Here is a 72089-nt window from a genome sequence, read left to right as displayed (position 1 = left end):
GAACAATAGCAATGGGGAGTTCATTTATTTTGCAGATTACAGACAGAATGTTTGATAAGGGAACCCAATAATAGAGTTAATGTGGAACTGCATCAATTGTGATTATTGAAACTGATATCCAGATGGAACTGTGTGTTCCTGAAGACAGTAACTGCTTTCTATGGGTAATGTTGTTATTTAACACAAATATTCAGCAAAAGTAACAAAATGATTATTTAATTAGTGAGTATCTGTAAAAGGGAATGAATGAGTAGGTGAGTGAGAAGAATCTCAACAGAGACTGGATGAATGTGTAAACACCAAACTCCTTTTGAGTGATCATAGGACTATGGAGATGGTTATTCTATATGATAAAAGAAGGGTCTAAGATTACCAAACAATAGCCTATCTTTCTGTATTGCACTGAAATATAAGGCACACAATTTTTTATTGTGTAAATATAAAAATTATCATTCAGTAAATTCTTTGCATTGAATACTGAAACTGTTTACAGCTCAAACAAACTAATGAAAATTTGTGAGTTTCAGCCAAACCAATAACATTCAATATTGAGATGCTTACTGCTAATTGGAAAATCTCTACAGGTGGAAACATAGTAAGGAATACAGCCCATTCTCCCACTTCCACTTCCTAGTGCCCAGGATGTAATTAGAAATGATATAAATGGCTTCCATCTAAGGCACACAAGTATGGTGCTATACACAGATAAAAAGAATTTTTATTGTTCAAAAATACCTCACATATGAGGTTGTCACTTTTGGCAAAACCAGATTATTAGTACCAAATGCCTTCTATGAGCTAATCTCACTAGAAAGGAAAATATGTATTAAACATCAATTGTTTCCTCACAGTAATAAGAACATTGTTTCATTAACTCTTCACTATTAAATCTCTTAGAACTATATTAGTTAAAAATCTGCAACCAAACACATTTTATTAATAAAATAAGGGAGCAATAGAAATATTAACATCATGGAATTGATCTGACATTTAATAGAATAGTTTATGTGAAGTCTTAAGCAGTATGTTTGCTCTCCTGTGTGGACATAATATTTAAAATTTGTTTTACCTCTAGTAAAAATAATACAGAATTAGTCCATGCCTTTTTTATTTCTGGAAATAAATTACTTTTATACACACACACACACACTCACACACACATATGTACTCCAGATTTTTATCCCCCATCCATCCTCTGACAATTCCACATCCCATACCAGCTCCCCACCACCCTGTCATCATGAAGATATCCCCATCCTCACCTCTCACTCCAGCTGACCTCTAAACACCCTTGGGTCTCCAGTCTCTCAAGGCTTAGCTGCCTTGAGTTTTATCATTATTTTATTTAGAGTATCTTTACTTGAATCTGACCCATTCCTCATTAAAATTCACGAGAAAATCATCTGAATGTCCATCTTAATAGAAAAAAATCTGTCATGATTTTCTGCCCAGTTAATCACTAAAAACTTTGGATTTAAACACCTTTCATTTTCTTTTACTACCTGAATTCATCTGTGATTTTTGTAAAAATTATAAAATGCTGAAAAGCATCATAAAGATGTGAATCCGTGAAGAATCTTAAAGATGAAAGATGTTCTTCAAAATACAGCCATGTTTCCAGTACCAGGCATCTGTTCCCTCTTGTTGAGAGGGCCTTAATTCCAATTAGAAAGTTGTTGGTTACTGTCAAGAGATGCATGTCTATAATGTGCCCTGAGGTTATAGTTTCATGCTGGTCATTGTGTTTCATGAGCAGAGCCAGGTTGTTTACATCCCTCCTTTGGATGCACACAACTTTGAACTGAAACTGTGATAGTCGTCAGGAAAGTACCTTGCAGGTCAGATACAGTTTGGGGGACTTTGAGCGTTCTGTCTAAAGTGTATGTTATATTCAGTAATAGTGTGAATTTTTCACATCTTGGGTGCAAAACAAGTACATTAGCAGTAGCTACAAATTTTTAGGAGTCCCTTGGACAACGCTGATCAATGGGCAGGTGGGGGAGCACCCTCATAGAGGCAGGGGTAGGGGAAGGGGTAGGGAGTTTATGGAGGAGAAACAGGGAACAGGAAAAACATGTGAAATGTAAATAAATAAAATAACCAATAAAAAAATTGCAAAAAAAAAACCCTCAAAAGATGGCCTCTTCTGCTTATGCTGAGGTTTGGTAAAATAAAATAAATGTGATGGGAACATTCTTGGCTTCTATTGAAAAAATGTATTAAACTATATGTATATGTTTTTAAAAATAGCTTAGCATGTTCTGCAAGGTATTTTATTTGCACAGTTAATAGTGAGATTGATTATGACATTCTTAGGTATCATTGCTGTGGTTTTACACTCTTCTCTCTATCTATATTTATGCCCCTCTCACCCCAGGTTGTTCTTAAACATCCATGCTGTCTTTAAAATAAATTTGAAGAGAAAGATTTTATTTTAGTGACAAAGAAAGCACTTAATTATCACAATGTGATTATGACAATAATAGATATCCAGGCTTGACAAATGCTAGACAAATTATATTTGATCTAGCATTTGAAATGCTAGATTATTATATTTGATCCATATCTCAGGCTCATTCCTTAGAAAGTTTTTGTATGTACACCATGTCCTAGCCCATTAAAAAGAATTTGTACAAAAGTCTTAACAAGAGAAAGCTAAGATGTATATCCTGAGATTTTAGTGAAAAAAATAATTTTTGTTGCACAACTTGGCTGTCAATCAATTGACAGAGTATGTTTCTTCTTAGTTTCTATCCACCCCATAAGCTCTTTCCATCTAAATTCAGATACAATACCCTTCTCTGTCTCCATAAAGTTTATGTTGCAAGGCCACTATGAAATCAAAGGTCACTCACATGCACCGCCTCTCATGAGAGGCATGCAAGTTTCTATCACTGCTTTAAAATTGATAAAAACATAAGCACAGTTGTGTTTCACAGTAAATCTCTGAAAATCTGGGTGGAGAATCTCAACGGGTAGAAAATGAGAATTGTATGAGCCAAGCTACTAAAATGAAGTCTACCTTCTGACTTCAATTATGAATATTTAACATAGCTGATTTTCATTTTTTCAAATTATACTTTATTTATTTGGCACACATGTGTGCATGTGTATTGTGTGTGTGTGTGTGTGTCTGTGTGTGTGTGTGTGTATGTGTATAAGCTGTTTTCTACATCACTCTATAATCTAACACCTTGGAAATATAAATCTAAATAAACTCTTTTCTCCATAAGTTGCTTTTAGACATGGTGTTTTATCAAAGCAACAGAAAATTGACTAATACCACTCATTTGGTAAAATAATGATAACGACTTCTTATGGCAATGGTAGAAAAGATTTGATTGCAGTAGGAGGCTCTCCTCCCACCCCATAATCTAACCTGCTTTTACTGTGGAAAAATTGCAGGGAACTTCATGTGCTACTAAAAAATTCCAAGGACTCTCAGATGCAGAATGTGTTTTTCAAAGGTATCTTGTCAAAGAGAGTAAGTAAATTGAACTTACTTCTACCAAAAATATATTCACAGAGACACTTCAATCAATGACATTAACTATAATGTGCCTACATAGCATTAATACGATATAAAACCTATTATCTATACCCAATATATATAGGTTCATTATACCCTACAATTCTGAGTAACAGTCCCTTCACATCCTCCTTGAAACTGTGTTTACTGAAACAAAAGTCTTTAATTTTTTGCCCTTGCAATAAGACATATTTTAGGGTAGCATTGAGAGAGAGAGAGAGAGAGAGAGAGAGAGAGAGAGAGAGAGAGAGAGAGAGAGAGAGAGAGAGAGAGAGAGCTTGGAGGAACACAAACAATTAAATATAACTCTTCTTTGAGAATATTTTACTTGTCTAATCAGGTTTCTCACTCATGGTACTTAGAACACTTTCCTTTCTATTTTTAAGAAGTCTAACTTTGCATCATTTTCTCTTCTTGAAATTAATTTCCCCATTAAAAATACAACTCCAAGTTTTGCTTAGATACACACTTCTGAAAATAAACTCCCCAGGCAGATTCCAGTGTGTTAAGGAGCTATGTCTCTAAGGCTACTGAAAATTTCACTGTGGGAATTAAGATGAAGAAAACAGTTATCTTAATTCATTTTTCAAAGAAATAAGTGAACCATGTAGTATAACTACATGACATATTATTGTATTATTTAAAAAATGGAAAGACTTTCAGAAATAGGGGTTTTCAGAGGGGAAATGAGGAAAGGGGGTAACATTTGAAATGTAAAAAAGGAAATATCTAATAAAAATAAAAAATTTGTTTTTAAGGTTCTTAAATCCAAAAATGATAGATATATTAGGTAATAAACATGCAAATTATACCTTTAAATGACCATTCATTGTATATATCTACACTATATCATCAAATTATACACTGTACCTCTATCCATAAAGTGCTGATATTTTAAACACTAAACTTTTTTTAAAAAAAAATGAAAGCAGACTATGTGGTTATGAAAACAAAAATGGATATTTACTTAGCAAACAATGATGAAAGAAAATTTTATGCTAAGTTCATACAAAGGCTCTTATGTGACAACTACATATTGATAGAGGGGAAGAATGTATTTAAATTTGAAATTTTTAAACAATAAACATAATAATAAAAATGTCAAAAAAGCAGATTATTAAGAGATTTCAATGAAGTTTAATGTTATTTTTTTTGCCAAACTTTTCTGTAGCACAACTTATTTGATAATTTCAGGCTCTATTCCCTGAAATTCTCTACCCCAAAATACTCATAAACCCTCCCATACAAAATAACAGGTTTCTGGAGTGTTTAGTTTGGATGGCCAGTGTAAGATTATGAAACTCTAGAGATAGCAACTCTCATGACATTGCTCCCAATGAGATATATGTTGCCACTAAATTTAGAATGTAAAGCACAAGACTAGATTCTGTTCCACATCATAGTTTCACAGATGTGAAAGAAGATTCACTCCATAAGAAAATGTTTCCCTAGATGTAGGTTCTGTGATGTGAAAGTTTTACAGGACCATATCACATACTTGCAGGCCTTCCTCCACTATGTCACTTTAAGGATAACAGTAAGTACTTCAGAAGCATGATTCCTACATAGTACTTTCATATACTCTTTCTGAGGCTCAGGGAATATAGTAGAGGAAATGGCCAAAACAATCTCACAGCTTGAGCCTAGAGATTCAAACTGGACAGAAGGGATTAAAATGGCATTCATGATTTGCTTTCTTGTCCATACCTAGAATATGGAATTCTGCATGGTTTGTAGGAATTCAAATATGATGTAGTAGAGTCCTTTGAGTTGAGGGATAGCCACATTAGGCTAGTACACTGTGTGAGTGGGAATCAATCTAGGTCTAGAGATTTGTGGAGAATATATATATAGGCATGTTAGGGAGAGTCACTGGGCTAGCCCAGGAGAAGAATGTAGAAAATTTCAAGGAGTTTGGGGACTCTTATAGAAGAATAGAAAGAAGGATTGCAGTCTATGAGGGGATAGGAATTTCATAGGAAGATTAACAGAATCAACTATCATGGACCCATGGGGCTCTCAGAGTCTCAACGAATAACTAAGAACATACAAGGCAGGACCCATGCCTCCCTGCACATATGTAGTATATGTAGAGCTTTGACCTATGTGCACCTTGAACAACTGTAACAGGAGCTATCCCAACATGTGTTGCCTGTGTGTAGGATATGTTCTTGTAGCTGGGCTTTATTTTCTGGCCTCAAAGGGAGAGGAAGTGTCTAGCCTCACAGAGACTTGAAGTGCCAGGGTGGGGGATAAATAGGTATTCCCACATGCTCAGAAGATAAGGGGAGGAAGGATTGGGTAAGGATTATAGGTAGGGGGTGAGCAAGACGTGGTCAGTGAGCTAGATATGAGCCGAATAAGTAAAACTAAAATAAAAAAAGAGAAGCACATAAACCAAATTATGTTCTCTGTGGTATGAATACCATGAGTATCTTCTTTATAATACATATAATGAAAGAATAAAACTTTTAACTCTCACCTTTTGAGGAAATTTGATATCATAATGCTTGTTTAAGTTGCTAAAGTTGCCTTAAGAAAAAGAATAATGGACATTCAAGTTGGTTTCTTTTTTGTTTTTTTTGTTTGTTTGTTTGTTTGTTTCTCTGTTCAACATGGATATCAACACCTGTGTTTGATAACTGGAGGCTTTTTCATCTGAGTGTACATTCCACAATGTCTTCATAAGTACTGTTAGACAAAATGAAAGCAATATTTTGGGAAATCTCTGTCAAGGTCAGACTAAAAACCAATGTGACTTCATTAGATTCTAGAGACACCCACTCACCTGCACTGCTCCCCCTGAGATACATATATAAATTCTGGATAAATTATTATATTGGCAATATAATAAGACAAGATTCCATTTCATAGTAGAGCCCTGCCTGTGGAGCAGAACAAGATGTTTTCCTAATTATGTGTGTTAGGTCAATGTTCTGGATATGAAATATCAATCTTCCTTTTAACTCCTATTTTTCTGTTTCTAGGACAGCAGTAAGTATTAAAATATGTAAATAGAGGTAGGCAGAACTGCAAACAAATATAAAATACCAAGTTATTTTTGTTTTAATTAAAAGGTTCAAGCAAAAAATATAAGTGAAGTTAATATCTAAAAAGGTGAAGCAGTGGGTCCAGAGTGCCATGATTATTTATACTCTTCTCACTCTTTTCCCATTGCTCTTCTTACAACCATGCTGCGCTAAAACAGTCAGAATTTCACTCTAAAGGCTTTTAGATTCTGGAGTGGTGGTTTCACTCCAGAGGGAGACCATGTTCTAATTTTCTAATATTTAAAATATTCTACAGGATCAGACAATCACAGCTAACTTTCAATTTCAGAAGGTTGTAGAATTTTCAACTTCCATTTAAATATATATTACTAGGTTCCCTTACCTGAGATTGTCAACTCTTAGACAGAAATATTATGTGCTGCTATTCAGAAGACACATGGAAAAGATAAAAAGGTTTGGAAAGGTAATTACTATGACTTACACTAATTTGAATAGTTAGTAATCTTTATACTTGCAAAAATTACACATTTCTTTCACTGTAAGTACAGATATATCCCATGAAAAGAAAGGATGATTTACATGCTGGTCGTTTAAATTTATAAGATTATATTATTTAATACCTTGAATATAAAAGGTTATTAATACAGAGAAATAAGTATGCCTAAGATTTTCAAGTTGGAAGTAGCTCTCAAGATAAGGTAGCTCATATAAAATCATAATTTAATTTTCAGGTGTCACATGATCCAGCACAGTAATGGTAGAAGATACACATTGTAATAAACTATATTTGAGGTTACACATTATATAGAGAGAGCAAATGATTTGACCTTTAAAACTTGTGTGGTGGCAATAAAAATAGCACCATATGTAAAATATAATATAAAAAATAAAATAAATCCATTAGAAGCAATTTAAGTATTTAAAAATTATTCTACTTTTGGAAAAACTATAATCTTATATTATCAAACAAATGAGTACTATGATATATCTACACTTCACAATGAACATTATCCATACATCAGGAGTTATTATTTGCTCCAAAGTTAAAAGGAAATAATTTAATGAAAGAACTTAGCAACTTGGATATAAAACTGAGTAATCATGAAGCAGCACATAAAATTACTACATAGCCACAGCTAGTGTGTTACATTTGATAGATGTATTAGAGATAGGAAATGCAATGGATAGGATTTGTTACTAACAAAAAAGCCAAGAATACTTGCATGTTCCTACATTGCTCTTTTTCTCAGAAAATAGGCTTGTAAAAATTTCCAAAAAACAAATTAGTTCTTTGTGTGTTACTTAAAATCTTATTTTTATAAACCAGAAAAGTGAAATAAGACCTAGACTTACTAAAGGGATCCCTATTGGAAGCAATAAAGTGGCAGGTTCCATTGGATCCACTACCAGGAATGATTTTGTTGATTCTCTTGGACTCTCAACTTCACACTCCCATGGACTTTTTCCTCACTAATCTCTCCCTGGTGGACTGTTTTTATGCCCAGATGTCTTTCCCAAGGTAATAGAAAGATATCGTACAGAAGATAAAATCATATGCTACAATGAATGTGCGGCCTAGATGTTCTTCTTTGCACTCTTTACTACTGCTAAGAGTTTTATCCAGGCCTCAATTGCCTATGACCATCATAAAGCAGTATGCAAACCCTTGCATCAGTCCACTACTATGACAACTGTAAAATGTGCCCTGCTTTTAGCTGGGTCTTATGTCAGTGATCTTTTGAAATCTTCTATCCACGTTGCCTTTACTTTCCATCTCTCCTGACATTCCAACATGATAAATCACTTTTTCTGTGATATTCTCCTACTATTAGCTCTGTCTTGCTCTAGTATTTACATAAATGAAATTGTACTCTTCATGTTGGCAGCATTCAATGTTGCTTTTACTCTATTGGTTATCTTGACATCTTACTTACTCATTTTTGTTGAAATTCTGAGAATGTGCTCTGCTAAGAGCAGGAAAAAGGACATTTTCAACTGAGCATCCCACCTTACCACTTTTTTTATCTTCTATGGCACTGTTATCTTCATGTACTTATAGCCCAGCTAGAGTCACTCCATGGACACTGACAAAATGGCATCTGTGTTCTATACCATGGTCAGTCCCATGCTGAACCCTCTTGTATATAGCCTGAGAAATAAAGAAGTCAAGAATGCATTCAAGAAGGTTGCTGGAAAAGCAATGTCTTCACTCTGATTAGTCAATTAACTGTAAAGTATCTTGGAGTTCCTGGAATATTCTTTTAAAATATTTTCTGTTCATTCCTTTCGAAGTCTGGCAATGTATAACTAATTTTGGGTATGTTATTATAGAAATTAGGTGCCTTAATTTAAAATCTAGATTGTAATCCTAGACACTAGAATATCAAACACTGCACCACACATCATGTCTTAAATGTTGTCTTTTAATTATTTCCTTTGAATTAAGGCATTGGTTGTTTGAGAGATTAGGGACATTATAAGACTCAAGAAGTAAATAAAATTACAATGTGCAGATGTATCACAGAATTTAAGATTCAGGATACCAATGAAGCTTACTATGTTCCTAAGATCAGAAATTTATGAGATTCAGGTATGATAGTCCACAGAACCATGACAGTACATTAATGCAAGAGATCAGAGACTCTCAAACCACACTTCCTGAAAATTGCATATTGGGTTATAGCAATTCATATTTTAACTGAATGGTCACCCATTATGGTTGGACTTTCTAAGAATTCATCTCTCTTTGAAACACTCATTTTTCTGCAGGTGGCTCCTTATCCATACTTCTTTAAGTCATAACCATGAATAAACTCATTTTTTCAGCCATATAGACTTGAATAAAAATTATCTAATTTCTATGCTGTTGGCTTGCTCTCTAGGTTAACTAGACATTTCTTTACATCTCAGTCAAAATTCAGCTAATTTAGTAGCAAACCATGAATAGTCAGATAAAAAGATCAACAGATACCAGAGTTATAGACTCATTTTCCCAAGTTTTATTAGCTTCTTGAATGTTCCATACAATGTTTTGAAATATTCACTTTTCAATTAACATGCCCTCCATTTATATCCATCTATTTTTATGAATATTTTCTTTCTTCTGATTAAGATAAAATTTATGATCCCCAAATTATCTTTGATGTATAGCCTCCTATGAAAGTGTGGTCAACCTAACAGTGACTATACTATTAGAAAACAACAATGAGAGCAAACAAAACACAAACAAATAAAATACTTCACTTTCTCCAAGCAGCTATTAATTGATATCATTATTGATAGTGGCAAGAGTATATGCCCAACTCTTTTCTGAGGTTTCTAGTTGGTTTAATAAGTTTTTGGATCCCACCGTCATTTTTGCTTCATTTTCCTTCAATAGGTCTATTTCCATATTGAAACAATTTTAAAATCACATCCTTTTTTTCATTTTACTCAGCCATATATTTTTGTTTTCTTGAGCATAATTCAGATATTTATTGCTATTTAAATTATGTTCACTGAGCTAATTGTTCATGTTTTATACAAACATTTTAAATCTTTTGATAAAGGTAATGATTATTATTCCAAGTTCTGTGTACTAGGGTTCATCCAGGTCATTTCTTGACAATTTTTAGGACCTTGAATTTTAGGGGTAATATACAGTTTTGGATTTACATAATGTATAAGTTTGTGTGTGTGTGTGTGTGTGTGTGTGTGTGTGTTGCTTTTGGCTCCGTGTGGTTTGAGATTCTAGGCTGACTTTATTGTGTTGCCTGGCCACAATCTCAAGGTTAGGATGGCATGATCAGGTGTAGTTACAGGGACTTATAATTTGTGTAGGCCTACAGATGGGAAACTAAGGCTAGTAAGTTGTTTGGATACACTGCAGGAAATCAGGGATCAAGAAGACTCATCAGACTCCTTGTCTGATATTATTATTTATATGGTCTGGACAAGGTTTGGAAGATGAATGTAGATTGACCAAATGGAGTGGTTGAAGAAAGAAGAAAGAAAAGAATGACACATGTGGCTACACTATTACTACAAGCAAGTAGTATTGGGATCATATGACTTTCAAAAGAATGCATGCAGACTGAACAAAGGGGAAATTCCATGGCAATCATCTGCCATACTAGGGAGACTGGAGTAGAAGAGAATGGAAAAAGAGCAATATAGTCCATCTGAATGTGTTCCATTTCTTGCTGTTTTAAATTGGCTAAATATTTTTGTCACATATGAGTACATTTCATTTGTAATTTATTTCTTTGAAAAAATTGTGCATAAGTATGATCATATCACTTGCATATATATACACACACATATATGTGTACATGCACACATATATATATATATATATGTATATATGCATGAACAATTGCATTAATTTAGTATTTCCTCTATTTATGTATGTTTAAACATAAACTCTTAAGATTACATAATCTATTGATGGATTTTACCTGGAGAAAATTTATTCTTCTCTCAGGTGCAATTTCCAGTTCTAATTTTTAATTTGCATAAGTACTGTAACTGAAATTTTTATCTCAATAGTAAGTAATAATTCAGTTTCACTTTAGTGTGATAATGTATACAATACTCATAGCAATAAAAACTCCAGATCATTTATATTTCATATAGCATATCTGTGAAACTTTTGTCAGAATCTTCTAGTATCATGATTCTGGGTATGACTGAGCCAATTGAAATAATTCAGTTTTACTGTTTTAGTTTCATCTTTCATCCATGTTTGGTTTCTTAACTTATAAAATGTATAATTGTATTTATAGATTTACTTATTTGTTTTATTTTCTTTTTTATTAGTTATTTTATTATTTACATTTCAAATGTTATGCCTTTTTCCAATTTCTTGCTGCAAACCTTGTATCCTATTTCCCCTCCCCCTGCTTCTATGATGATGCTTCCTCCTTACCCACTCACCCACTCATGTATCACCACCCTAGCATTCTCCCATACTTGAACACTGAGCATTCACAGCACAAGGGGCCTCCATTCCCATTGATGCCAGTTAAGAAAATCCTCTTATTGACCTAAACTCCTATAGACCTAAGACAGAGATATACATCAAAAGCTGTTTGTCCTCCATGATGGGTAAGAAGGAGCAATATAGACACTGACCTAACTCGGGCATTGTTGCCTATCCTTCTCTCTAGATGGGATTATGGAAAAGAGGTAAACCTTGTGCCCCTTGACTGGTCCCATTGAGCTCATCTTTAATAAACAAAAAAGGAGGAACTGTGCCCTTCCACAGCCTTGAGCAGGCTAAATAGACCTTAAGTGTTTGCCAGAGTTGGACCTTACCAGGTGGGGTTTTCTGCCTTGATGCATTTACAGTTTCCTCCAGGAGTTGATTGCCCACTGAGCTTTGAGCTTCAGTAAAGTAGCTTTTATGAATGCGGGTACCTTTGCATATGGAATATAGATGTTCAGAATTTAGAGTTCTTCTTGGTATATTTTTCCTTTGATGGGTATGAAGTGTCCTTCCTAATCTTTTTGATGACTTTTTGTTGAAAGTTGATTTTGTCTGATATTAGAATTACTACTCTAGCTTGTTTCCAGGGACCATTTACTTGGAAATTTTTTCTAGCCCTTTAATATGAGGTAGTGTTTTTCTTTGACACTGAGGTGCATTTCCTGTATGCAGCAAAATTCTCAGTCCTGTTGACATATCTAGTTTATTAGTCTATGTCTTTTTATTGAGGAATTGAGTCAAATGATGTTAAGAGATATTAAGGAATAGTGATTTTGGCTTCCTATTATTTTCAATATTATTTTTATGTTTGTGTCCTTATCTTTTGAGTTTATTGAAACAAAACTACTTTCTTGCTTTTTCTAGGCTGTAGTTTCTCTCATTGAGCTGGCCTTTTCCATCTATTAGGTTTTCTAGGGCTGGATTTATGGAAAGGTGTTGTGTAAATTTGGTTTTGTCATGGAATACCTTGGTTTTTACACCTATGGTAATTGAGGGTTTTGCTGGGTATAGTGGTGTCTTCAGTGGGGCAGACAAGCTGATGAACTGTTGTCCTGCATACAGCAGATCTCTTGGCTGGTGTTCAGACTATGGCGTCTTCAGAGGAGGACAGAAAGTGATGATCTGCCCTGGAGGAAGGCAACAGCTTGAAAGAGGATGGAGCTTAAACATTGAAGAATGTGGGGATGGGTCTATTATGTACTTGGCTCCTTGGGCCAGCTGATGTGATTAGTTGGGAAGGTCCCTTACCTGTTGCCCTGCCTGCAGCAGATATCCTAGGAGATCTTCAGACGTGGGATCTTCAGAGCAGCAGACAAGCTGATGAGCTACCCTGGAAGAAGTAGCAGACTGTGCATATGCATGTTTTATATTTCAATACCCGTTGCCTACTTATGTTGTAAATGTGTTTAGTCATGTTGGAAAAAAATTGACAACTAACACAAAGACCCAAAATTTCTCTTCTGAGTCTGTCTGTTGAAAAAAAATGCATATCTTTAGCAAGATGATTCTTACTAAGAAACATTTGTTTATTGTGTTAAATAATTTGATCAATCTCTTCCTTATTAAAATAAAGTCAACTGTATCATTATTCATGATCTTTCTATGAAAATAATATACAAAACAAAATTTGGCAAAAAATAGATTGAAACCTAATACACAAGAATAATTGGACAGAAACTAAATAAAGTGTCAGAAAGATAGTAGAGTACAGGAGAATTTCTAGAATGCTAGCACCTATACTCATTGAACAGTGGTATATGGATCAATCTAAGTTTGAATGTTTCTTTAATTTAATCATATTGTAGACCACAATAAATCCAGAACAAGCAAATTTAAATGAGCAAAGGAGAAAATTTACTTAGATGATACTGGCCACCGGCTTCAGCCTTCTAGATCAGAACCAAGTTACTGTTTCTCAGTGCATGTATTATTTCTCAGAGGGAAAAATTACAGGGTAGCCTAGCCATTTCCTCTTTCTTTTAGAGCAACACAAAACAAAATCCATTTTCTCTGTAGATGAAGTTTTATGATTTGTTAGAAGTTTTCCTTTAACTTTAGTTTATTTTATGAATGTGATTCCTTTTTCTGTGTAAGAGAGTGAAAGTACAGAAAATAAGAGTTGATAAAGAGGTGGGGAGAATCTAGTGATATTTGGGAAAAGAAAATATGAATAAAAAAATTATTAAAAAATGATATAATGAAAAATAAACATAACACATTTGAAAATAAGATTATTTTTAAAGTTTAAGGACAGGAAAATGGTAGCTACAATCTTTAGTCAATGTTTTATTGGTGTGAAATGACACCAAAACCATAGCAATTCTTACAAATAAAGAATTGTAATTCTTCATTTTTAAGAATGAATATCGTCTTCAATTACAAATGAAGATGTTGAATTGAGGCTTAATTATATATTTGCCAAGGTCAATCAATTATCCTCATTCAAGGGAGCATGATGGCACTCAACTAGAGATAGTAACAGAGAGTTTCAACTCTGGATCCAAAAGCAGCAGGAAGAAACAACCAATGAACCTGAATTGAGCTTTAGAAAACTCAAAAGCCCACTAGAAGATACATCCTTCATCCAACAATACCATAACTCCTAATCTGTATCAAGTATACCACTCCTTAATGACCCAGGCATTCAAATATTTGGGCCTATGGGACCATTTCTAGTCAAATGACTACAGTACTCTAATTTGGGTTATACATGTTGAATATATAAAATAACAAATTGCCATGTAATACTAAATCAGTGAATATAATTAAAATAAAACTAATAAAGTATCTGGGATCCTATGATGTATAAATAATTATACTGCTTCATAACATATTTCACACATTATTTCATTATTTAAAAAAATTGTTTCATTGAAAATGTTAAAGTTATTTTCATTTTTTTGTTTTTAGCAGCTTTTTTATTTTTTATTTATTTTATTTTTTATTTTCTATATTCTTTGTTTATATTGCAAATAATTTCCCCTTTCCCAGTTCCCCCCTCCCCAAAATTCTCATAAGCCCTCTTCTCTCTGCCCACTCCCCAATTACCCCCTCCCATTTCTCTGTACTGCTAATCCCCTACAAGGCTGCTTCAAGATTTTCCAGGACCGGGGCCCTCTCCTTCCTTTTTCTTGGGAATCATTTGATATGTGAATTGTGTCTTGGGTATTCAGAGCTTCTGGGCTAATATCTATTTATCAGTGACTGCATTCCATGTGTATTATTTTGTGATTGGGTTACCTCACTTAGGGTGATATTTTCTATTTCCAACCATTTGCCTAAAATTTTCATGAATTCGTTGTTTTTAATTGCTGAATAGTATTCCATTGTGTAAATATACCAGATTTTCTGTATCCATTTCTCCATTGAGGGACATGTGGGTTCTTTCTAGCTCCTGGATATTGTAAATAAGGCCGCTATGAAAATAGTGGAGCATGTGTGCTTATTGTATGCCAGGGAATCATCTGAGTATATGCCCAGGAGTAGCATAGCAGGGTCTTCCGGAAGTGTCATGCCCAGATTTTTGAGGAACCACCAGACTGATTTTCAGAGTGGTTGTACCAACTTTCATTCCCACCAGCAGCGGAGGAGTGTTCCTCTTTCTCCACATCCTTGCCAACATTTGCTGTCCCCAGAGTTTTTGGTTCACTTAAGTATACTATCATATCATCTGCAAATAGTGATAACTTGACTTCTTCCTTTCCAATTTGTATCCCTTTGACTTCCTTATGTTGTCTAATTGCTCTAGCTAGAACTTCAAGTACTATATTGAAAATATATGGAGAGAGGGGGCAGCCTTGTCTAGTCACTGATTTTAGTGGGGTTGCTTCAAGTTTCTCTCCATTTACTTTGATGTTGGCTACTTGTTTGCTGTATATTGCTTTTACTGTGTTTAGGTATGGGCCTTGAATTCCTGTTATTTCCAAGACTTTTTAGCATTAAAGGATGCTGAACTTTGTCAAAAGCTTTTTCAGCATCTAATGAAATGACCATGTGGTTTTCTTCTTTGAGTTTGTTTATGTAGTGGACTGCATTGATGAATTTCTGTCTATTGAACCATCCCTGCATCCCTGAGGTGAAGCCTACTTGATCAAGATGAATGATCATTTTGGAGTGTTCTTGGATTTGGTTGGCAAGAATTTTATTGAGTATTTTTGTGTCGATATTCATTAGGGAAATTGGTCTGAAGTTCTCTTTTTTTGTTGGATCTTTGTGTGATTTTGGTATCAATCAGCATAATTGTGGCTTCATAGAATTAGTTGGGTAGTGTTCCTTCTGTTTCTATTTAAAGAGTTCTGCACTAAAACCATCTGGTCCTTTGCTTTTTTATATTTTATTTTTATTTTTATTTTTATTTTATTTTATTTTATTTTATTTTATTGTTTGGAAGACTTTCAATGACCACATCGACTTCTTTAGGGCTTATAGGACTGTTTAGATGATCTATTTGATCCTGATTTAATTTTGGTATTTGATATCTGTCTAGGACATTTTCCATTTTCTCCAGATTATACTGTTGTGTTGAGCATAGGTTTTTGTAGTAGGTTCTGATGATTTCTTGAATTTCCTCAGTTTCTGTCGTTATATCTTCCTTTTCATTTCCAATTTTGTTAATTTGGATACTGTCTCTCTGCCCTCTGATTAGTCTGGCTAAGGGATTATCTATCTTGTTGGTTTTCACAAAGAACCACCTCCTGGTTTTGTTGATTCTTTGTATGGTTCTTTTTGTTTCTACTTGATTGATTTCAGCCCTGAGTTTGATGATTTCCTGTCTTCTACTCATCTTGGGTAAATTAGCTTCTTTTTGTTCCTGGGCTTTCAGGTATGCCTTTAAGCTGCTAGTGTATGCACTCTCCATTTTCTTTTTGGAGGCATTCAGGGCTATGAGTTTTCCTCTTAGCTCTGCATTCATTGTGTCCCATAAAATTTTGGTATGTTGTGCCTTCATTTTCATTAAATTCTAGAAAGTCTTTGATTTCTTTCTTTATTTCTTCCTTGATCAAAAATATCTTTGAATAGAGTATTTCTCAGCTTCCATGTGTATGTGGGGTTTCTTTTATTTTTGTTGCTATTAAAGGCCCCTCTTACTCCATAGTGATCTGATAGGAGACATGGGATTAGTTCAATCTTCTTATATCTGTTGAGCTCTGTCTTGTGACCAATTATATGGCTGACTTTGGAGAAGGCACCATGAGTAGCTGAAAAAAAGGTATATTCTTTTGCTTTAGGATGAAATGTTATATATATATATATATATATATATATATATATATATAATCCAATTGGTCCAAACTTCAATTAATTTCACTTTGTCCCTGTTTAGTTTCTGTAGTTTCTGTTTTCCTGATCGTTCCATTGAGGAGAGTGGAGTGTTGAAGTCACCACAATTATTGTGTTAGGTGCAATGTGTGCTTTGAGCTTTAGTAAAGTTTCTTTTATAAATGAGGGTGCCCTTTCATTTGGGGCATAAATGTTCAGAATTGAGAGTTCTTCCTGTTGGATTTTTCCTTTGACCAGTAAGAAGTGTCCTTCCTTGTCCCTTTTGATGACTTTTGGTTGAAAGTTAATTTTATCTGATAATAGAATAGCTACTCCAGCTTGTTTTCTGAGACCATTTGCTTGTAAAATTATTTTCCAGCCTTTTAATCTGAGGTAGTGTTTGTCTTTGACACTGAGGTGTGATTCCTGTGTGCAGAAAATTTTAGGCTCCTGTTTGCATATCCAGTCTGTTAGTCTATATCTTTTTATTGGGGAATTGATTCCATTGATGTTAAGAGATATTAAGAAATAACAATTATTACTACCTGTTATTTTTTATCTTATTTATATGTTTCAGTGGTTATCTTCTTTTGGGTTTGATGAAAGGTTACTATCTTGCTTTTTCCAGGGTGGAGTTTCCCTCCTTGTATTGGTGTTTTCTGCCTATTATCCTTTGTAGGGCTGGGTTTGTGGAAAGATATTGTCTAAATTTGGTTTTATCATGGAATATCTTGGTATCCCCATCTATGGTGATTGATAGTTTTGCTGGGTATAGTAGTCTTGTCTGGCATTTGTGTTCTCTTAGAATCTGCATAAACTTCACTCTAATCTATACCTATAATCTTTATGTTTGGTCTTCACATGGTGTCCTGGATTTCCTGGATATGTTGGGATACAAGCTTTTTGTATTTTGTATTTTCTTTGACTGTTTAGTCAATGCTTTATCTGGTATCTTCGGCCTCTGAGATTCTTTCCTCTATCTCTTGTATTCTGTTGCTGATATTTGTATCTATGACTCCTGATTTCTTCTCAACATTTTCTATCTCCAAAGTTGTCTCTCTTTGTGATTTCTTAGTTGTTTCTACTTCTGTTTTTAGATCCTGGATGGCTTTGCTCAGTTCCTTCCTATTTTGTTTGTGCTTTCCTGTAATTCTTTAAGAGATTTTTGTGATTACTCTTTTGTGACTTCTGCCCATTGACCCAAGTTCTCCTGTATTTATTTAAGTGATTTTTGCATTTCCTCTTTATTTACTTGTATCTGTTGAACCATATTCTCCTGAATTTCTTTAAATGATTTTTGTGTTTTCCTTGTAAGGGCTTCTACCTTTTGATTCATGTTCTCCTGTACTTCCTTAAGAGATTTATTTATTTCCTTCTTGTGTTCCTCTAACAGCATCATGACCAGTGTTTTTAAATCCAAATCTTCTTTTTCTGATGTCTTGGGGTATCTAGGACTTGCTGTTGTTAGAGCATCGGATTTGGATGTTGCCATATTGCCCTGATTTCTGTTAGTAATGTTCCTATGTTTGCCTTTGGCCATCTGGTTATTTCTGGCATTTGTTGGTCCTGTAGTCACTGTTTGGTTCTTGAACCTCCTGTAAGCCTATTTCTGCTCCTCTGAATGACTGGGTTTCCCCTGGCACAGAATGCTGATGGGATGCCCTACTCTAGAGTGCCATTGGAGCCCTGGTGTGCCATGCCCCAAGCAATGTTATACTCGGGGTTGTCTTTGTGTACCTAGTTTTTGCCCATCTGGTCCATCTGGGAGCTAAGATGGCAGAGACTGGGGGGACCCCTTCTAGGTGCGGATCACTCTGCAGGACAAATGATCCATGACAGGGCTAGTACACAGACAACCTGCAGAGCTACCCAGGTCTTGGGCACAGGCAGAAGCCTGGCAGTGTGTGTCCCAAAAGATGTTAAACTCGGGATATCTCTGTTTACCTGGTATTGCCTGTCCTGTCTGTCTGGGAGTGCAGATGGTAGTGTTCATTTTTTGTTTTGAAGAAACTGTTTTGTACTAAATACATTGAAAAATATAATTGGGTTATACATGGTTATAATGTTTCACAAAAGGTTATAATGTACCTCTATTTTTTCATTCTTACCTAAATATTTACCTTTTGGAAACTGTCTCATATACAAGCCATTCTGAGATAAATAACTTAATAAACACTGAACTATTTATTTATAAAGTAGAAGTGCTACTTATACGTGAATAATGTTTATCTTAAGTAGATAATCTTTAAACATTGTAATACTTTCGAAACTGTGGATATGTAGAATAACTTTTCAATTAAAGATATTGATAACATGAAGACTGAATTTATTTTATGCACAACAAATAACATTTAACATTGTATTATTCCATAGACTAATTATAAAAATAATTAAATGCCTTTTTGCTGGATTTTATGTCATCAGATGAATAATTCTCAAGAAAGTTTGCCTCATCAATAATATTTTTTATGTGCTTTTGATCTCCATGCTCCTCAGAAGAGACCACAGAGTTCACTAAGAGGATAACTACATTGTAGACCAAAGATGCAATATTACCTACATCCATAGAATGAATAGATATAGGTTACAAGTAAATGATAATGACAATCACATCAAAGAGAAAGACAGCAGTGAGATGAGTAGAGTTGGATAGTGTTCTCTGGAACCCCTCAGCAGAACAGATTTTTAAAATGGTGTTAAATTAAAAAAAAATGATATGAGAGCAAAATAAGGAAAAGTGCAAATATAACATTAAAGATTTAAATAATAAGAAAAATCTCACTGGACCTAGGATTAAGTCAAACATACCCTCTTTTCCCTGCCCCTACAAAAATAAGAAAAAAAATGACTCTTGATAATATTCTACTATACTCATAGAGATGAGGCTGGCATAATCACAATCAGATAGTCTCTACTCTGCAACTGATGAAAATAGATGCAGAGACTCACAGCCACAAATTAGGTGGAACTTAGAAACTCTTGGAAAAGAATGAGGGAGGATTTTTGGAGCCAGAATTGTCAAGGGCATTACAAAAAATCTCACAGCACCAAGAAACCTGGAGTGATAGGGACTCACCATGACAGAAACTGTCCCTTCCCCCACAGCATTGAGCTGGCTGGCAGCCCCCACTTTTCTGCTGGTGTTATCTCTGGCCCTTGTTTCTTGGGAACAATACAGCGCTTTCACCTTGACAACTAAGGCTGCCTCAGGGCAGTCTCACCTGGAGACCAGCAGAGACCCGCTAGACTTGAAGCAGGCAACCCACTGAGAAGTGGAGCCAAGGAGTTCTCGGCCTGCTCCTTGAATTTGGGGGTGGGGTGGGGGGTGGGGGTGCTTGGTTGTTTTATAAAGACTATATATTTTGGCTAAATAATAGTAAAGTCAGTCTCTATCGGCAACTGTCGTCTTGACTTATCTGTCTTTCGTCCCCTTCCCGTTTATCCCCAGAATTCTCTTCCAGGTATCCGGTTCGCATGTGGCCGCGGGCAGCTACATAATGGCGCCTTGAACACAGACAGACCTGATACGGGAGAATTTCCTGAGGTGACCCTATCTGGCGAAGCTTCGCAGAAAAAGTGGAAAGAAGATGGTATCTGCATGGTAAACAACTATAGGAGTTAAATGCTAGCGCTAGTGTAAAATTTTATCCTTTGAAACTATTGTTGTGGGTGCAGAGGGATACAGTTAGGCAAGCAAAATTGTGCTGACCCAGCACAGTGGCTGCTTGGGATAGATAGATAGGGAAAAAATGGGACAGGAAAGTTTGCGCGGAAACTTGCGCCCCACAGCATCCTAGGGCTGCTTCCGGAGAAAGGGAAAGGGTTTGACTCCCCACCCTAAGTTGCAAAAATGCGGAGATAGTGCTGATCAGCTAATTATAGAAAAGGTAGCTCATCCCAAAAAGAGAACAGCTGAATCTCATGGGGAAGAATGGGCCCCTATCGTGCTATCTGCTCCGCCTATGACTTTGATGGCAGGATACAAGATCCAGAGAGATATGCAGTTACAAAAGTTGGAGTTTGAAATTAAATTGCAGAAATTGTCTAATCAATTACAGGAGCTAAAAAGGGTATCAAATACTAGAGAGAACGATGATCCTGAGACACGCCAATCGCCCCTAGAAAGAGCAATAAGCCAGGCTCGTGGAGAAGGGCAGGATACATCAGAACTCTTAGCTTTTCCTGTCCTTGAGATCGCAGACCAGGAAAATAGGATTAGACAATATCAGACATTGGAATTCAAAGTGATAAAAGAATTAAAAGCAGCTGTAGCTCAGTATGGCCCTACAGTCCCTTTTACACAAGCTTTATTGGATACTGTGACAGAGTTAAATTTAACTCCACAGGATTGGAGAACTTTGTGTAAGGCTACTTTATCAGGAGGAGATTTCTTGCTCTGGAGTTCTAAATGGCTTGAGGCTAGCAAAAGAACTGCCACCATAAATACTCAGTCAGGCCATCCAGAATGGAATGCAGATGTTACTGGGAGAAGGTGTATATGCAGGAAATACTAATCAGATTGGGTTTCCCATCGCAGTGTATGAGCAGATTGCGATGGCTACCCACCATGCTTGGAATCTTTTACCATCAAAGGGAGATCTTAATGGAAACTTAACAGGTATCAAACAGGCTCCTGATGAGCTTTTTCAGGATTTTGTGAATAGATTGTTAAAAACAGCTAATAGAATTTTTGGAAATTCTCAGGCAGAATATCCATTGGTTACTCAGCTAGCTTATGAAAATGCTAATGCAGCCTGCCGCGAGGCCATCCGACCTCACAGGGGGAAGACAGAGTTGGCTGGTTATATCCTTCTCTGTTCTGAAATTGGCCCCTCGTATAATCAGGATCTAGCAATGGCCGCAGCGTTGCAGGGGACCACCATCCAGGGAATACTTTCACAGAGATGAGAAAATAAAGGTGTTTTAAATGTGGCAGTCTGGGTCATTTTAAAAATGATTGCCCTGATAACAGGGGTGCTATAAGCGGGCAATCAGTTTGCTCCCCAGAAATCTGTCCTAAGTGTGGGGGAGAGACCTTTTATCACAGATTAATCTGGTTGCAGGAAAAAAATCCTCAGACTTTGCTTTTATGTTTTAAAGATTTACAGCAAGCTTAAGCCGCTAAAGGATTGCAAATAGCTCCAGAAAAAGTACAAACCCAGGATCCGTATAATTATCTGGGTTTCAATCTTACAGATCAAGCTATTTTTGCCCAGAAGATAATTATTCGCAGGGACAATTTAAAAACTTAAAATGATTTTCAGAAGTTATTGGGTGACATTAACTGGCTTTGGCCATATTTAAAGCTTACTACAGGAGAATTACGACCTTTATTTGATATTCTAAAGGGGAATGCTGATCCTACATCCCCTAGATTATTAACTTCAGAAGGACTTTTGGCTTTACAGCTAGTGGAGAAAGCTATTGAAAATCAATTTGTTACCTATATAGATTACTCTTTACCTTTGCATCTGCTATTTTTAATACAACTCATTCGCCTACAGGTTTATTATGGCAAAAGGCTCCTCTGATGTGGATTCATTTGAGGGTGTCTTCAAGGCATAATATCTTGCCATATTATGAGGCAGTAGCCCAAGTAATTGTGCTTGGAAGAAAGCAGGCGCTAACTTATTTTGGCAAAGAACCAGATGTTATTATTCAGCCTTATAACGTAGATCAAGATGCTTGGTTAAAACAGCGTAGCACAGATTGGTTGCTTGCTCAAATAGGCTTTGAAGGGACTATAGATAACTATTATCCTCAAGAGAAATTGATAAAGTTTTTAAATATGCATGAGGTTGTATTTCCTAAAATGACATCTTTACAGCCGTTGCATAATGCTCTTTTAATTTTCACAGACGGCTCTTCCAAAGGAAGAGCTGGATATCTTATTAATAATCAACAGGTGGTTATAGAGACCCCTGGGCTTTCTGCTCAGTTATCAGAGCTGACAGCAGTATTAAGTGTCTTTCAATCTGTAGATAGTACTTTTAATCTTTTTACAGACAGTTTGTATGTTGCCGAATCTGTCCCCTTATTAGAAACCTGTGGCACATTTAATTTTCATATGCCAGCTGGATCCTTGTTTTCACAATTGCAAAGTATCATTCTTGCTAGAAAAAATCCCTTTTATATTGGCCATATACGAGCTCACTCCGGTCTTCCTGGACCTTTGGCTCAGGGTAATGAGCGCATTGACAGAGCTCTTATAGGAGAGGCTTTAGTTTTAGAACCTGTAGAAATGGCTAGACATGATCATGATAAATTTCATCTTTCTAGCCATACATTAAGACTCCGTCGTAAGATCACAAAAGAGCAAGCAAAAATGATTGTAAAACAATGCCCTAATTATCTTACTTTAGCCCCAGTTCCCCATTTAGGGGTTAATCCACGTGGCCTTATACCCAATCAAATTTGGCAAATGGATGTAACTCACTATGCAGAATTTGGAAAATTAAAATTTATACATGTTTGCATTGATACTTGCTCAGGACTTCTTTTTGCCTCCCTACATTCGGGAGAAGCCTCTAAAAATGTAATCGATCATTGTCTACAAGCCTTTAATATTATGGGATTACCCAAGGTCATTAAGACAGACAATGGACCAGCCTATTCTGGTAAGAACTTGATCTCATTTTGTAAAGAATTTGGTATTAAACATAAAACTGGAATTCCTTATAACCCAATGGGTAAAGGAATCGTGGAGCATGCTCATCGCACCCTTAAAAGCTGGCTTTTTAAAACAAAGAAGGGGAATCTATTCCCCCCCCCAGGTCCCCCAAAGCACGTCTTGCTTTTGTCTTATTTGTTTTGAATTTTCTGCAAACTGATGCTAAAGGTCAGTCTGCAGCAGACTGACATTGGCACCCAGTTACTTCCAATTCCTACGCCATGGTTAAGAGGAAGGACCCTTTAACTAATACATGGAATGGTCCAGACCCTCTTTTAATTTGGGAAAGAGGGTCAGTTTGTATTTTTTCTCAAGGAGAAGATGGAGGACATTGGCTGCCAGAGAGATTGGTAAGACAGGTAAACACACCCTAAAGCTACTGGTAAGTATAATTAATTCACAAAGGCATCCCCTAAGCCGCTTCTCACTTACTTGGGAAGAAAGGTTCCTTTGTGTTCTTACAGTTAATTTGCAAGCCAGGCCTCTTGCCTGAGCCACAAATTTGCAATCAAATTGAATGCCTTGGGCCTTCTGATACTGATACCAAATACCAAACAGGTTTTTTCTCTTAATCTTCTTTTGTGCTTCAAACAGGTGTCTCTCAGATTCAACACTCAGAAGATCAGCCTCTACAGCAATGGCCGCCAGGTTGAAGATGGGTGGCTATAAAGGCCAGCCAGCCAGCTCGTATCCACAGAGCATTTACTTTACCAGTGGATCCTCAAAAAATGAGGCTGCATAGTATTCAGAACTATGCATGTTTGTTAATATAACAAACATGGGCATCAGTTTGAGGTGTGAGGCAAGGCACTGCAAGAGAAAAGGAAAAAAATCCTGCTTCCGAATTTCCCTGAAAAGCACGTCCGGCTGCATAGGGGTTGACATTCAGAGACTGTCCTTAAATTATTAAGGCAGTCTATTTGCCCTCCCCTGAAAAAGATGTCCTTTAATGTTTAAGGGGGTCGGACCTCTATTTTTCCTCACTGGTAAAAGCCCGTCGTCCATTGGATGAATATATTTATATCCACTGAGTTGTTAAACATTAATAATTAACGGGGAATTGTTCCTTCCCCCACAGCATTGAGCTGGCTGGCAGCCCCCACATTTCCGCTGGTGTTATCTCTGGCCCTTGTTCCTTGGGAACAATATGGCACTTTCACCTTGCCGACTAAGACTGCCTCAGGGCAGTCTCACCTGGAGACCAGCAGAGACCCACTAGACTTGAAGCAGGAGACCCGCTGGGAAGTGGAGCCAAGGAGTTCTCGGCCTGCTCCTTGATGGGGGGGGGGGGAGCAGGGTTGTTTTCTAAAGACTATTTATTTTGGCTAAATAATAGTAAAGTCAGTCTCTATTGGCAACTGTCATCTTGACTCATCTCTCTTTCGTCCCCTTCCCGTTTATCCCCAGAATTCTCTTCCAGGTATCCGGTTCGCATGTGGCCGCGGGCAGCTACAAGAAACCACATGTAGGAAGCCTGCACAGAGGTCCTCTACATATGTGTTATAGTTGTGTAGTTTGGTCTTTATGGGACTCCTGATAGAGTAAACAGGGGTTTCTAATGCTTTTACCTAGGATTTGGGGACCATTGTCCTTCTATTGGGTTTGACATATACCACCTTAATAGAAGGTGAGTTGCCTAGTCTTATTGAAAGTTGATGGTGAGTGTGGTGTTGAGGAGGTAGGAGTTAGAGAAGAGAAAACAATTTTAGGTATGTAGTATATGAGAGACCAAATTAATAAAGAATATACATTTTTAAAAGTAGAGAGATGATTTCTCCTGTGCTTATTGTGAAGGTTCTAAGTTGGCTGAGGTATCATGAAATGGAGACTAGATCATTATCAGAGAACTAGAAAGCCTCAGTTCAGGCTTTATGAATTTCATAATTATTATTTTTTTTTTTGCATTTTGAAATCATTTAACTATGAGCTCAGTTTCTTTATCTGTGGGAAAAATGCTAAAACTATTTCTACCAATATCTCTGAGAATTGGATATGTTTTGTCTTCTTGATTTATCACACATACACACAAAAATCTGGGAATGGCCATTGTGTGTTCTAAATGTATTAAAATTTGCCTGTAGAAATGGAATGCAATGGTATTCTAGTCAGAGTCTAGTTTCATTAAAATAATACCACATGAGACTATGAAAATAAGCTGGTGGCCAGTTTGGGAAGCTACTTGAAAATTGTACAAAAAATGTAATGCTTTCAGGGAACAGACTCCCTCTGAATGTAATGGTTTATTCACATTCCAATTACTCAGAACAAAAGTAATTAAATTTAAATTAAAATTCTAAGACTAATGTACTTGTAAAATAAGTTAAATATATTTACACTTACTGGAACTATTTATTTTTAGCTTGAAATTTTTAATACATGTGAAAATGAAGTGTAATTTCTAATGATCTATCATCCATTTTCCACTTCCAACTCTTCCCGTGACTACTGTAACACACTCCCACCAAACTACATACTCTTGTTATTGCTATTATTCTTGTTGTTTTTTCAATAACTCATTAATGCAGTGAGTTTTATTTATGGTTGTGGAGCTATGAACAGGAAATGGGCAATATATAGTTGTCACATCCTCAAAAAAAATGTTTCTTGGTCAGAAAATATTAATTCCCAATTGCTCCCAACTAAGAGGTGAGGGCTGGAGAACATCTAACAAATATATAGGGAATGTTTTGCTCAATTAGTCATGTATAGTTCTTATGCAGGTAACTATAGCTGCTGAATTCAGGATTATAGTAACCATATGTCTTAGTTCAGGTTTTATTGCTGTGAACAGACACCATGACCAATTCAAGTTTTATAAAAGACATCATTTTATTTGGGCTGGCTTACAGGTTCAGAGGTTCAGTCCATTGTCATCAAGGCAGAAGCATGGCAGCATCCAGGCAGGCACGATACAGGAAGAGCTGAGGGTTCTACATCTTTATCCAAAGGAAGCCAGGAACAGACTGGGTATGGGCAGGCATTTAGGAGGAAGATCTCTAAATCCATCTTGCACAGTGACACACTTCCTCCAACAAGGCCACACCTTTTAGTCATGTCACTCCCTAGAACGAGCATATATAAACCATCACATTCCACTTTTTGACCCCCCCCCAGGCTTGTTCAAACATGAGTCTATGGTGATCATACCCAAATATAGCATAATGCAAAATACATTTAGTCCAAATTCAAAAGTCCCCATAGTCTATAGCAGTCTCAGAAAGTTAAAAGTCCAAAGTTCAAGGTCTCCTCTGAGATTCATCTAATCACTTTAATATAATCCCCAAAGAAAGACAGGAAACCAGCTGGGAAATCACCAAACTCTGCATCTCCATGTGTGATGGTGAAGCAGTCTTCAGATCTTCATTTCCTTTTTCATCTTTGTTTACTGCAACAAGTATCTTTCTCCTGGGCTGGTCCCACTCCCTGTTAGCAGATTTCCTTGGCAGGCATACTGTGGCTCTGGCATCTTTAATATCTTGGAGTTCCCAAGTCAACTTCAGCCTCACAGTTTATTTTTTTCCAGGATCTGAGATTTATACATGATCTTCTGTGCATCTCCAAAGGGCTGGTGTCACTTCTGCAATTCTGACCTCTGTAGCACTCTAAGTTCAGGTTGATCCACTCTGATGCCACTGCTGTTATTGATGGTTACACGATGGTACTAGCATCTCCAATATTCTGGGGTCTTCCACTGTAACTATGCTTCACCAAAGCTTCACATAAGCTCTCTTTATTGTACCAAGCCTTAACTCATTTGCATGACCCATTCAGTCATGGGCTGTCAACTACTCCTGAGGCTACACATTCACCAGTGGCCTTCCATAGCCTCATACAGTGCCAGTCTCAGCTGTTCTTCATCATGCCTTCATGCCTTCAAAACCAGTAGTACCTGGGTGATTCTTATATATTACAAAGTACAGCTGCAGCAAGAGGTACAACCTTGACTCTCTCTGGAATAGTTTCTCTGTGCTCTCAGAAAATACTTCCCAGAAGAATTCGATTAAGTGATGATGGTCCCTTCCTAATCACCACTTATTTCTTAGCTCCAGCTAAACACTATCAATTGTCCCAGTAGTTTCCTTCTCCTCTTGAATATAAAGCCAGAGACATATGGCTGAATATTCTGAGTTCTGCTGCTTGCAGGAGCTGGAGCATTGGCCCCCTTGATCTATTACATTATTACTAGCTTCCTTTTTTTTTTTTCCAAATCTTTAACTGCCTAAGCTTGTCCATCCTGGACCTTGCTCCATAGACTGACTTTAAACTCAGAGATCTACATGCCTGTCTCCTAAACACTGGGATTAAAGGTGTGGTTAACAAAGCCTGGGTTTACGTTTTTATTCCCCTAGAATTTGCTCTGTTCTATGCTGGCCTTGAACTCAAAGATTGCTTATCCTTTCCTCCTGGGATTAAAGGCTTGGACCCAAATTTAGCTGTGTGGGATCTTGCCCCAAGGTCACCATTCCCTTAATTCAATTTAATATTCTTGAATTCAGCTCCATTTCACTTCCTGGAGCTCCTTTAATACGGATACTATATATTTTGTATTTTTCCTTTCTCAACTTGCTATGTTTGTTTAAAATGTTCTTCCTCAAACTTGACCAGGAAACAACATCTGTGTTTGACTTTTTTGAGACTTCCTTTGTCGAGGCAATTAATATAAATCTCTTTACCCTTAGCCTTAGGCAGTCTCTTTAGACAATGGCAAAAAGCATCCATGTTCCTTGCCAAAACATCACAAAATCAGTCTCTCGGTCACATATTAAAGTTCTTCTCCACTGAAACCACTTGGGCCATCAGGCCTACACAGTTCAAATGACCCTCAGCACTACTGTCTTTCATATTCCTACTAGGGTGGCCCCACATAATGAATTCCATGACTTACCAAATCCAAAGTCCCTAAATCCACATTCTTCCAACATATGGACAGGCCTATCATAGCAATACCACACACCTAAAACTAACTTCTGTCTTAGTTATGGTTTTACTGCTGTGACCAGACACCTTAACCAATGCAAGTATAATAAAAGACAACATATAATTGGGGCTGGCTTACAGGTTCAAAGGTTCAGTCCATTGTCATCAAGACAGAAGCATAGCAGCATCCAGTCAGGCATGGTGTAGGAGATGCTGACAGTTTTACATCTTTATCCAATGGAAGCCAGGGACAGACTGGGCATGCTCAGGCATCTAGGAGGAAGATCTCTGAGCCAAGACTCACAGTGACACACTTCCTCCAATAAGGCCACACTTTCTAATAGTGTTACTCCCTGGGAAGAGTACATACAAACCATCACACCATGTCATGTATGGAAGCTATCATTTCCTAGATTTCCTTCTCATCCACTGGCTATTATAAGTTTGCATTTCTACTTCCTCAGTGTTCCCACAGCCTAGGTAATAGTGGTAGGGTTAATATGCATGTTCCATTTTGTCATGAACACTCAGTCTCTTATTCTCAGTAATTTGACCAGGCATGCATATCTGTTTTGAATGCTGCTTTCCTTTGCAAAGAGAAGTTTTTCTAAGAGAATTTTTTTCTCAATATACTATCTTTCATTTCTTTTTTCTATTTCCACTCTTGAATTCCAGTAACTAAATATAAACCAAAAATTTTAGATAATTAATACTTAATATTTACTTGATATTTTTTCAAATACAATGCAAGAAGAAGACCAATGAGAATGAACATTGCATTGCCACTATCAGCTCATGTCACTGAGTTACATCTTTTATGGGCTTCTACTAGCACTGAGATTGCTACTAAGACTAAAACCTAGGTGTTCCCATAAAGAAGACACTTCTCGGTGGTAGTCTGAATTTCCATTCTTCTCTTTCCTTAATTCCATTCGTAATCTTTTATCAGTTATGTTACCAACTTACAAATAAGCATATAAACTCAAATCACAGGCATGAGATTAACATCTAGGGACCTTACATAATTCATATGACAAAACCTATTCTCCTTAATAGGCGAATTTCATATCTGATTAAATTTACCATGCTAAGAAGAATTCTTCCAGGTCAATAAGAGACATTTTCTCAAAGGGAGTGTATAGAGTTTTGAAGTTGATAGAAGAAATTGTGTTTAGACTTCCAAACACAGTCACATGTAAAACAACACTCACCCCCACACAGTACATGTACCTGTACAGGCAGATACAAGTAGCTGTGGTCTGATTGATGAGTAAGGAAATACTGACATTTGATAGTTCTAGAGGAAGGAAGAATCTTTCCTCTTTAGGAGATTAACACTGGGTTAATCTCAACATTGCACATGCTCTGATACATGGCTCAGGTGTAGAGTAATAAATTCTTGCAATAAAAGTAAGATGTCATAAAATTTGCTTATGCTGGCAAAGATCTGGGGACACTTAGAGCATGAAAAAATTGGATAGCTATAATTATTTATTGTGTATATTTTTTAAATTTATGACCCTATTATCAATCTCATCCTCCCTAACATACCCACCTTACAATTTCTTATTCTTTCTCTCTCATTTTTTTCTTTTCCAAATGAATCTTTAAGGACGAGCATCTACATACCATTTTATTTTCACAAATAAAGTCCAGAGACATTAAATTGGCCAGCCAAGACAACATGTTATCAGGAAACAGGAATAAGATTTGGAATTAAATGACAAGACCACAGCACAGATTTGTAACTTTTCTTGACAACATTGGTGAAAAATAAATCTACTGTGTGTCTTGAAACAAGAGATAACTATGTAGAAAATAAATATATCTATATCATTTAATTTTTTGCAAATATACTATCATTACATAATATTCCTTTCCTTTATCTTGCATTTCACCCACATATACTCTTGTTTTGTTCCAAACTGTATGTACATTACTAATTAATTTTACTTATATATATAATTTCACTGATGCTTATTTGATATTGGATGACTAATTGATGTGCTGTTCTCTAGACAGAACTATTTTCCCCAAACTTAGAATTCTTTAGTTGCCTCTAGTTGGTGTGGCATTAAGGCCATCTGGTATTTGATATGTCTTTGCCTTTTGTCCTTGTTTGGATAATATTTAGACTGCTGTGGTAAGACATTTTGGGGTGTAGCTCATGATTTTAAAGAGAAGAAAAATCTTACTCCTCCTACTTATTTATATCCACACTACAAAAGAAGATCATTTTGGCTGGGAGGAACATAGTGTCTATTTTAAATAACTACCATAGAAAAGCTTTCACAATTAGTAAAATTTGAACATGGAAATGTAAATTTTCATTATTTACCTCAAATCACTCTGGAGTCTATCATATGACATTCCCCCTCACAAGTTGATGAGTATATATAGAGTTCTTATATGCTGATACATTTGGGAAAAAAGACAATGTAAACACCTAGAAGACATCCATAGTCCTAAGACACTCCTTGTTTAATGTTTTATTAAAAAACAACTAGAAGGAAAGAAAAACAATGCTCTAGATGCATTTGAGACCCTAAACACCAAAAGTACAGGATGGATACCTGACCCTGAGATTGTAGAGGACTTTTTTCCTGTTTAATTTACTATGACCAAGATGGCATTATATTTAGAGAAACTTCCTTCTATAAATCTGTTCCTTCATGTCTTCATAAGGACACTCTACCAAAATGTGAGATTTCTTGATGACTCCATTAAGGTCAGAATGAGTGGCCAACATTGGATCACAAGCCTCCAGAAATATCTATTATTTAGCTTGATTCCCATGAGGCATGTGAGGAGCTTGCATCATCTGCCTTGATACTGACAAACACATATATAGGACAGATTTCTGCTGTGCACCAGAGCTTGTGAAGGGGGGGAAGGAGAGCATTTGTTACAGTGCTTTCCTATTCCTTTTCCTAGATGTAGATCCTGTGAATGACATTTTCATTGCCCAGTACTTTTGTGCACTTGTATCTCTCTAGAAAAATGGTAAGTACTAAAATATATTGTGATAGAACGTTAGAGTTATCAATTAAGCCATTTTTTGTTTTCCAAGGAAGAACAAAATAGAAAATAATGGCAATAAATCCTGAATAGTCATTCTACAAACACAGTGAGTAATCTCAACTTTGCTTTATTGCCTTTTGCCCTCATCACACTGTTTTACATCATTCATATTTTAATGTTTAGTATCAGCACATTCCCTTTAGAAATTGTTAAGACTGTGACTATACTAAATGGAACTCATAGGAAGAACTTGTAAGTTAGAATAAAAACATCACTATTAACTCAGTACTCTTTATTCACCTTGTCCAGCCTTGAAACAGAATGAATTTTAGAGTGTAGAATATGTCTCACCATTCCAGAATGATAACTTTTCATGGGAGCAATGCCTTTCATACCGTAACTGTAGTTACATGTATGCAACTACTGTAGTAACATGCAGTAATCTGTCATATGAGCAACTATGCAAATCAGATCTGTTATGAAATATGTCTTCCTAAAATGGACCAAGTCACTACAGAAGAATTAGAATAATTTTCTAGTTTCCTTTCTGTTCTCCAAAACATAATAAAAACATGATAGGTGAGGGACGATTTCTTTTTATATGAAAATAATTGTTTTGTTTTCCTCATCAAATTGGAAAAGTTGCTCCTTTATTGTCCTGCTGAAATATGTAAAGATATCATTTTCATCTAAGTGTTAATATTTAAAATGAACAAACTAAGCATTCTCAAGAATTAGAGAGAAACTGGTTGTGATATGATCAGACTCTCAGGTCATTGAATTACTTTAAGGTAGTGGAATTTGAATTAGATATGTAAAATCCATTTTTCATTCTCACCCAAATATACAAAATAACACATTCCTCAAAAGATTTAGTGGAAATTGAAATTTCAATATAAAACACGCTTGAAAGTATTTCAAGAAATAATAATAAATATCATGTGTTTTAATATCTTACATAAAACCCTATTTAAGTGAAATGGAATTAAATCACAAAATGTCTTATCCTCCTCTGTTATCAAATAAACTCAGTATCCATCTGTATCAATTCCGAATGTATACACTACTTGAAGTTCTATAGCATGTATTTCATCTTCTGATATATACTGTCCTTCACCAGGAAAAATTAAATGTATAAAAGTTCTTGGTCTTAGTTTAGAATTCCATTGATATTCAAATAACATATTTCCTCATATATTCTAGGAACTTGTCGCTATTATTCCCAAATGACTTTAATGGAGAATATTTCAGAGGTTACTGAATTTATTCTTGTGGGGTTAACAGATGCCCCAGAGCTTCAGATCCCTTTGTTTATTATCTTTACTCTCATTTATTTGATCGCACTGTTTGGAAATCTTGGGATGATCATGCTCATTCTCTTGGACTCCCGACTCCACACTCCCATGTACTTTTTCCTCTGTAACCTCTCCCTGGTGGACTGTGTTTATGCCTCAGCAATCACTCCCAAGGTGATGGAAGGGTTTCTCACAGGAAATAAGATCATATCCTACAATGCATGTGCTGTCCAAATGTTCTTCTTTGTAGCCTTTTGTGCTATTGAAAGTTTGATCCTCGCATCAATGGCCTATGACCGTCATGCAGCAGTGTGCAAACCCTTGCACTACACTACCATCATGACAAGTACCACCTGTATTCTAATTGTCTCCTGCTGCTACCTGTGTGGGATCTTGCAATCTTCTGTCCATGTTGCCCTTGCATTTCATCTTTCCTTCTGTCATTCCAATGTAATTAATCACTTTTTCTGTGACATTCCCCCACTGCTGACTATTTCCTGTTCTGACACCCACACAAATGAGATTACCCTTCTTATCTTGGCTATATTGGATCTTGTTTTCACTCTCTTGGTTATCTTAAACACTTACCTACTTATTTTCCTTGCGATATTGAGGATGCGTTCAGCTGAAGCACAGAGGAAGGCCTTCTCTACCTGTGTTTCTCATCTAATTACAGTATCCATTTTCTTTGGTTCTCTTATATTCATGTACTTACGGCCTAGTTCTAGTCACTCCATGGAGACAGAAAAAATTGCATCTGTGTTTTATACCATGGTTATACCTATGCTTAACCCTGTGGTCTACAGCCTGAGGAACAGAGAGGTCAAAAATGCATTTAAGAAGGTTGTTGGTAAATTTATAACTTTATTTCATTCAGGCAATTAATTTTAAAGTATTTTTCAAGCATGTGAAACTTTGGATATCTGTATTTGATGAATTGTTTACTTGTATTTATTTCTTCTCTATGATTTCAATCAACTGCTATTGTATTACAAAATACTCTGTCTTTCTTCATCATTGATTAATGTACAGTGAATTTAGAGTATATCTTATCAGAAATAAAATTTAATTTAATATTCAATTCTAGACTATAATGCTATTGTCATCTACCAAGTTTATTGTTTATGGTAATTATTAAATGAAGACTGAAGAAATGAGATAAAATTAAGTAAGAACTTAATAAATTAATGTCCAAATAATAATAAAAGGGAATGAATGAATAGATGAGTGAGTGGGAATGTAACAGAGATTGAAAGAATGAATTAAGATGAAGCTGCACTCAATCTGAGTGATCACAGGACTCTGAGGCTGGTTATGTTATGTGCTTTAAAAAAAGAGATAACTGTGAGGTTAGCGAACACTATCCTGACTTCCTGAACAGCTTTGGATTTATGTTGTTTACTTTTCCATTAATTAAACCCAGAATTTTCTCAGCATATCCTCTAAGTTGAACTTTGAAAAAAATTAGGGTAAAACAATGAGATTGAATCAGATATATAAGAACATTAAGTACCTATCTGTTAGCTGGTTATGGAAGAATATCTGCTAATGAAAATATAGCAGAGGAATATCACACATCCAACAAAACCCACTGCCTGATGGAGAGAATGGAACTAGAGGTGATGTGAACTGATATCTCTCTAAGGGATCCAAATGTGGGGCTACATACTGATAAAGTGAACATTACATATGAAGTTATTTGTCATAAATTAGATTATTAATACACAAATGGATTTTCTGTGAACTTCATATTAAAAGGCACATGTCAAGATAATATCAATGGTTTTCTTATAGTCATAAAACATAACAAAATTTTTCATTAGATCATGACTATAAAATCTCTTTCAACTCTATGAACACAATTGCTAAATAGAAAAACCTGGTATCAAAAGATGGAACAATAGAAGTATTTAATTTTGGAGTTTTCCTGGCATTTAATAGCATGGTTTCTCTAAAGTATTAAGCACAAGGTTTGATAGACCTCATGGAAATAAATGTAAAAATATGTGTTTTACATTTGTAAAAATAGTAGAGAATTAGTTTTTGTCTTATATTTGCCAGTCAATAGCAAGAGTACCAGTGAATCTGTGTCTGTGTCCTCCTGCTGCTCAGCTTTTCAAAAGGGATTTAAAGATATTTTTGAAGCTCCTATAATACATATATTTCTAATATTTCATTTATTTACATTCCATTCATCTCACCTTGGTTCCTCCATCCAGGTACTTATACCTTTCTTCTACCCACGTGTCTTAGAGAGGTTCCTCTCCCCCCAGAAGTCTCCCTTCCCTAGGTCCTCTTGAGGATTAAGTGTGTCATTTTACACTGAGGCCAGGCCAAGCAGACATTTGCTATATATGTGCTAGCAGCCACAGACCAGGACAAATGTGGAGCTATCCACTGGAAAATGGGAAATAAATAGTTGACATATTATCAAAAAATAACATTTCTCTCTTCTCCAGCAAATACCAATTTCCAATAGCTAGTGACTAAGAGGTTAGACCAGGCATCATGTAACAAATGTTTGCATGATGCTTTTCTCAGTTATGTATAATTCTTAGGCAAAGAGCTCTAGCTGCTGAGTTAATGATTATATTAACCATGTCTTGTCAAGAAGCTCTCATTTCACAGCTTTCATTTCCATCCTGTGGCATTCATATTTTAAGATCTCCTCTTCAACAATGCTCCCTTAGTCTAGGCAGTGGTGGTAGCATTAATATAGATGTTCCATTTTGGGAAGAACAATTGGTTTCTTATATGCATCAACTGGACCAGGCATGCATATCTATATTAAATGAACCTGTCCATTGAAAATAGAAATATCTCAGACTGAAGGTTTTCTATCTTACTTTCTTCTATCTTTTCTTGATTTCAGTTTTTGAATACCAATAACTAAATATGGCTACTGAAGGTTTTGGATAATGAATAATTAAAATTTATTTCCTGTTTTTTCAAATACAATGCAAGAAGTAGAGCAACAAACATCAAATTAGTCACTATTAGCTCACGTCATAGAGTCATACCTTTTTGGCCTTCTACTAACTATGGGATTCCTAGTAAGCCTAAGTCCTAGATGTTCTCATAAACAATCCACTCTTTAGTGAGAGTCTTAATTTCCGTTCTTCTCTTCCTTAATCTCTTTCTCACTCCTTTCACAGTTCTGTTACCAACTTCCAAATAAGTCTATGAACTCAAATCATTGGTTTAGATTTACCATCTATCGACAATACTTAATTTATATGTCAAAATCATGGTCTCTTTAATAGTCAGGTATATTTCACCTCTGATTAAATTTACCATGGAAAGAAGGACAATACCCAGTCAATGGGATACATTTTCTTAAAGGAAGTAGATAGAGGTTTTGAGATTGATATGATAGATTTTGGATTTCCATACACACATGTTGTATTTTTTAAACCCTCTCATATATATTTTACTTGTTTTCTTCCAAACTTATAGTTATAGATAGATAATTGGAGAGACAGAGAGAAAGAAAAAGAGAGAGAGAGAGAAAGAGAGAGAGAGAGAGAGAGAGAGAGAGAGAGAGAGAGAGAGAGAGAGAGAGAGAGAGAGAGACTGGTATATTTAAATTTACTTTTATATATTTTTACAGGTTTGATGATTTGATATTTAATAACTAATTGGTATTATTTATTTTTCTGTACAGGACTATTTTGCCTGCTCTCAGCATTTCTTAGTTAGCAGCAGTTTATGTAACTTTGAAACCTCATGATATTTGCCTTACTCACTTTGGTATGTCTATTGGTTTTCTCTTTGTTTAGGTAATATTTAGGCAGTAATGGTGAGACATTATAGGTTTAACTTCTGATTATAAAGGGAAGAAAGAACTTACTCCTACTAATTAGCTACATACTACAAAAGCAGTTAATTTTAGGTGAGAGAACATAGTGAATAATTTCAATAACTACAAAAAAAACCTTGGGAACTTTTCACAATTGGTAAGTACTAAACATATGGAAAATGCTAATTTACACAGTTTTCCTCAAAGCTATGTGAATATATAATTGTTATATGTTAAGAAATTTATTAAAGAAGATGACAAAATAAAATCTTAGAGGCCATACATAGTGCTACGATAGTTATTTGATGTCTTTCTGAAAAACCAAATAGAAGAAAAATGATTCCCTAGAACCATGTGACAAAGCTAAATGCCAGGTCACAGTAGCTGCCTGACCTTGAGATTGTAGAAGGCTTTTGTTTTTCTTCTTTTTCTTACTATGTCCTAGATGTCGTGATATTTATTCTAATTTACCACTAATAATCTCCTTCTTCATGTCCTCACAAAGACTCTGTACCAAAATTCTAAAATTCATGATGACTTCATTAAGGTGAGAATGAATGGCCAACATGGGAACACAAGACTCCAGAGATATCTATTGTGTCTTACCCTGATTCCCATCAGGTATGTAAGGAGCTTGCATCATTTGCCTTGATACTGACAAAAGCACACACAGCCCAGGGCTCTTCTGTAGACAAGAGCTTATGAAGGAGGGGAAAAAGAGCATTCCTCAGAATGTTTTCCTGGGTGTGGATGACAGGCCAATTATCAGGGAATGAAGTTTTGACACCCCAATATTTTTGTACACTTGTCTGTTTCTATAGCAATGGCAAGTAGTAAAATATATAGTAATAGAACATTAGAATTGTAAGGGGAACAAAATCAAGCCACTTTTTTCCTTGTGAAAAAATAGAAAATATTAGCAATAAATGTTGAACAGTCATTCTACAAATGCACTGAGTTATCTTTTCCATTCCTCTTTCCCCCACACTTCATTGTTTTATATCATTCCTATTTTGACATTCAGTATCAGAATATTCCCTTCAGAAACTGGTAAGATGACAATTGTCCACAAAGATGCAGGAGGTACCTGTATCTTATGGGAAAAAATTCAATCAGCTTAGCTAACCTTGTCCTTCTCCTAACTTGAACAAGAATGATGTTTACTGCTGGCAATTAATATGTCTCAACATTCCAAAATCCAATAAGTTCTTGGCCACATTTACTTTCATTATGTAACCACTGTCTGTCATCTTATATATGAGCCACTGTGGAGGTGAGTAAATCAAATATGCTATGTAACATTGCTTGCTTAAAATCACCACTAAGTCTCTATGGATGAATGAGAAATACTTTCTTGTGTCTGCTCTATATTCCTAAAATACAAATCAAGAAGAGATGATTGTTGCTATGTAAAGAAAAACATCAGTCTATGTGAAAACGATTGTGGCATGGATACTAAGCAGGTACAGTTTTGCTTGTCAACTTGGAAAAGTTGTACCCTTACATTTTTTCTTCTGAAAAAAATAATATATCATGTAGTTTCCTCTAAATATTAATATTGAAAGAAATCTCGTGAAATACAATAATACTCTAGATGGGCTGAGATCAGATTCCCTAGTCATTCCACATTAAGAAGGCAGATAATATATCACATGTCAATTTCACTTTTGAAATCTTATGCTGATAAACAAAATCCTTATATTCATCACAGTATTTGCTCCTGATTAGAGTTCCAATACATTGTATAGAATGTGTCTATTTTATATAAACATATATGAAATTATTACAAATAGTAAAAATGAATATTATATAATTTAATGCATTACATTAAAGCTTACTTAATAGTAATGGAATTGTGCCCCAGAGTTATACTAACACTTGTCTTATCAAATAAATTTAGTATTCATCTGTATCACTTCCATATGAACAAAGTGCTTTAAGTTGCCCAGGATGCATTTCATCATCATCTATATAGAATCCTTCACTAGGAAAAAAAAATGAATTGAATAAAAGTCCATGGTTAATGTTTAGAATTCCATTGACATTCAAGTAGCATATTTCTTTATTTATTCTAGAAATTTGTCATGATCATTCCAAAGTAATTTTGATGGAGAATATTTCAGAGGTTACTGAATTTATTCTTGTGGGGTTAACAGATGCCCCAGAGCTTCAGATCCCTTTGTTTATTATCTTCACTCTCTTTTATTTGATCGCACTGTTTGGGAATCTTGGGATGATCATGCTCATTCTCTTGGACTCCAGACTCCACACTCCCATGTACTTTTTCCTCTGTAACCTCTCCCTGGTGGACTGTGTTTATGCCTCATCAGTCACCCCCAAGGTGATGGAAGGGTTTATCACAGGAAATAAGATCATATCCTTCAATGGATGTGCAGCCCAGATGTTCTTCTTTTTAGCATTTGGTGCTATTGAAAGTTTGATCCTAACATCAATGGCCTATGACCGTCATGCAGCAGTGTGCAAACCCTTGCACTATACTACCATCATGACAAGTACCACCTGTATTCTAATTGTCACCTGCTGCTACCTCTGTGGGATTTTGCAATCATCTATCCTTGTTGCTCTTTCATTTCATCAATTCTTCTGTCATTCCAATATAATTAATCATTTTTTCTGTGATATTCCCCCACTGCTGGATATTTCTTGTTCTAATACACACACAAATGAAATTACAATCTTTATCTTGGGTACTTTAGATGCTATTTTTACTGTCTTAGTTATCTTAAACAGTTACCTGCTTATCTTCATTGCTATCCTGAGGATGCATTCAGCAGAAGCACAGAGGAAGGCCTTTTCTACCTGTGCTTCTCATCTCATTACTGTGTCCATCTTCTTTGGGTCAGCCATATTCATGTATTTGCAGCCCAGCTCCAATCATTCTATGGACACAGACAAAATCGCATCTGTGTTTTACACCATGGTCATTCCTATGCTGAACCCTGTAGTATACAGCTTAAGGAACATAGAGGTGAAAAATGCATGTAAGAAAGTTGTTGGAAAATTAATGTCTTCACTTCAGTTAGTCAATTAATTGCAAAGTATTCTTTAAGTATATGAAACACTGGACCTATGATTTTGATGAATAGTTTCTTTGTAATTTTTTTTTGTCTATGATTTCATTCAGCTGCTACATTATGTAAAAAAACTTATGTAAATGTACTTATGCATTGAGAACATGAGAAGTTTTTGTGAACTTTGTATCTTCCTAGAAATATATCAATTTAATATTTAAATCAAGATTTTAATGTTACTGAATTCCCATGCAACATTACTTCATAATTTTTTGTAAAGACGGCTTTATAAGTCAACTTCAAGCATGTCTGTTATATTTTCAATTATTTTATTGTTAGCATTATTAGTTTTTATCATTTCTTTTTTATAATTAAAGTTACATACATTTCACTTTACATTCTACCCATCATAGTATATACTTCTGCTTGCTCTCTTGAAATTTATGACCTTATTTTTCATTAATTGTACAAGTTCCAAATATATGATATGAATCAACCTTCAAATATTAACAGTGAAACATATAATTTAAGATTTTATTATGCAGAATTCTAACATGTAACCCAAATAACATCACTTCACATGGTTTCGGTGATAAAGAAGTCTTGAATCATGAGTTTAAAATAATTTCAGAGTTGGAGTTTCCATAATGAGTGGAAAATATATTCTAATTGTAAATAATAATGCATTCCAGAGTTTAATACAGAATGCAGACAACAAAAATTAATTTACATGATAAAAAGCATTTTTTGTAAATTCTATAATGTTAAGTAACAGGATAAATATACAACGATCATTTAAGCAGTACTTTTAAAAAATGTTTATAAAATGCTGATAAAGCATTAAATAAACAAGTTACAATTAATTTTAAAATATATATACCTATCCTGTGAAAGACCATAAAGATAAAAGAAATTATTCAAAATATACCCATGTTTCTAGTTCCACACATGCTTTTCCTCTTGTTGAGAAGGCCTTAATTCTAACTAAAAAGTTGTTGGTTACTGACAAGGGATGCATGGCAGTAATGTGCACTGAGGTTATAGTATCATGCTGGTCAATGTTGTGTTTCATAGGCATAGATAGGTTACCCTCTTATTTGCATTTCTCCTTTGGATGCAGACTTTTATGGATTGAAACTACGATGGTTAGTCCTCAGAAAAGTAGCTTTCAGGCTAGATCTAGTTGGGGTACTTTGAGCCTTGTGTCTGAAGAACATAGTATATTCTGTCATAGTGCTAATTGTTCACATCTGGGGTGGAAAACAAGCAAAATAGCAGTAGCTACAATTTTTTAGGAGTCCCTTGGACAACCCTGGTTAATGGGCAGTAGAAGAGCACCATCATAGAGGTAGGGGTAGGGGGGATAGGGGGGTCTTGGGAGGAGAAACTGGGAATGGGAAGAACATTTGAAATATAAAAAAGAAAATAGCCAATTAAAAACCACAAAAAGAAAACCATCAAAAGAGGGCCCCTTCTGCTTATGCTGAGATTTTGTAAAATAAAATGAATGTGATGTGAATATTCTTGGTCCAGATTGAAAAAAAAGTATTTCAACTATATGTGTATGCTTGTAAATGTAATGCAAATTTTCTGCAAGGTATTTTAGTTGCATAGTAAATAATGAGATATATTCAACATTCTTGGGTACCCTTGCTGTTGTTTTAACCTCTTCTCTCCTTCACCTATATTTCCCCCAACACAGATTTTTCTTAAACATCCATGCTGTTTTAAAAATAAGTTTGAAGAGAAAGAATTTATTTTTAATGACAAAGAAAATACTTAATTGTCACAATGTGATTGCATTAATAATAGATATCAGATCTTGACAAATACTATGAAAATAATTTTCTTTGAACCATATCTCAGGCTCATTCTTTAGTAAGTTTTCATATGTATACTGTGTGCTGGCCTAAAATAAAGCATTCATACAAATATCTTAATGAGAGAAAGCTAAAATGTATATCCTATGTAACTTTTAGTGAAAACTTGATTTTGTTGCCCAACTCAGCTGTAAGTCAAATGATGGGGTGCCCTTATTCTGAGTTTCTTTCTACTTATGTCCCCATAAGCTCGTTCCATCTAAACTCAGATGCAATACCCTTCACTGTGGCCATAAGGTTTACTTTGAAAAGTCAATGAGAAATCAAAGGAATATTCACTCATGTGCTCTGCCTTTTTTGAGATTCATGCAAAGTTTCTACCACTGCCTTAAAATTGGTTAAAGCATAAACACAATTGTGTTTCACAGTAAAGTTCTGCATATTAGGGTGGAGAATCTTTACAGGTATAAAATGAGAATAGTTTGAGCCAATGCTATGAAAATGAAGGTTTCCATTACCTAATAATTTGTAGCCCTATTTCCTAGGACAAGAGTAAGTGACACTTTATAAATGTATAGACAGTTTCAAGAAACTACAGAATTTCCAATCATTGTAACATTAATTATGTAATAAATATTATAATAATAAATATGACTTAGAGTTGTCTAAACTATATGCCAGAAAATAGAACTCAACTTTATACCAACACTATGAACGACTTGTAGCAGCTACTGTGATTTAAAACCAAATCTCCAAATCTATCTGCAGCATTCAATATAAACATACTGCCCCTATGCAGCTCCTAAAACATCTTCCTGCATACTTGGTAAGGACTGACAGCTATATTCTGTATTCCTCTTGTCGAAGGTAAATCTCATAGCAATTCTGAAAGGATAGGAGCACTTTCCTGAGGCAACTGGATTAAATTTTTGTTGGGTTAGCAGATGCTCCTGAGCTTCAGGTCCCTTTCTCTATCATTTTAATGTGATATGTATGCTCATGCTGATAGAAAACCTTGTAATGATTATAGCAGTTCTACTAGACTCCCAACTCATACTCCCATTTATTTTTCCTGAATAAATTCACTCTGATAGACTGTATTTATGCCTCAGTAGTCACTCCCAAGGTAATGGACAGGTTTCTAACAAGAAATTACATTATATCCTATAAAGCATATGTTTCCTAGCTGCTCTTTGTAGTTTTTGCTACTGTTGAAAGTTTTATCCTGGCTTCAATGGCCTTCGATTTTCATGTAACAGTATTCAAACCCTTGCATTACTCACCTCCATGACAAGTATGAATGTGTACTAATGGTGACAGTCTCCTGCATTGTGGACTACTGCAACCCTCCATTAATCTTGCCTTTACCTTCCACCTATCTTTCTGTTATTCTAATGTGATTAATATCTCCTTCTGTAACATACCTTCTAAATTTCCTGTTCTAATATCCACATAGTTAAAATTACAGTTTTTATATTGACCTTATTGGATTTTGTATTCACTGTGTTCATTACGTTTATCTGTTTATGTCTTATGTTCATAATGATCCTGAGGATGCACTCAGCTGAGGGACAAAAGAAGGCTTATTTCCCTTATGCATCCTGTCTTACCATTGTGTCTATCTTTTCTGGAACAATAACCTTCATGCACTTAAATTCCAACTCAAGTCATACCATGGACACATACAAAACTATACCACGGTCATCCTGAATTTTCTTGTCTATAGCCTGAGGAACAATATGTCAAGAGTGCATTTAGTAAATCTGTTGAATAATCAAAGTCTAAATTTAGCTAAGTCAATTAATTACAAACTGGTTCTAAACAGTGGAAACTTACAGAAATTATTTTTCCTAAGAACCACTCCGGGTGCTCAGAGGATCACTTCTGGAACCCTCAGGCAAGAGCCATCTTGTTTCTGTCTCTGGCTCAGAATCATCCTCTGCCATAGAGCACCATATCCAGTTGGTACAGGAAAATATCTGACCACCAAGGAGTGCAAAAAGACAAGGTAGCATAGGTAGGACCACCCCTGGTATTCAGTTGATCACATCCTGAACCCTCAGGCTGGAGCCTATGGTTTCTGCCTCTGGCTCAGGACCATCCTCTGCCACAGTGCAACAAATCCAAGTGGCACAGGGAAACAGCTTACCATCCAGGATGTGGAGAGGTCAGACAGCACAGGTAGGACCACCCCTGCTGCTCAGAGGAAACAGCCCAAAACCCTAAGGACACAAGAGTCTAGGAAAAGTCTGGGACAGGAGTCTTAAGATTTCCATCCACACCCAGATCTGATCCTGTGCCACAGAGCTACATACACAAATACCACCAGAAGACAACTGATTTCCCGATAGTTTCTACATACCTGTGAACACAAAGAGAATATGTCTCCCAGGAGCACAGATACAGAGGCTTGCAGGACAGAGAAGCCAAAGTCAGAGACAGCAAGACCAGCTAACACCAGAGATAACCAGCTGGCAAAATGCAAACACAAGAACATTATCAACAGAAACCAAGGCAACATCCAAACCAAGTTCGTCCACAACAGCAAGTACTGGATATCCCAACATACGAGAAAAGCAAGATCTGTATTTAAAATCACATCTCATGATGATGATAGAGGACTTCAAGAAGGACATAAATAACTTCCTTAAAGAAATACAGGAGAACATGGGTCAATAAGAAGAAGCACTTAAAGAGGTAACACAAAAATCCCTTAAAGAATTTCAGGAAAACACAAAGAAACAAGTGAAGGAACAGAACAAAAACCATTCAGGATCTAAAAATGGAAGTAGAAACAGCAAAGAAATCAAAAAGTGAGACAACTCTGGAGATAGAAAACCTTGGAAATAAGGAGTCATAGATGCAAACATCAACAACGGAATACAAGAGATAGAAGAAAGAATCTCAGGTACTGAGAGCATTGACTAAACAGTCAAAGAAAATGCAAAAAGCAAAGGGCTTGCAATCTAAAATATCCAAGAAATCCTGGATACAATGAGTAGACCAAACCTAAGGATGATATTTCCAGAAGAGAGCAAAGATTAAAACTTCAAGAGCCAGTAAATATCGTCAACAAAATTATAGAAGAAAACTTCCCTAACCTAAAGAAAGAGATGCTCATGAACATACTAGAAGCCTATAGAACTCCAAAAAAACTGGATCAGAACAGAAATTTCTCCCATCACATAATAATCAAAACACCAAATGTACTAAACAAAGAAAGAATATTGAAAGCAGTAAGGGGAAAATGTCAAGCAACATAAAAAGGAAGACCTATCATAATTACACCAGACTTCACATGAGAGATCATGAAAGCTAGAAGATCCTGGGAAGATCTTATACAGACACTAAGAGAATACAAATGCCAGTCCAGACTGTTATACCCAGCAAAAAGCTCAATCACCATAGAAGGAAAAACCAAGATATTCCATGATAAAAACAAATTTACACAATATCTTTCCACAAATACAGCTCTACAAAAGATAATATATGGAAAACACCAGCATAAGGAGAGAAACTACATCTAGAAAAAGCAAGAAAGTTATCTTTTTTTAACAAACCCAAATGAAGATAACCTCACAACTATAAAATAACATAAAAAATAACAGGAGGCAACAATGACTCTTTCTTAGTATCTTTTAATATCAATGGACTCAATTCCCCAATAAAAAGATATAGGCTAACACACTGGATCCATAAAGAGGATGCAGCATTTTGCTGCATATGGTAAAAGTATCTCAGTGTCAAAGACTAACACTATCTCCGAGTAAAAGGCTGGAAAACAATTTTCCTAGAAAATGGTCCCCGCAAACAAGCTGGAATAGCTAGTCTTATATCAGATAAAATTGACTTTCAACCAAAAGTCATCAAGAAAGACAGGTAAGGACATTTCATACACATCAAAGTAAAAATCTACCAAGGAGAATTCTCAATTCTGAGCATCTATGCTCCAAATGCAAGGGCACCCACATTTGTTAAAGAAACTTCACTAAAGCTCAAAGCACATATTGCATCTCACATAATAATTGTGGGTGACTTCAACACCCCACTCTCACCAATGGACATATCAGGGAAACACAAACTAAATGGAGACAGAGTAAAACTAACAGAAGTTATGGAGGAAGTGAGTTCAAGAGATATCTATAGAACATTACATCCTAAAGCAAAATAATATACCTTCATCTCAGCACCTCAGGGTACCTTCTCCAAAACTGATCATATAATTGGCCACAAAAATGTCCTCAACAAATATAAAAAGATTTAAATTATCCCATGCCTCCTATCAGATCACTATGGAGCAAGTGTGGTCTTTAATATCAACAAAAACAACAGAAAGCCCAAATACACAAGGAAGGTGAACAGTGCTCTACTCAATGGTACCTTGGTCAAGGAAGAAATAAGGAAAGAAATCAAATACATTTTAGAATTTAATGAAAATGAAGGCACAACATATCCAAACTTATGGGACACAATAAAAGCAATGCTATCAGGAAAACTCATAGCTCTGAGTGCCTCCAAAAAGAAACTGGAAGGAGCATACACTAGCAGCTGAAAAACACACCTTAAAACTCTAGAACAGAAAGAAACTAAGGTACACAAGAGGAGTAGATGGGAGAATATGGTCAAACTCATGGCTGAAATCAAACAAGTAGAAACAAAAAGAACTACACAAAAGATCAACAAAACAAGGAGCAGATTTTTGAGAAAACTAATATGATAGATAAACCCTTAGCAAGACTAACCAGAGAGCAGAGAGAGAATACCCAAATTAACAAAATCAGAAATGATAAGGGAGATATAACAACAGAATAGGAGGAAATTAAAAAATCATCAGATCATTTTAAAAAAGCCTGTACTCAACACAACTGGAAAATCTGGATAAAATGGACAATTTCCATGACAGATACAAAATACCAAAGTTAAATCAGTACCAGACAGACCATCCATACAGCCCCATAATCCCTAAAGAAATAGAACTGGTCATTGAAAGTTTCCCAACCAAAAAAAGCACAGGACCAAATGGTTTTAGTGCAGAATTCTATCAGACCTTCCAAGAAGATCTAACACCAATACTCTTCAAACTATTCTACAAAATGGAAACAGAAGGAACACTATCCAACTCATTCTATGAAGCCACACTTATGCTGATGCAAAAACAACCCAAAGATCCAAAAAGAAAGAGAACATCAGACCAATTTCCATTATGAATATTGATGTAAAATACTCAATAATATTCTTGCAAACCGAATCCAAGAATAAATCAAAATGATCATTCACCACCATCAAGTAGGCTTTATTCAAGGGATGCAAGGATTGTTCAATATATGCAAATCCATCAGTGATACCTACTACATAAGCAAACTCAAAAAAAAAAAAACACATGGTAAATTCATTAGCTGCTGAAAAAGCATTTGACAAAATTCAACATATTTTAATGTTAAAAGTCTTAGAAAAATTAGGAATTCAAGACCCATACATAAACATAGTAAAATCAATATACAAACCAGTAGCCAACATCAAAATAAATGGAGAGAAACTTGATGCAATCCCACTAAAATAAAGTACTAGACAAGGCTGCCCCCTCTCTCCATATCTATTCAATAAAGTACTTGACATTCTAGTTAGAGAAATTAAACAACAAAAGATCAAAGTGATACAAATTGGAAAAGGAAGAATTCAAGCTATCACTATTTGCAGATGATATGATAGTATACTTAAGTAATCAAAAACTCTATGAGAGATCACCTGCAGCTCATAATCAACTTCAGCAAAGTGGCTGGATATAAAATTAACTCAAACAAATCAGTAACATCCCTATATTCAAAGGATATCAGGCTAAGAAAGAAATTAGAGAAATGACACACTTCACCATAGTCATAAACAATATAAAGTATCTTGGTGTGACTCTAAGCAAATGAGAAAAAGATCTGTATGACAAATACATCAAGTCTCTGAAGAAAGAAATTGAAGAAGACTCCAGAAAATGGAAATATCTCCCATGCTCATGGATTGGCAGGATAAACATAGTAAAACTGGCCATCTTTCCAAAAGCAATATACAGATAAAATGATATCACTATTAAAATTCCAACTGATTTCTTCATAGATTTAGAAAGACCAATTCTCAAAATCATCTGGAATAACAAAAATCAGAGGATAGCTAAAACTATTCTCAACAGCAGAAGAACTTCTTAGGGAATCAGTATCCTGGACTTCAAGCAGTACTACAGAGCAATACTGTTAAAAACTGCATGGTATTGGTACAGTGACAGGTGGGTAGATCAATAGAATAGAATTGAAGACCCAGAAATGAACACATACACCTATGGCCATTTGATCTTTGACAAAGGAGCTAAAACCATCCAGGGGAATAAATGAAGTCTTTTCAAGAAATGGTTCTGATTCAACTGGAGGTCAGTATGCAGAAGAATGCAAATCTATCCATTCTTATCTCTTTGTACAAAGCTCAAGTCCAAGTGGATCAAGGTCCTCTAGATAAAACTAGACAGACTAAAACTAATAGAAAAGAAAGTTTGCTAGAGCTTTGAGCACAGGTGAAAATTTCATGAATAGAACACCAATAGCTTATACTCTAAGATCAAGAAGTGACTAATGAGACCTAATAAAATTACAAAGTTTCTGTAAGGCAAAGGATACTGTCAATAGGACAAAATGGCAACCCACAATTGGGGAAAAGATTTTTACCAACCCACCATCCAACAGAGGTCTAATGTCCAATATATGCAAAGAACTCAAGAAGTTAGATGGCAGAGAACAAAATAACCCTATTAAAAGTGTGGTACAGTGCTAAACAGAGAATTTTTAACTGAGGAATACTGAATGGCTGAGAAGCACCTAAAGAAATGTTCAACATACTTAGTCATCAGAAAAATGCAAATTAAACAACCCTGAGATTTCACCTCTCAACAGTCAGAATGGCTAAGATCAAAAGCTCAGGGGACATTAGGTGCTGGTAAGGATGTGGAAAAAGGGGAACATTCCTCCACTGCTAGTGGGACTGAAAGCTGGTACAACCACTCTGGAAGTCAGTTTGGCAGTTCCTCAGAAAATTGAGCATACTACTACCAGAGAAACATGCTATACGACTCCTAGGAATATAGCCAAAAGATTCTCCATCATGTAATAAGGACACATGATCTACTATGTTCATAGCAGCCTTATTTATAATAGCCAGAAGTTGGAAAGAACCCAGATGTCCCTAAACAGAGAAATGGATACAGAATATGTGGTATATTTACACAATGGAATTCTACTCAGCCATTAAAAACAATGCATTCATGAAAATCTTAAGCAAATAGATGGAACTGGAAAATATCATCCTGAGTGAGATAATCCCATCATAAAAGAACACACATATTATGGACTCACTGATATGTGGATATTAACCCTGAAGCTTGGAATACCCAAGACATAATTCATATTCACATGAAACCCAAGAAGAAAGAAGAACAAAGTATGGATTCTCTAGTTCTTCTTAGAAGAGGGAACAAAATATCCACAAGAGAAGATACAGAGACAAAGTTTGGAGCAAAGTCTGAAGGGAAGGGCATCCAGAGACTGCCCCTCCTAGGGATCCATCTCATATACAGTTACAAAACCCAGATACTATTGTGGATGTTAACAATTGGTTGCTGACTGGAACCTCATATAGCTGTAACCTCAAAGGCTCTGCCAGTACATGACAAATACAGTGGGAGACACTTTAAGCCATCCATTGAAACGAGCCCAATTAACAAGGTCCCCAATGGAAGAGCTAGAGAAAGGACCCAAGAAGTTGAAGTGGTTTGCAGCACCATAGGAAGAACAATAATATGAGCCACCCAGTACAGCCAGAGCTCCCAGAGACTAAACATCAACCAAAGAGTACACATTGAGGGACACATGGCTCCAGAGGTGTATGCAGCAGAGGATGGCCTTGTTGGAAATCAAAGGGAAGAGAGGCCCTTGGTCCTAAGAAGTCTCGATTATGTAGTGTAGGGAATTACCAGGACAGGAAAGCAGCAGTGGATGAATTGGTTAACAGGTGGAGGGGGGATAGGCAAGGGGATTTTCTGTGGGGGGATCAGGAAAGGGGACAACATTTGAGATGCAAATAAAGAATGTATCTAATAAAAAATGTTTTCCTAAGTTATTTCTTGTATATTTCTTTTTTCATTCATTTACATATGATATCTATAACTCCCTTCTTATGTATAAGTTGTTTTGTTTATTTACAAACACTAAAAAACACTTTATTATAACTTTACAATGTATAAATAGCTTGGGTCCAATCTGTTTTCTGGCAGCTGGGCACCACATCCCCCCATCCTTTTGCAAGGCTCCTGTCTTCTTTCACATTGCTCTGTTCATGGGTTGCTTTGTTTCTGAGGCCAGTGGGAGAGGCTGGAGAAAAGGGGTCAGCAGCCAGTTCAGCTGTTCAACTCTTCATGTGCTGCCCTCCACCTGTCATCTACTGGGGTTGTGCCTGTTGTTGAAAGACTGTTGCTCAGAGTTCAAGCCAGTAAAGAAGGGGTGTAGCAAAGCTTCTGCCAGTGTTATGCACTGAGCAGGGTCGAACTCTAGCATCTTCCTCAGCAGGTTAAATACCTGTACTTGCTCCACATCATCCTGGAGCATGTAATTTTTCAGAGATTTGAGGTTGTTCACAAACTCCACATGAGAGCTGTTCTCATCCCAAAGCAGGCCCCCTTTGTAGAAATATTTCTGCTTCCTGGTACAGTAGATCATGTGTGATGAGATGAGTCCTAGGATCTTTTCGATCATAACCAAGTATTCTCTATTTTCATAGGTCTAGAAGAGTGTAAAGGCATGGTAGTACTCCAAGAGAATGCAGTTGATACTCCAGACATGACAGGGCTGTAGTGACCAGTGGCCATGATGGTGATGTGATAATCATAGTCAAATATGACACTGCCAAGTCTGTCACTCAGATGCTGATGTTCTTTACTGGCTTCTCTTCGTAGCTCTTGTGTACATTGTAAAGGAGTTCAAATTCAGAATTCACAAATGAGATGTTCTCTGGCTTCAAGTCTCTGTGGTCAGCTGATTCTCATGTAGCAATCTAAGGGCATGGCAGAGCTGCTAGGCCATATGCCTGACATATGTTAGGGGATAAGGCTGGAAGTTGTTCTCCGTCAGAAATTCAAAGGTAATCTTGCCCAGGAGCTCAAAGTCAATGCACATATGGCCATTAAAGTTGAACTTGTCAGACATCAGGACACGAAGGAACTTATTTTCTTTGTCTTTCTCCCTGATTTTCTTGAGAACAATAATTTCTAGACAAGCAGCCTCCCAGTACTTGCCCACATTATGGATGATCTTCAGAGCAATCTGTGACTTCCTTCTGGCATTGTCCAAGTACTCCACCACCTTGCCAAAGGTGCCTTCACCCAGGTTTCCCACAATCTCATATCGCTCTTGGAGACAATTGCTGATCCTTCACACCAGGTGGCCATCCATTTTATCTTCCACACTCTGGTTGCTGCACATACTGCTTGGTTGGCTTCTTGAGGGTGCTCTGCTACAAGACCTGGGTCAGCATTTGTGACAGTAGTGGGCATGCTTGCAGGTATAGTATGGCCTCCATTCTCATGACCATCTCTGATGTCATTACCCATTTCAGTCCTCTCCAAAGGATGGGCTCTGCTCTTTACACTGTTATATGTATCACTGTCATGGTGTTCCTGGTATCTCTGCTGGTAGGGTATATGATCATGGCTTTTGGACCATGATCTCCATGGGGGATGCTCCCTTCAGGATGGACATTGCAGTAAACATTCATGCTTCCAACTGTTAGACTGCCTCCTCTTTCATCAGGAGCTCAGGTATGAATCTGGCTCTAGAAAACAGTATTGCTAACAGTAATGCAACAGTGAAGGTCCTGACTGTTGGCTAGGCCCCCAGGTATAAGTAGCTTAAATTAGATTTTTTAAGTAGAAATAAAAAGCAATTAAATTGCTAAATCAAGATTAAAATGCTACATAACTCCAGCATTCCAGAGTAGCAATTGGTATGAAGATTTTTTTAAAGCTAATCCCACGTCAATATTTTCAATTATAAATATTTAAAATAACTTAATTTTCATTTTTTCAAATTAAGTTTTATTTATTTGGCAGGCACATGTGTGTGTGTGTGTGTGTGTGTGTGTGTGTGTGTGTGTGTGTTTATATGTATAAGCTGTTCCACCATTGTGGAATCTAACACATTGATACTATAAACCTAACGAAACTCTTTATATGTTGCTTTTAGTTATGATGTTTTATTAATGCAACAGAAAAGTGACTAGTACCACTCACTTGGTAAAATAAAAATAAGGACTTCTTATGGTAATGGGTAAAGTGGTTTGAATGAGGTAGGAGACTCTGCTCCCATGATCTAATCTGCTTTTGCTGTGGAAAAAAGGCAGGGAACTTCATGTGCCACTGACAAAGACCAAGGACTCTCAGATACAGAATGTGGTTTTCAAAGGTATGTTGTCAAAGATAGTGAGTAAATTGTACTTAATTATATGAAAAAAGATATATCAACAAAGACATTTCAATCAAAATTATCAAAGACAATAACTACAATGTGCCCACAGGGTACAGTCAGCAGCAACAGTTCCAGACTGACAAGACCACTTCCCATGACTAATACCCTCACCTTTACCTTGCTCAAGCCTGAGACTGACTCCCTTGGTTTCCTACATGTCCCTCCTCTGTAAAATAAAATAAAAGCCAAAGGATAAGAGCCTGTCTTAGGTTCCCCGTTTTAAGCAGCCTTGAGTCATGTTTGCAACCATTTCTGAATGAACATCCAGCACAGGGATACCTTCTGTCTTAGCTCAAAATCATGATGCCTCCTGTAAAGCTGTTACTGTGAGTACTATACATAATTGACTACTCATCAGCTAAGGTTAAATGCTGATAATGAACTTGTATAGGTGTAGATTGAATTTGATCAATCTTTGTATCAGAAAGTTCATCCGTTTATTGAATAAAACTGGACCAAGGGACAATAGGATGAGCAGAACTAACAATGGCCCAAGTAGAGAAGGTAGAAGAGTAGTCAGCCATGGGGAAGTACTGAACCAAATCTGAAATCATCCTGCATCCTTTTCTCTCAACTTATTAGAAGCCTCTAACCCTTCATATACTTTAGCAAGAGAATCTTCTATGATACCAGTGTGATCAGCAAAAAGCAACATTCTTCCTATAGGGTAGCACATAAACCTCCTTGTTGCCAAAATAGTAAATGTAAACCCCTTCTATTGTGAAAAACTACCTCAAATAAGGATGTAAAGAATCTCTCATGAGAGACATAGCTACTTCTAAATTCTCTAAATCTTCATCTACGGCTACTCGAAGTTCATTATAAGGTTTGTTTTGCAGAACAATTGAGGAAATACCAGTGGCAATTCCAATGATTCCCAACCTTAGCAAAACAGTAATACTCACAGCAGTGACATGTTCTCTGGTCCTCCTACTAAGGAACAGGGTGCCATGGGTGTTCCAGGCATCTAAAAAGGCCTAACCATTAAAAAAAAAACAGTAGCATGTGGAACAAATTGCACTAGAACACAAAAATCATAGTTTTCAAAAAATTCCAAAGAAACAGGGAGTAATTCTACTGTCATAAACCCACCAGAAATTTTCTGATGGCACCAAATGTCCACTAGTATTAAACACCCTATGGATGACACATAAATGACCATGGCCTCTGGTTAACTGACCAATACATAAACCAGTCCACCATATAGACAAAAGGGTAACTCTTTCATGAGATTGATGCCATTGACAAGCAGCCTGATCAGAAGCCAGACTGATAGTTCCATTAGAGGCTACAGCTTTATAAAATTGGGGATTGGAGGAAAGGCAAAGCCAACAGTCTTAAGTAAAATTAGGTTGAGAAAAATTCAATGCTGCAAAGGATCCATTGACAAGCTTAAACAGTTCCTTATGGGAAGAGGCCATGGGTGCCTAAAGGAGGATCAGGACAGACTGACTCACAGAAAGTGGATTTGGAATAATGTAATCTGGATGCAGTAAAAGTGGAACCAGAAGTTCATTTGCACCAAGGTCCTGCATAGGTGAAACAGACTTCTTGACCTGTTTAATTCTAAAAGTATTACCAGCATCATAACCTCCCATATCCTCCCATGTAGACTTGAATACCCAACACAAAACCCTCTGACCAACTAACACATGTTAGTGAATGAAATACCCAAGGTAGGATAGATGGTGTTGATTCCTTTACAAGAATAGAGATTATTCATGGACACAAAGTGCTTACATCTCATAGAGATGCCAGAGTCTTGTCCCATGAGATACATAGTAATCAAGTCTCCACCCTTAGCCTTCCAGAAGATGTGTGCAGAAGTTTCACAACCTCAAGATGCACAATAAAAAGACTCACTAGAGCCACAGGAGTTTTCATCAGAATCATGAGCAGGAGGTATGTAGAAATATCCTTGGGGTGACTGAGTCCAAGTGGCACAGCTAAACAAGTCCTTCCCTAAGAGGGTGAATTCCAGAAACCAGGTTCCAGGAGTTGTTGTTCTTGTCATTTATGTAAGTTTTCTTCTCTTTCCATGTTATAAGATCCATGTCAGCTCCATTGGCTCATGCAGTGCAGAAATGCAGGTAGCCTTCATAACCATTTGAAGCATGACCATCAACCAGATACTCTTGAAGAATATTTTCTCAGGGATCCAGCCCTGGATCAGTCATTACTTTTTTTAACCAATCTTTCTGGTAGATGTCTTGCAGAGTCAGCTTGATGATCAAAAATACAAGCAGATCCTCAACCCCTGAAGAGGGTCCATTCCAAAGTCCAGACAATGGGTCCTTCCACATGACCTTTTGATATGTAGATTTGGAATCTGCATGCCAAAAAATGATCAGTTGCAGATTTACTATCCCTGTCCACATTTTAGAAATTAAAAATGAATAGAGAATGGTGAAGTTTGTTTTGACACCATTCCCCCACCCCTTTTAATTTAATAAAAAGGTGCTATAAAATGCCATTGGCTCTTTCCACAATATCTTGGTCTTGTGAGTTATAAGGTATGCCTGTTTTTAAAGTAATCTGTAATGTACTACAAAATCTCTTTAAGCTATGGGAGCAATAAGCAGGTGCATTATCAGTTTTAATACAAGAAGGTAGCCTATTATGGAAAAACAAGAGATGTGCAATAGCATTATTCACTGCCTCTTCTGTATGTAGGGAGATTAAAAGAAATCCACTAAAAGTAACTACACAGACATGAAGAAATTTTAATTGTCCAAATTCAGGAACACAAGTAACATTGATTTGCTATAAAGTCCTGGAGGGTTAACTCCCAAAGGAGGGACAGGTAACAATTTAGCACAATTTGTGCATTGGTTAACAATTTGATGACTCTAATCTCAAATTAGCCCAAACTGAAGTCGTAATGCTATAGAATTTAAATGATGTAATTTATGAGCCTCTTGAGCTTCCTGTAATTTAAAAAAGAAATTATTTCTAGTGGCAGCCACAGCTTTAGCATTGCCAAGAGATAAAACACGTGGGAGACTAGTGTGGGCTCTAAGATATCCCAAGAAAAACTTTTTGGTACATGCTCTAATAGCATCCACACACTGCAAAAATAAAGGAGCAGTTGGGTTATCAGACTTAAAATTGTCTAAAGTCTCCACAAAGGGAACAGAATGAATTACATAATGAGAATCAGAATAGATATTAACAGTGGCATTATCAAACTGTTTCAATATCCCCAACACTGCATAGAGCTCAGTTAATCAACCAGAAGATGTAGGACCATCTAACATATAACATGGCAGTATTATCTTTATAATGATATACAGCTTTGCCATTTGCACAGCCATCAGTAAATATTGTCAAAGCATTTTCCAAAGGAGAAAAAGAAGTAATAAGAGGAAAGAAAAAGTACTGCTCATTATCAAATTGAATTGATTTATCTGGAGAGTAATGACTAAAACTGATAAAAGATAACAACAATTGCTGATCACGAACTATAAGCCATTGCACTTGTTCTATATTAAAGGGCACAATGATTTCTGCTGGTTCTTTGCCAAAGTATTTTACACTCTCAGTTCTGCCAATAATAATAAGGTCAGCAACTGATAAATAAGATAAATAAATGACTCTCTTAGGTGAGGAAGGGAGATGTAGCCATAGCAAAAGTCCTTCCTGTTTTAAGAGTCCCGTGGGTAAGATTTCAGTCTTGCAAATAATTATTATGATGGGAAAGTCATAATTGATGTATTTGACTCATTGATTTCAAATAGCTTGATTTAGTAACTCTAAAGTCTGTTTAGTTTCTATAATCAGGGTTCTAACAGATGAAGGTTCAAAATCGCCTTTTTTTTTATTCAATATGTTTTTTATTTACATTTCAAATGATTTCCCCTTTTCAGGCCCCCCACTCCCTGAAAGTCACATCAGGCCCCTTCCATCCCCCTGATCTCCCACCCATCCCTTCCTACTTCCCTGTTTTGGTTTTGCCCTATACTGCTACACTGAGTCTTTCTGGAACCAGGGGCCACTCCTCTGTTCTTCTTGTACCTCATTTGATGTGTGGTTTAGGTTTTGGGTATTCCAATTTTCTAAGCTAATGTCCACTTATTAGTGAGTGCATACCATGATTGATCTTTTGAGACTGGGTTACCTCACTTAGTATGATGTTCTCCAGCTCCATCCATTTGTCTAAGAATTTCATGAATTCATTGGTTCTAATGGCTAAATAGTACTCCATTGTGTATATATACCACATTTATTTGCATCAATTTTTTCCGTTGAGGGATACCTGGGTTCTTTCCAGATTCTGGCTATTATAAATAGGGCTGCTATGAACATAGTAGAGGATGTATCCTTATTACATGGTGGGGAATCCTCTGGGTATATGCCCAGGAGTGGTATAGCAGGATCCTCCAGAAGTGACTTGCCCAGTTTTCTGAGGAACCACCAGATTGATTTCCAGAGTGGTTGTACCAGTTTGCAACCCCATCACCAGTGGAGGAGTGTTCCTCTTTCTCCACATCCTCACCAATACTAACTGTTTCCTGAATTTTTAATCTTAGCCATTCTGACTGGTGTAAGGTGAAGTCTCAGGGTTGTTTTGATTTGCATTTCCTAATGACTAATGAAGTTGAGCATCTTTTAAGATGCTTCTCAGCCATCCTAAGTTCTTCAGGTGAAAATTCTTTGTTTAGATCTGCACCCTAGTTTTTTAATAGGGTTATTTGATTTTCTGGCCTCTAACTCCTTGAGTTCTTTGTATATATTGGATATTAGCCCTCGATCTGATGTAGGGTTGGTGAAGATCTTTTCCCAGTTTGTTGGTTGCCGATTTGTCTTTTTGATGGTGTCCTTTGCCTTACAGAAACTTTGTAATTTTATGGGGTCTCATTTGTCAATTTTTGATCTTAGAGCAGACGCTGTTGGTGTTCTGTTCAGGAACTTTCCCCCTGTACTGATGTCCTCAAGGGTCTTCCCCAGCTACTTTTCTATTAGCTTCAGAGTGTCTGGTTTTATGTGGCGGTCCTTGATCCATTTTGGAGTTGAGCTTAGTACAAGGAGATAAGGATGGATCCATTCACATTCTTCTGCATGCTAACCTTCAGTTGAACCAACATGATTTGTTGAAAAGGCTATCTTTTTTTCCATTGGATGTTTTCAGCTCCTTTATGGAGGATCAAGTGGCCACAGGTGTGTGGGTTTATTTCTGGATCTTCAATCCTGTTCCATTGATCTGACTGTCTGTCACTGTAAAAATACCATGCAGTTTTTAACACTATTGCTCTGTAGTGTTGCTTGAGGTCAGGGATACTGATTCCCCCTGAAGTTCTTTTGTTGTTGAGAATAGTTTTAGCTACCCTGGGTTTTTTGTTATTCCAGATGAATTTGAGAATTGCTCTAACTATATGAAGAACTGAGTTGGGATTTTGATGGGTATTGAGTTGAATCTGTATATTGCTTTTGGCAAGATGACCATTTTAACTATATTAATCCTGCCAATACATGAGCATGTGAGGTTTTACCATGTTTTGAGGTCTTCTTCCATTTCCTTCTTCAGAGTCTTGAAGTTCTTGTCATACAGATCTTTCACATGTTTGGAAAGAGTCACCCCAAGGTACTTTATACTGTTTGTGGCTATTGTGAAGGGTGTCAGTTCCATAATTTCTTTCTCAGCCTGCTAATCCTTTCAGTATAGGAAGGCTACTGATTTGCTTGAGTTGATTTTATAACCTGCCACTTTGCTGAAGCTGTTTATCAGCTGTAGAAGTTCTCTAGGGGAGTTTTTTGAGTCACTTAGTTAGACTATCATACCATCTGCAAATAATGATAGTTTCACTTCTTCCTTTCCAATTTGTATCCATTTGACCCCCTTATGTTGTTTAATTGCCCAAGCTAGTACCTCAAGTACAATATTGAAAAGATAAGGAGAAAGTGGGCAGCCCTGTCTAGTCCCTGATTTTAGTGGGAATGCTTCAAGTTTTTCTCCAGAGCAATTTAGTTGGATGCTGGCTACCAGTTTGCTGTATATTGCTTTTACTATGTTTAGGTATGGGCCTTGAATTCCTGTTCTTTTCAAACTTTAAGCATGAAAGGATGCCGAATTTTGTCGAATGCTTTTTCAGGATCCAATAAAATGACCATGTGTTATTTTTTTCTTTGAGTTTGTTTATGTAGTGGATTGCATTGATTTGCTTATATTGAACCAACCCTGCATCCCTGGGATGAAGCTTACTTGGTCATGGTGGATGATTGTTTTTCTGTGTTCTTCGAATCATTTGGCAAGAATTTTATTGAGTATTTTTGCATTGATGTTCATAAGGGAAATTGGTCTGAAGTTCCTTTCTTTGTTGGATCGTTGTGTGGTTTTGGTATCAGCGTAATTGTGGCTTCATAGAAGGAGTGGGGTAGTGTTCCTTCTGTTTCTATTTTGTGGAATAGTTTGAAGAGTATTGGTGTTATGTCTTCTTTAAAGGTCTAATAGAACTCTGCACTGACACCTGGTCCTGTGCTTTTTTTAGTTGGAAGACTTTCTATGACTTCCATTTCCCTTCCATTTCCCTTCTATTTCCCTTCTATTTCCCTTCTATTACTTTAGGGGTTATGGGACTATTTAGATGATCTATTTGGTCCTGATATAATTTTGGTATTTGGTATCTGTCTAGGAAATTGTCCATTTCCTCCAGATTCTCCAGCTGTGATGAGTATAGGCTTTTGTAGAAGGATCTGATGATTTTTTGAATTTCCTCAGTTCCTGTGGTTATATCCCCATTTTCATTTCTAGTTTTGTTAATTTGGATACTTTTTCTCTGCCCTTGTGTTCACTCTGGCTAAGGGTCTATCTATCTTGTTGATTTTCTCAAAGAACAAGTTCCTGGATTCATTGATTCTTTGTATGGTTCTCTTTGTTTCCACTTGATTGATTTCAGCCCTGCGTTTGATGATTTCCTGTCTTCTTCTCCTCCTGGGTGAAGTAGCTTCTTTTTGTTCCAGAGGTTTCATGTGTGCCATTAAGCTGCTAGTGTATGCTCTCTCCCGTTTCTCTTTTGAGGCATTCAGGGCTATTAGTTTTCCTCTTGCACTGCTTTCATTGTGCCCCAAAGATTTGGGTATGTTATGCCTTCATCATCATTAAATTCTAAAAAGTCTCTGATTTCTTTATTTTTCCTTTGGCCAAGGTGTCATTGAGTAGAGTATTGTTCAGCCTCCATGTGTATGTGGACTTTCTGTTGTTTTTGTTGCTATTGAAGACCACTCTTATTCCAGAGTGATCTGATAGGAGGCATGGGATTAGTTTGATCTTCTTATATTTGTTGAGGTCTGTCTTGTGACCAATTATATGGTTGATTTTGGAGAAGGTACCCTAAGGTGCTGAGAAAAAAAGTATATTCTTTTACTTTTGGGTGAAATGTTCTATAAATATCAGTCAAATTCAATTTGTCCAAAGCTTCAATTAGTTTTACTGTGTCCCTGCTTAGTTTCTGTTTTCCTGATTGGTCCATTGAGGATAGTGGAGTGTTGAAGTCACCCACAATTATTGTTTTAGGTGCAATGTGTGCTTTGAGCTTTAGTAAAGTTTCTTTTATGAATGAGGGTGCCCTTGCATTTGGTACATAGATGTTCAGAATTGAAAGTTCTTCTTGGTGCATTTTTCCTTTGACCAGCAAGAAGTTTCCTTCCATTTCTCTTTTGATGACATTAGGTTGGAAGTCAATTTTATCTGATATTAGAATGGCAACTCCAGCTCATTTCCTGAGACCATTGCCTTGCAAAATTGTCTTCCAGCCTTTTATTCTAAGGTAGTTTTTGTCTTTGACACTGAGGTGTGTTTCCTGTATACAGAAAAATGCAGGGTCCTGTTTCCTTACTCAGTCTGTTAGTCTATGTCTTTTTATTGGTGAATTGAGTCCATGTTAAGAGATATTAAGGAATAGTGATTATTACTTCTTGTCATTTTTTGATGTTATTTTTATATTCGAGTGCTTATCTTCTTTTGGGTTTGATAAAAGAAGGTTGCTATTTTGCTTTTTCCAGGGTGTAGTTTCCCTCCATATATTGGAGTTTTTCTGCTATTATTCTTTGTAGAGCTGGGTTTGTGGAAAGATATTGTGCAAATTTGATTTTGTCATGGAATATCTTGCTTTCTCCATCTATGGTGATTGAAAGTTTTGCTGGGTAGAGTAGTCTTGGCTGACATTTGTGTTCTCGTAGAGTATGCATGAGATCTGCCCATGATCTTCTAGCTGTCATGGTCTCTAGTGAGAAGTCTGATGTGATTCTGACAGGTCTTCCTTTATATATTACTTGGCCTTTTTCTCTTACTTCCTTTAATATTCTTTCTTTGTTTAGTACATTTGGGGTTTTGATTATTATGTGACAGGAGGTATTTCTGCTCAGGTCCAGTCTGTTTGGAGTTCTGTAGTCTTCTTGTATATTCATGGGAATCTCTCTCTTTAAGTTAGGGAAGTTTTCTTCCATAATTTTGTTGAAGATATTTGCTGGCCCTTTCAGTTGTAAATGTTCACTCTCATCTATACCTATAATCCTTAGATTTGGTCTTCTCATTTTGTCCTGGATTTCCTGGATGTTCTGGGATACAAGCTTTTTGCATTTTGCATTTTCTTTGACTGTTGACTCAATGGTTTCTATGGTATCTTTGGCATTTGAGATTCTTTCTTCCATCTCTCGTATTCTGTTGTTGATATTTGCATCTATGGCCCCTCATTTCTTCCCAAGGTTTTCTATCTCCAAAGTTGTCTCCCATTGTGATTTCTTAGTTATTTCTACTTCTGTTTTTAAATCCAGGATGCTTTTGCTCAGTTCCTTCATTTGTTTGTTTGTGTTTTCCTTTAATTCTTTAAGGGATTTTTGTGTTTCCTCTTTCATGACTTCTGCCATTTGATTCACTTTCTCCTGCATTTCTTTACATTGTTTTTGTTTGTTTGTTTGTTTTTGTGTTTCTTCTTTATTGGCTTCTATCTCTTGAGCCTTAGTCTCCTGAATTTCTTTAAGTGATTTTTTTGTTTCCATCATATGGGTTTCTAGCTTATGCATGTTCCCCTGTATTTCTTTAAGAGATTCATTTTTGCCCTTTTTGTGTTCTTCTAGCAGCATCATGACCAGTGATTTTAAATCCAAATCTTGTTTTTCTGGAGTGTTGGCATATCCAGGACTTGCTGATGTCAGAGTGTTTGGTTCAGATGCTGCCATATTTCCTAGATTTCTGTTAGTAGTGTTCCTACATTTGCCCTTTGCCATCTTGTTATCTCTGAAGTTAGTTGATCTTGTCTCTCTGGCTGATATTTGAGCCTCCTGTGAGGCTGTAGGGCTATTTCAGAAACACTGGAATCCTGGGTTTCCCCTGTCACAGGTTGCTGACGTGCTGCCCTCCTCTTGGGTGCCTTTGGAGCCCTAGTGTGTCTTGCCCCAGATTGTGTCTGTGAACCAGGTGGTGTCCATTTGCTCCTTCAGGAAGTGCTGATGGTGTATGCTGCGGGACCTTTTCTGTGGGGATCAGCAGAGTGCCACTCCCCCAACTGGGTTGGTACACACAAGGCTAGCCTAGCTGCTCAGGCCCTGAGTCTAGGCAAAAGCCTGGCAGGTTTAGGCCCAAACAATGTTCGCCTCGGGCTATGACTGTTAACTGGTTCTCTTAGGTAGCCAAGATGGCGGCGTGCTCACGCTCCCTGAAAGTGCTGGGAGAGTCTGCCCGGCTAACAACCTCTTGGCAGGGTTGGCACACGGATGGCCCACTGGACAGCCCAGGGCCTGGGTGCAGTCCAACACCTGTCAGGCTTAGACCCCCACTATGTTAGCCTCAGGCTATGACTGTTAGCTGATTTTGCCTGCTAGAACTCTCTGGCATCCTATAGCCAAAATGATGGCGCATGTGCACTGGAAGAGACTGCCAGGCAAAAAACTTCCTGGCCAGGTTGGCACACCGATGGCCCCCCTAACAACCCAGGGCCTGGTTGCAGGCCAATGCCTGTCAGACTTAGACCCCAGAGATGTAGGCCTCAGGTTAAGTCTGCTACCTCGGACTGTTGATTCTCTCTGGTGTCCAAGAGCCAAGATGGTGCAGAGTCTCTCGTAACTGATTGGTGGGAGGCAGAGTTCTAATGTGGTTTCAGTACGGTGAAAGGTGCTGTAAATTCACCACCACTTGCAGCCCAGCTGGCCGGCGATGGTCAGTGATAGTGGGGCCTGCCAGAACTCTGTAGCCTTGGTTCCACTGCTGATGGCCCTTCTGCTGGACAAGCTGCTGCTGCTGCCACTGCCGCCACTGCCGAATCTCAGAATTGCCTTTTAAAATGTCAGATAAAGGCTGTAACTGTCCTGTAGATAATTTTAAATAAGGCCTCAACCAATTAATGTTCCCTAACAACTTTTGAAAGTCATTTAGAGTATGCAAATGCTCAGATCTAATCTTAATTTTAAGGGAATGTACATTTTGAGGAAAAAGCTAAAAATCTAAATATGAATAAGAATATTGTAACTGAATTTTTCTTGGCAAGTACTAACCTAAATTTTGCTAAATGAAATTTTAGGTCCTTAAAACATGTTTGTAGATCATCATAAGTGGGATGAGATAGTAATATGTCAGGTATATAATGAATTATATATGCATCTATCCATTTTTCATGAATTGGTTGAATAGCAGCAGCAACAAATTTTTGATATAGAGTAGGAGTGTTAGCCATCCATTCAAATCTTTGCATATGTTATTTTAAATTTATAGCAGGTAAAGAAAAGGCAAATTTCTTCTTATCGTTTTCAGTGAGATTGATAGTAAAGAAGCAATCTTTTAAATCCTTAATAATTATGTGAAAAGTTTTGGGAACTGCAACAGGTGTGTGTAATTCTGGCTGTAAAGTACCCATGAGAACCATGGTGCTATTCACAGCTCAAAGATCCTGAACCAATATCCACTTACCAGACATTTTCTTAATGACAAAAATTGGTGTATTCCAGGGAGAGTTACTGACTACAAGATGACCAACTGCCAATTGTTCCTGCACTAACATGAGCAACTTCTAGTTTTTCTTTAGTTAGCGGCCACTGATCAATCTACACTGTATCATTACTTTTCCTAGTTGTAGGATCATCATGGAATACAGGAATGCCAGTGGTCCCTAAAATGAATAGCCAAGTCTTTTGGTATCAATTTGACCTGAGGTAAAAATAGGCTCAGTAATCCCTTTCTGGTCCTTGCCATGTCCTTTTCCAGATATAAAACATGGTTAAGCATCTGTGCTGTAACTACATTGTTGGGACTTTTCATAATAATACCCAGTTGAGATAAAAGATCTCTTTCCCAAATATTAATGGGCAGTCCATCCAGCACATATGGTCGAATGGATCCCTGATTTTCCTCAGCATCTCTCCATACTAATAACTGCACTCTGATGAGGATTTAGACTCTGACAAATACCTTTATGGTGAGTAATAGTCAGTATTAAAGGCCAAGAAGAGGGCCATTAAGATTCCTTTATTACTGTAACATCAGCTACATTGTCAATGAGCCAGGAAAATCTTTTTCCAATAATCCAGATATTTAACAGAGACTTTTCAAATCCAACTTGAGTAACCCAATAAACATCTGAGGATCCAAATCTTCCACAGCCTCAAATAAGATCAACATGCTTATGTTCTGAGGGTAGTAAAGGCATCAATAATAACTGTGCAACCACTGACCAGCATTAATATTTATTATGTCTTTAGTAGTAGTAGCCATAATTTTAATTTCTCCTTTAAAGTCTTGGTCAATGACTCCAAGAAACAGCTGACATCCTTTCATGGTGGAGCTACTTCTACCTAAAATAAGACCAAAACTCCATCTTTAAAAGGACCAAAGACCATTTACCTGTTTCCTTCCATGCATCATAATATTCTGACTTCCAAAGAAGAAATTCACCCCTGCTCAAGATAGCCTTAACCAAAGTATACCAATCTTGAGGTATGAGCCTTTCAGCTGTTCTACCCTCTAAAGGGACCATAGTAAAAGGAGAATTGGGTCCATACTGAGAGACTGCAGTTCTTAATTCCTTTATGAATTTAAAAGTGAATCCATTAATCTCTCGAATCATTGTGCCATCTGGCTGGTTATTCTCCACAACAGAGAAGACTAGCTGATTCTGATGTCTATTCTTACCAGGTTGAGTGACAACCTTCTGTTTTGCTTCCTTGCTAGCAGTTTTACCTTTGTGAAGATCATAGAATTCTTTAAGTGATGCCTGATTCTCCATTTCTAATTGGATCTGCATACAGAGCTGCTGATTTTGTTGATGGAGTTCTTTATGAAAATCTACAGCTCCCAACACTGGCCTCTGAGGGCTATAAGGCAGTGGCAGATTAAAAGGAGGCCAATCTTCATTATGATATCTGATAGCCTCTTCTTCTAATTCCTCTGCATTTCCTGGGTCTAAATCACTTTCTTCTGAAATTTCAGAGTCCTTAATGACCTCAGCATCTATCTTCCTATTCTTATTAATCTTAGAAACCTTCAGCTTGCCTTCTCTGGTGCCAACATTCCACTTAACATTATCTTCATTTCTACCCTTTGAAGTTTGTGAGAGCTCTTCCTTAAAACTAACCTCCAATTCTTTTAAATCAGGCTAAATACTTTGTTTTGATTTCTTTTTCTCAATTTCCCATTTGATTCCACAGACTTAGACTGGCTCTTCATGACAGCTTCATCTTCACTATCTAAGCTAATTAAATCTAAATTTTTTTGAAGTCAGAAATTGACTTTTTTCCTGTAATAATTTCTGAAACTCTATTACAGATGCCTAGACTGAAACAGATGGATCTTTCAAAAAGTCACTAATTAGACTCCAATAGGAAAAGGCTGTTACAGGGACTTTATCAGGTCCCATAATTATATAATAATCTTGAAATGTGTCTCCTAATCACTTCCAATGTTTTGGATCAATCATACCTTCTTTGGAAAACCAAGGAAACGTTTCCTTAACAAAATCAAAAACAAATTTTAAATCCTTAATTTTAACCTTTACTCCTTAGTACGAGGAGACAAGGATGGATCAATTCGCATTCTTCTGCATGCTGACCTCCAGTTGAACCAGAACCCTTTGTTGAAAAGGCTATCTTTTTTCCATTGGATGTTTTCAGACCCTTTGTCCAGGATCAAGTGGCCATAGGTGTGTGCGTTCGTTTCTGGATCTTCAATCCTGTTCCATTGATCCTCCTGCCTGTCACTGTACCAATACCATGCAGTTTTTAACACTATTGCTCTGTAGTATTGCTTGAGGTCAGGGGTACTGATTCCCCCAGAATTTCTTTTGTTGTTGAGAATAGTTTTAGCTATCCTGGGTTTTTTGTTATTCCAGATGAATTTGAGAATTGCTCTTTCTAACTCTATGAAGAATTGAGTTGGGATTTTGATGGGTATTGCGTTGAATCTGTATATTGCTTTTGGCAAAATGGCCATTTTAACTATATTAATCCTGCTGATCCACGAGCATGGGAGGTTTTTCCATTTTTTGAGATCTTCCTCTATTTCCTTCTTCAGAGTCTTGAAGTTCTTGTCATATAGATCTTTCACATGTTTGGTAAGAGTCACCCCAAGGTACTTTATACTGTTTGTGGCTATTGTGAAGGGGGTCATTTCCCTAATTTCTTTCTCAGCCTGCTTAGCCTTTGAGTATAGGAAGGCTACTGATTTGCTTGAGTTGATTTTATAACCTGCCACTTTGCTGAAGTTGTTTATCAGCTGTAGGAGTTCTCTAGTGGAGTTTTTTTGGGTCACTTAGGTAGACTATCATATCATCTGCAAATAATGATAGTTTGACTTCTTCCTTTCCAATTTGTATCCCTTCGACCTCCTTATGTTGTCTAATTGCCTGAGCTAGTACCTCAAATACAATATTGAAAAGATAAGGAGAAAGTGGGCAGCCCTGTCTAGTCCCTGATTTTAGTGGGATTGCTTCAAGTTTCTCTCCATTTAGTTTGATGTTGGCTACCGGTTTGCTGTATATTGTTTTTACTATGTTTAGGTATGGGCCTTGAATTCCTGTTCTTTCCAAGACTTTAAGCATGAAAGGATGCTGAATTTTGTCAAATGATTTTTCAACATCCAATGAAATGTCCTTGTGGTATTTTTCTTTGAGTTTGTTTATGTAGTGGATTACATTGATGGATTTCTGTATATTGAATCAACCCTGCGTCTGAAGTTTCCTTTAACTGTCTCATGCATGCTTCATCCTGACTTATGTCTTTCCCCATAATTTATGACAAAAAAGAAATTGTCAGGTTAGCAATTACTTTACTTACTTTCACTTTAGTCCACGCTGCCACACTTTCTCAGAAGTCCTTCACATAATCCACCTTGTTAGGATGACAAGTGAACCCATGTGCGGAACCCATCAGAGATGTTCCTGAGGGATGGAGTAAGAACCCAGGAGGAAAAGGTGCAAGAAATGGAGTCAAGATAGTATTCTGATCAAGTCTCATTTAATGCATAGCCATTATATAGTAAAGCATTTGGCAGCAAAAAATAAAAGAGAATGTGGTAAGCAACCAACAAAGATAAACAACCTGATATTCACAGAGAATCTAATCTAAAGTATATGTCAGTACAATATGTCTCATCAAGAGCTCAGGGTACAGTCAGGAGCAACAGTTTCAGACTGACCAGACCACTTCCTATGACTACTGCCCTCACCTTGACTCTCCTCAAGCCTGAAAAAGGCATGTCTGACTCCAGTGATATCCTGGACAAGGATCAACTAACCTGGACCCATTGGGTTCTCAAAGTCTGAACCAATAACCAAAAAACATACAGGGCTGCCTAGGCCTCCCTGCACATATGTAGTGTATGTAAAGCTTCAACTTCATGTGGGTCTTGACAACTGATGTAGGAGCTATCCCTACAGCTGTTGCCTGTATGTAGCATATGTTCTTCTTGCTGAGCTTTATTTTCTGGCCTTGGTAGGAGAGAGAGTGTCTAGCCTCACAGAGATTTGAAATTTCAGGGTGGGTGGATACGCAGGGGTCTCCACCTTCTCAGAAGAGAATGGGATGGGTGATGAAGGGGAAGGACTGGGGGAGGTGGTGACAAAGAGGGGGGTCATTCAGCTGGATATAAGCTGAATAAGTAAAAGAAAAATAAAGTAAGAGAAAGAGAAACACATATACCTAAATAATGTTCTATATGTTAACACGAGAATAACACGAATATCTTCTTTATAATGATTAAAATGAAAGAATAAAAGTGCTAAATCGTCTTCTGTCATGGGACATCTAGGTTGGTTCCAGCTTCTGGCTATCACAAATAGTGCTGCTACAAACCTAGTAGAACATGTGCCCCTGTGGCATGGTGGGGAATTTTGGGGGTATATTCCCAAGAGTTGTATTGCTGGGTCTTCACGAAGATCTATTTACAGTTCTCTGACTAACCTCCAGATTGATTTCCAGAGTGATTATACCAGCTTGCAATCCCACCAGCAATGGAGAAGAAGAAGGGATATAGAAAATGTGGTTCATTTACACAATGGAATACTACTCAGCTATTAAGAATGAAGACATCCTGAGTTTTGGAGGCAAATGGATGGGACTAGAAAATATCATCCTGAGTGATGCAACTCAGACCCAAAAGGACATGCATGGTATGTACTCTCTAATAAGTGGATATTAGCCAAAAATGTAGTATAGAATACCTGATATATAGTCCACAGAATTCTAAAAGGTCAATAAGCTAAAGTGCCCAAGTGAGGACACCTCAGTTCCACTTGGGATAGAAAAGAAAACAATCACATGTAGGGAGTGAGGGACTTTGGAGGGAAAGTAGATGGGTCAGGAGAGAGGTGGAAGAGAGGGAAGAAGGGGAAGAGGGATAAGAGGGGGTAGAGAGGAACCTGATCTGACATTGGAGGAGGGAAAAGGACTGAAGCCCTGAAGGACAGCAGAAAGAATGGAAACAGGCAACCTTGGGAGATAGGAGGTTAGGGGTACTCTCTAGAAGGCACCAGCGACCTTGAAAGTGAGAGAATCGCCTGACTAAAAGGGAGGGACCTTAGATGAAATGCCTGATAGTAGGGAGAAGGAATCTATAGAACATACCTCCAACAGAAAGACAGGGCTTCAAATAAGGTGGGGCATCCAACAGCTATAACTCTGACCCATAATTGTTCCAATGTGAAAGAATTACAGGGATGGACATGGAGAGGATCCTGAGGAAAAGAAGGTCCAGCAACCAGCTCAAAGTAGGATCCAGCACAAGAAGAGGTCCTAAGCACTAGCACTATTGCTGAGGCTATGGAGAGCTCACAAAAATGGACTTAGCATGGTAGCACTCCAGAAGACCCAACAAGCAGCTGAAAGTGTCAGATGGAGATATTTTCACCCAACCAATAGTCAGAAGCAGCTGACTCCTGCTGTTGAATTAGGAGAGGCTGAATGAAGCTGAGGGCAACCTGTAGGAGGACCAGCAGTGTCAATTAATCGGGACCCCGGGATCTCTCAAACACTAGACCACCATACAGGGAGCATACATCAGCTGATATAAAGCCCCTAGCACACATACAAAAGAGGAGTGCTGGGTCTGTGTTCATCAAGAGATGACAAAGCTAACCCTCAAGATACAGGAGGCACCAGGGAGTTTAGAGGTTTAGAGTCCGGTAGGGTAGGAGATAGGGACATCCACTTGGAGACAGGGAAAGGGAGAAGTTATGGGATATGGAGCAGTCAGAGAGTGGATACAGGTTGGTGGGCTGGGGAATAAAATATGGAGTGTATAAAATAATACAAAAATTCTCACAAAAAAGTTGTAACTCTTAACTTTTGAAGAAATTTATTATCATCATGCTTATATAAGTTGCTAAAGTTGCCTAAAGGGAAAAATAATGGACTTTTAAGTTGATTTCTTGTTTGTTTGTTGTTTCTCTGATCAACCTGGTTGTGGACACCTGTGTTTGATAGCTAGAGGCTTTTTCATCTAAGTGTATATTCCCCAATGTCTTTATAGATACTGTTAGACAAAATGAAAACACTCTCTTCTACAATCTCCATCAAAATCTGGCTAAAAACAATGTGAGTTCAGTAGTCTCTAGAGACACCCACTCACCCATACTGCTTCCCCTGAGATACATATACAGTTTCTGGCTAAATTATTATATTGGCAATATTATAAGACAAGATTCCATTTCATAGCAGAGCTCTATCTGTGGAGAAGGAGAACAACAGATGCTTTCCTAGTTATGTATGTTAGGTCAATGATCTGGATATAAAATATCTCACAGCCTTCCTCTTTACTCTTATTTTTGCCTTCCTAGGACAACAGTAAGTATTAAAGATATGTAAGTAGGGTAGGCAGAACTGTAAATAAATATAAAAACCAAGTTATTTTTATTTCGATTCAAAGGTTCAAAGAAAAACAAAAGTGAAGTTAAAATCTAAAAAGATGAAGCAGTGGGTCCAGAGTGCCATGATTATTTATAATCTTCTCACTCTTGTCTGATTGCTCTTCTTACACCCATGCTACACTAGAACAGCCAAAATTCCACTCTAAAGACTTTAAGATCCTGGAGTGATGGTCTCATTCCAGAGGAAGACCATGTTCTAATTTTCTAATATTTAAAATGCTCTACGGGATCAGAAAACCACAGCTCACTTTTAATTCTAGAAGGTTGTAAAACTTTCAACATCCATTTAAATATATCAGTTACTAGGTTATTTTTCCTGAGAGTATCAATTTTTAGGCATAAATATTGATTTGCCATTCAGAAGACACAAGGAAATGATAAACGAGGGTTGGAAAGGTAATGGCTTATTATATGACTTACATGATTTAGTATCATTTATACTTACAAAAAAATTACACATTCCTTTTACTGTAAGCACATGTATATTCCATAAGAGGAAGAATTATTTGCATATTGGTTATTTAAATTAATAAGACTGTATTGTCTGATCCCTTGAATATGAGAGGTTATTAAGTCAGAAAAAGAAGTGTGCCTAAGATTTTCAAGTTGGAAGTAGCACTCAAGTTAAGGAGTCTAATGGGAAATCATAGTGGCATTTTCAGGTGTCAAATGATCTATGACAGTAATAGTACAACAAGATAAACCTTGGAATATGCTATATTGGAGATTACAAATTAAGTAGAGAGCACAAAGGTAGCTATCCTTTAGCTTTTACTTTATCCTTCCTCAAACATAAATATAATAAACTTGTGTGGTAGTAATAGAAAATAGCAGCATATATCAAATCAAAGCAAGCTCATTATATGTAATTAAAACATTTAAAGCTATTCCTGATTTTTAAAAAACTTTGACCTTAGATTGTCAAATAAATGAGTACTATGATATATCTAAACTTCACAATGAACATGGCCCATAAACAAGGAAGTTATCATCCGGTCCAATGAGAAAAGGAAATAATTTAAAGGAAGAACTTAGCAACTTAGATATAAAACTGAGTACTCATGAAGCAGCACCTAAAATTACTACATAGCCACAGCTAGTGTGTTAAACTTGTTGGAAGTATTAGAGATGGGAAATTCAATGGATAAGTTTTGTTACTAACAAAAAAAGCAAAAACCAATTGTACCTTTCTACATAACTCTTGTTTCAAAGTAAGTAGCTGATGCACCTCTCAGAAAATGTTTTTCTGAGCATGTTTTGAAAAAGATTTTTCAAAAAACAAATTAGTCCCTTGTGTGTTACTGAACAAAACCATTTTCATTTACCAGAAAGTTGAAATAAGACCTAGATTTATAATATGGACCCCCTATTGACAGCAATAAAGTAACAGTTTCCATTTGACCCACTACCAGGTAACTCCATTTATGTCATTCCTACCCAGAACTGATATTAGACCATTTCACATTGGACAGGATCCTGGCATATGAATAAGAGAATGCGAACATACTTAAAATCTCTTGGTGATGTCCAAATATATTATTTTTATTTCAACCTCGGAGCCTGTCGTAAGTCCCATAAAATTTGATGTATAATATTTCAGAACTGACTGAATTTATTCTTGTTGGGTTAACAGATGCCCCATTTTTGCATGTTCCTTTATTTATCATCTTCACTCTCATTTACTTGACCACATTGGTTGGGAATCTTGGGATGATTTTGTTGATTCTCTTGGACTCACGACTCCACACTCCCATGTACTTTTTCCTTTGTAACCTCTCCCTAGTGGACTGTGTTTATACCTCAGCTGTCACGCCCAAAGTAATAGAAGGGTTTCTCACAGAAAATAAGATCATATCCTACAATGCCTGTGCTACCCAGATGTTCTTCTTTGCAGCCTTTGGTATTATTGAGAATTTTATTCTGGCATCAATGGCCTATGACCGCCATGCAGCTGTGTGCAAACCCTTGCATTACTCCACAACCATGACAACTATGGTATGTGCCTTGCTTCTTGCTGGATCTTACATCAGTGGACTCTTACAATCTTCCATCCATGTTGCCTTCACTTTCCATCTCTCTTTCTGTCATTCCAATGTGATAAATCACTTTTTCTGTGATGTTCCCCCACTATTAGCTCTTTCTTGCTCCAGTATTTACACAAATGAAATTGTAGTCTTCTTGTTGGCAACATTTAATGTTGCTTTTACTCTATTGGTTATCTTGACATCTTACTTACTCATTTTTGCTGCAATTCTGAGAATGCGCTCTGCTAAGAGCCGGAAGAAGGCCATTTCCACCTGTGCATCCCACCTTACGACTGTTTCTATTTTCTATGGCACAATTATCTTCATGTACTTACAGCCCAGCTCGAGTCACTCCATGGACATGGACAAAATGGCATCTGTGTTCTACACCATGGTCATTCCCATGATGAACCCTCTTGTATATAGCTTGAGAAATAAAGAAGTTAAGAATGCATTCAGGAAGGTCGCTGGAAAAGCATTGTCTTCACTGGGATTAGTCAAATGACTTCAAAGTATCATGCAGTTCAGGGTATATTCTTTTTGGAGGTTTCCAACTGGGTTAATAAGTTTTTGCATCCCACTTTCATTTTCACTTTATTTTCTTTCAATAGGTCAATGACTATAGTGAAACAATTTTCAAATCCTATGTTCTCTTTTTCACTTTACTCAGCCATATATTTTTTGGGCATTACTTACGTATTTATTACTATTCACATTAAGTTCACTGAGCTAATTGTTCATGTTTTATGCAAACATGTTTAATCTTTTGATAAAGTTAATTGTTATTATTTCAATTTCTGTGTACTGGGTTTCATCCAAGACATTTCTAGACAATTTTTAGGATGTTGTATTTT

The 72089-nt window shown here is 36.7% G+C and overlaps 3 protein-coding genes and 2 pseudogenes across 3 annotated transcripts; 4 read left to right on the top strand and 1 right to left on the bottom strand.

The window, feature by feature from the left end:
* The first annotated feature begins 7952 nt into the window (after window positions 1-7952).
* On the top strand, window positions 7953-8755 carry LOC127678005 (olfactory receptor 5B12-like; annotated as a pseudogene).
* A 23844-nt stretch (window positions 8756-32599) lies between these two features.
* On the top strand, window positions 32600-33553 carry LOC127677995 (olfactory receptor 5B2-like). The gene has a single exon (XM_052172867.1). The coding sequence runs from the start codon at window positions 32600-32602 to the stop codon at window positions 33551-33553; it is 954 nt and encodes a 317-aa protein (XP_052028827.1).
* A 5018-nt stretch (window positions 33554-38571) lies between these two features.
* Window positions 38572-39519, top strand: LOC127677985 (olfactory receptor 5B12-like). Its single transcript, XM_052172866.1, has one exon. It carries the CDS (start codon window positions 38575-38577, stop codon window positions 39517-39519), a length of 945 nt encoding a protein of 314 aa, XP_052028826.1. The 5' UTR covers window positions 38572-38574.
* A 10265-nt stretch (window positions 39520-49784) lies between these two features.
* LOC127693052 (dual specificity protein kinase CLK3-like) lies at window positions 49785-64078 on the bottom strand (annotated as a pseudogene).
* A 6717-nt stretch (window positions 64079-70795) lies between these two features.
* On the top strand, window positions 70796-71740 carry LOC127692352 (olfactory receptor 5B12-like). Its single transcript, XM_052193022.1, has one exon. The coding sequence runs from the start codon at window positions 70796-70798 to the stop codon at window positions 71738-71740; it is 945 nt and encodes a 314-aa protein (XP_052048982.1).
* The last annotated feature ends 349 nt before the right edge of the window (window positions 71741-72089 follow it).

The sequence above is a fragment of the Apodemus sylvaticus genome, chromosome 1, assembly GCF_947179515.1.
Source record: "Apodemus sylvaticus chromosome 1, mApoSyl1.1, whole genome shotgun sequence".
Classification (NCBI taxonomy): domain Eukaryota; kingdom Metazoa; phylum Chordata; class Mammalia; order Rodentia; family Muridae; genus Apodemus; species Apodemus sylvaticus.
This window is presented reverse-complemented; position numbering and strand designations above follow the sequence as displayed.

Coding starts and splice junctions, on each gene's coding strand:
- LOC127677995 (XM_052172867.1), top strand. CDS start 32,600: ATGACTTTAATGGAGAATATTTCAGAGGTTACTGAATTTATTCTTGTG.
- LOC127677985 (XM_052172866.1), top strand. CDS start 38,575: ATGGAGAATATTTCAGAGGTTACTGAATTTATTCTTGTGGGGTTAACA.
- LOC127692352 (XM_052193022.1), top strand. CDS start 70,796: ATGTATAATATTTCAGAACTGACTGAATTTATTCTTGTTGGGTTAACA.